This window comes from Lepisma saccharinum, chromosome 7, assembly GCF_977018435.1.
Source record: "Lepisma saccharinum chromosome 7, izLepSacc3.1, whole genome shotgun sequence".
Taxonomy (NCBI): Eukaryota; Metazoa; Arthropoda; class Insecta; order Zygentoma; family Lepismatidae; genus Lepisma; species Lepisma saccharinum.
In genome coordinates this window covers 25,215,492-25,287,580 of record NC_139235.1, presented here as the reverse complement: position 1 = coordinate 25,287,580, position 72,089 = coordinate 25,215,492, and positions in this window count along the sequence as shown.

The following is a 72,089-nucleotide window of genomic DNA, read 5'->3' as shown; positions in this document are numbered from 1 at the left end:
TCCGGTCGCCATTTTGGATTTCCGAACATAGGTTCTATTCATACTTTTTCTCACGTATAGGTGTGCATGATGAATCAGCAAACAGATTTTTCCTAAGTCTTACCGTTTCCAAGATAATACCACTTCCGGTCGCCATTTTGGATTTCCTAATATAGGTTCTATTCATACTTTTTCTCACGTATAGGTGTACATGATGAATCAGCAAACAGATTTTTCCTAAGTCTTACCGTTTCCAAGATAACCTTACTTCCGGTCGCCATTTTGGATTTCCGAACATAGGTTCTATTCATACTTTTTCTCACGTATAGGTGTACGTGATGAATCAGCAAACAGATTTTTCCTAAGTCTTACCGTTTCCAAGATAATCTTTCTTCCGGTCGCCATTTTGGATTTCGGAACATAGGTTCTATTCATACTTCTTCTCACGTGTAGGTGTACGTGATGAATCAGCAAACAGATTTTTTCTAAGTCTTACCGTTTCCAAGATAATCCCACTTCCGGTCGCCATTTTGGATTTCCGAACATAGGTTCTATTCATATTTTACTCACGTATAGGCGTACGTGATGAATCCGCAAACAGATTTTTCCTAAGTCATGAATTGGAGGGTTCTATGGCAACCTATATTAATTCTCGTAATAGAACAGAAAAAACAAAAAAAAACAAAAAAAAACAAAAAAAAACAATACTGTGGTCACTACAACAAATAGTCTTCTTCAACCCCTATCCAACAAACCAAAAAAATCATCATCCTAACTAGAACCATGTAACTAACATTGTGATGACTCATATTAAGCACCCCTTAATTGTATTACTTATAAGGGTATACTATTGCACAACGTTTTTGCAACAAGTTATTACGTAACATTGTGATGACTCATATCTAATGCCCTTCGTTGTATTAACTATAAGGGAGTAAACTATTACACAACATGTTGCAACAAGTTATGACGTAATGTGATGAGTCATATCTAACGTGGCGTCTTCTGATTGGTTAATTATTACAGGTATTTTCAATAAGGTCCGCGCTTTTATTATATAAGACGGCATACACTGCAGATCAGTCAGTCTCGTGAGAGCAGCCGAAGAGTACGGACGTCCTGTTGCAGCGCTCCTCGTTTTTGTAAAAAAAATAGGTATTCAACTTTCTTTGAAGCTACATACCATCCATTATTTCAAGTTCAAAGGTGTTTCACGTGGTTTTTTATAGTAATTTCGACCAGATTGAATTTTGACGAGATCGTGCATTTTCTATTTCACCTCAAGAAATTCTATATAAATAACATACCTGAAAATTGTATCGCTATATACTAGACTTTTTGATTTTTGTGATTTTGGAGAAAGCATAATGGAATCCACCACCAGTTTCAATCGTAAAAATGATAAAACTGAATGTGTTACTTGTGGGAAGCTAATCTCAAGGAACAATTTATCGGTACACAGGGCAAGATGTAACGAAACAGCTTCGAGTTTAAATCGTTCGTTACCTTCTAAGCCTTGTGCTCGATGCGGAAAGATGATTAGCATTACAAATTTAAGTAAACATCTCAAAATTTGCAAACCATCGACCGGACAAGCATCGAAAAGGAAAATCGATGATTCAGAAACGGAAGCTTCCACTTCCAAGCAAATTAAATTATCTAATGAACGCAAACCAATTAGATCTGCATTCAACGACCAACTCCAGGATTTTTCAATTAAGTCAGAACCAGGCCGTGACATTATAAGTTTCTTGGATGAAACGAAAACATCTGTACTAAATATTTTAAAAGATAAACTTGAAAACAACTCTATAAAAGTATACGTTGTTCTGTTTTCTGAATACGAGAAAGTTGATGGCACAACGAGTATTTTTTATCATCGTACAAAAAACCAGACTCTTTATTTTGCTGACGTCCAAAATTTGGACAACTTCTATTATAAAGTTTCCAACGAGCTGGTTAAGAAACACGACGATTTCGAGACTAAAGGGTCGGGATGGTCTCTATGTGGAAGTCCTCACACGTTAACTGTTTACGTGAACCAATTCTCGCCTCTTCGCGCTTCCAGCTACGTTCCTCTTCCACCGAACATTCAACACAAGAGGGCTGTGTTAAATATACAGAACAGCGATAACAAGTGTTTTCTCTGGTGTATATTGGCTGCACTGCATCCTGTTCATTGGTCAAATAATCCAGAACGGATTTATCATTACAAGCAATACGAGTCCGAGTTTGAAAGTGTAATGTCTGGCATCGAATACCCGGTGACATTGTCGGATATAACAAAGTTCGAAAATCGTGCAGGAAAACGCATCGCTATTAATGTATATTCCTTCACGTCAGATAAATATCTCGTGCATCCCGTCAGGATAAGCGATATCGACGATGACGATGCTTGTGTAATAAATCTGCTTCTCATTTCCAACGAGGATGTCTATCATTACACGCTAATTCGTTCAATGTCTCGATTACTAGGAAGCCAAACAACCAAGCATGAACATTGCATCGAAGTTTGCCCGAGATGCCTAACCACGTTCGACGATCGAAAACAACTCAATTATCGAAATTACACTGGACGTCAAATTGCTATCGAGAAACTTGCCGAACATAAAATTTATTGCGGCAACAACAGACCGGCTAGAATGTTGATGCCCGAAACGAACGAAGTCGAAGGATTCAAAATGCACAAGGCATTGTTAGAACATCCCGCAATCATCGTCGCAGATTTCGAGTCTTTCCTGAAACCACTCTCCTACTGCGAACCGGATCCTGAAATTTCCTCCACAACGCCGTACCAGCTTCATCAACCTAATAGTTTCGGCTATGTTGTTGTGCGACGTGATAAAATAAATGAAGCATATATATACCGCGGGCCAAATGTAATCGAACACTTCCTGGAAAAAATGGTGGAGGAGGTTGAGGTAATTGGTAGCGTACTGCTTACATCAAAACCGATGGCACCTTTAACTGAAAATGAACTTCAAAATTACAATTCCACTGAGGTGTGTCCGGTATGTGATCAAAGTTTCACTGATGAGAACAAAAAAATATTCCACCACGATCATTTCAGCGGAAACTACATAGGTGGAATTTGCAACACGTGCAATCTTAAAATCCAGAAACCTAAATTCATCCCCATATTCTTTCACAACGGAAGCGGATATGATTTTCACCACCTGGTGAGACATCTTGGCTACGATCCGAAACGTATAGGTGTCTTGGCCGAGAATGAAGAACGCTACATTAGTCTCAGCAAGCAAGTGTCGATTCCGGGAACGAAAAATACCATCGAGATGCGCTTCCTGGATTCGTATAGATTTCTCTCTGCAAGTCTGGATGCTTTAGCGAACAAACTCACCGACGAACAATTCAAAATAACTAGAGCTAGTTTTCCCAACGTAGACATAGAACTCGTTAGACGTAAAGGGGTTTATCCTTACGAATACGTTAGTGATGGTTCTAAATTTAACGACGACGCTCTCCCACCTCCAAGAGAATTTTACAGCAGACTCAGAGAGAAAGGAATCACGGACGAAGAATACCAACACGCGCAACTCATGTGGGAGAAATTAGAATGTAGGACACTCGGAGACTACCACGACGCATACTTAAAATTAGACGTGACGATACTCGCGGATGTTTTTCAAGCGTTCAGGAAAACGGCAACGAATATTTATAAATTAGATCCAGCGTATTTCTACAGCCTACCGGGATTAGCGTGGTCGGCAATGTTATTCCAGACAAAGGTCAAGCTGGAACTGATATCGGACGTTGACATGTTGCTATTTATCGAAAGAGGGGTACGAGGTGGAATGGTGCAATGCGTACAGAGACATGCAAAAGCTAATAACGTACACATGAAAGAAGATTACGATTCAAATCGAGCATCGAATTACATCTTCTACGCCGACGTTAATAATCTCTACGGACATGCCATGGTTTAAAAACTTCCTTACGGGGGATTCGAATGGTTAGATCCCACTTCGATATACATTATTCATTTCGACGATAGCGAGTGTGGTTTCTTCGCAGAGGTAGATCTCCAATTCTCCGACCACCTGCACGACACGTTTTCGGATTTGCCTCCGACTCCCGAAATCAAATGTCCACCCGACTCGGTTCAAGACAAGCTTTTGTTAACATTGGACCCTAAACAGAGATACGTCGTCCACTACAAGAATCTCCGGTTTTTGATTGGGAAGGGTGTTCAGATAGTAAATGTTAGAAGAATACTAAAGTTTAAACATTCCACGTGGTTAAGACCTTACATAGAAACTAACACACAACATAGAACAGCTGCCACTTCCGATTTAGACAAGGACTTCTTTAAATTAATGAACAATGCGGTGTACGGAAAGACCATGGAGAATGTTAGAAAGCACGTAGACGTGAAATTAATTTCCGATAAGAATAAATGTCGGAAGTGGATAGCCGATCCTAGATTCAAGTCGAGAAAAATTTACAACGAGAATTTGGCACTTTTCAATCTAGATATAAAATTGATGAAATTCAGAAAACCAATTTACGTTGGCGCAACGGTTCTCGACTTGTCGAAACTTTACATGTTCGAATTTCATTATGACGTGATGAAACCCTTCTACAATGATAAAATATCACTTTTGTACACGGACACCGACAGCTTTATTTACAGCATATAAACACCTAACCTCTATGAAGATATAAAAAATCCTTCCATGCTTGAGTATTTCGATACTTCTGCGTATCCTCAACCCAACAGATTTGGAATTCCATCTCGTAACAAAAAAGTCCTAGGTAAACTGAAAGATGAATGTAACGGTGATATTATTGTCGAGTTCGCGGGTTTGCGTTCGAAGATGTATGCCATGATAACAGAGAGTAGCGTCACGAAGAAAGCAAAAGGTGTGGGCAAGAATACGGTGGAGAACAAACTCACCTTCCACGATTACATCGATTGCCTTTACTCACAATCGACGATACTAAGTATAGAACAAAGAATCCAAAGTGTAGACCACGTGATTACAACAAACAAAGTTAGGAAAGTAGCATTAGATCCGCATGACGATAAAAGATGTATTTTGTCTTGTGGAATCCACACGTTGCCTTGGGGACACTATCGTTTAGAAATTAGTAAAAATTGTAGGCAATGCAAATGAAAAAAAATAAACTTAAGTAAGTATAACTAAAATAAAAAAAACTTTAACTGTCTCAAATTATCACATACACAATAAATAACTAGCAAGGACAATGAATCTCTTTGGTTTCCGAAAGCAAACAATGGAGACTGTACACCGCACGGCAGATCATGAATTTCTATCTTCCATGTTATCTAAACTCAACGGCCTGTTGATCAATCAATTTTCGGAACGCTGCTCTTCTTGCTGGAACAGAGACGATTTCGGATTCGCGACGAAAGTCGTTTAGAAAGTCGTTGATTTTGTTTCTGTATTTTCCGTCGTTGGGTTTCCTTGTCATGTCGATCGTCGCGAATCCGAAATCGTCACTGTTCCAGCAAGAAGAGCAGCGTTCCGAAAATTGATTGATCAACAGGCCGTTGAGTTTAGATAACATGGAAGGTAGAAATTCATGATCTGCCGTGCGGTGTACAGTCTCCATTGTTTGCTTTCGGAAACCAAAGAGATTCATTGTCCTTGCTAGTTATTTATTGTGTATGTGATAATTTGAGACAATTAAAGTTTTTTTTATTTTAGTTATAGTTATTTAAGTTTATTTTTTTTCATTTGCATTGCCTACAATTTTTACTAATTTCTAAACGATAGTGTCCCCAAGGCAACGTGTGGATTCCACAAGACAAAATACATCTTTTATCGTCATGCGGATCTAATGCTACTTTCCTAACTTTGTTTGTTGTAATCACGTGGTCTACACTTTGGATTCTTTGTTCTATACTTAGTATCGTCGATTGTGAGTAAAGGCAATCGATGTAATCGTGGAAGGTGAGTTTGTTCTCCACCTTATTCTTGCCCACACCTTTTGCTTTCTTCGTGACGCTACTCTCTGTTATCATGGCATAAATCTTCGAACGCAAACCCGCGAACTCGACAATAATATCACCGTTACATTCATCTTTCAGTTTACCTAGGACTGTTTTGTTACGAGATGGAATTCCAAATCTGTTGGGTTGAGGATACGCAGAAGTATCGAAATACTCAAGCATGGAAGGATTTTTTATGTCTTCATAGAGGTTAGGTGTTTGTATGCTGTAAATAAAGCTGTCGGTGTCCGTGTACAAAAGTGATATTTTATCATTGTAGAAGGGTTTCATCACTTCATAATGAAATTCGAACATGTAAAGTTTCGACAAGTCGAGAACCGTTGCGCCAACGTAAATTGGTTTTCTGAATTTCATCAATTTTATATCTAGATTGAAAAGTGCCAAATTCTCGTTGTAAATTTTTCTCGACTTGAATCTAGGATCGGCTATCCACTTCCGACATTTATTCTTATCGGAAATTAATTTCACGTCTACGTGCTTTCTAACATTCTCCATGGTCTTTCCGTACACCGCATTGTTCATTAATTTAAAGAAGTCCTTGTCTAAATCGGAAGTGGCAGCTGTTCTATGTTGTGTGTTAGTTTCTATGTAAGGTCTTAACCACGTGGAATGTTTAAACTTTAGTATTCTTCTAACATTTACTATCTGAACACCCTTCCCAATCAAAAACCGGAGATTCTTGTAGTGGACGACGTATCTCTGTTTAGGGTCCAATGTTAACAAAAGCTTGTCTTGAACCGAGTCGGGTGGACATTTGATTTCGGGAGTCGGAGGCAAATCCGAAAACGTGTCGTGCAGGTGGTCGGAGAATTGGAGATCTACCTCTGCGAAGAAACCACACTCGCTATCGTCGAAATGAATAATGTATATCGAAGTGGGATCTAACCATTCGAATCCCCCGTAAGGAAGTTTTTAAACCATGGCATGTCCGTAGAGATTATTAACGTCGGCGTAGAAGATGTAATTCGATGCTCGATTTGAATCGTAATCTTCTTTCATGTGTACGTTATTAGCTTTTGCATGTCTCTGTACGCATTGCACCATTCCACCTCGTACCCCTCTTTCGATAAATAGCAACATGTCAACGTCCGATATCAGTTCCAGCTTGACCTTTGTCTGGAATAACATTGCCGACCACGCTAATCCCGGTAGGCTGTAGAAATACGCTGGATCTAATTTATAAATATTCGTTGCCGTTTTCCTGAACGCTTGAAAAACATCCGCGAGTATCGTCACGTCTAATTTTAAGTATGCGTCGTGGTAGTCTCCGAGTGTCCTACATTCTAATTTCTCCCACATGAGTTGCGCGTGTTGGTATTCTTCGTCCGTGATTCCTTTCTCTCTGAGTCTGCTGTAAAATTCTCTTGGAGGTGGGAGAGCGTCGTCGTTAAATTTAGAACCATCACTAACGTATTCGTAAGGATAAACCCCTTTACGTCTAACGAGTTCTATGTCTACGTTGGGAAAACTAGCTCTAGTTATTTTGAATTGTTCGTCGGTGAGTTTGTTCGCTAAAGCATCCAGACTTGCAGAGAGAAATCTATACGAATCCAGGAAGCGCATCTCGATGGTATTTTTCGTTCCCGGAATCGACACTTGCTTGCTGAGACTAATGTAGCGTTCTTCATTCTCGGCCAAGACACCTATACGTTTCGGATCGTAGCCAAGATGTCTCACCAGGTGGTGAAAATCATATCCGCTTCCGTTGTGAAAGAATATGGGGATGAATTTAGGTTTCTGGATTTTAAGATTGCACGTGTTGCAAATTCCACCTATGTAGTTTCCGCTGAAATGATCGTGGTGGAATATTTTTTTGTTCTCATCAGTGAAACTTTGATCACATACCGGACACACCTCAGTGGAATTGTAATTTTGAAGTTCATTTTCAGTTAAAGGTGCCATCGGTTTTGATGTAAGCAGTACGCTACCAATTACCTCAACCTCCTCCACCATTTTTTCCAGGAAGTGTTCGATTACATTTGGCCCGCGGTATATATATGCTTCATTTATTTTATCACGTCGCACAACAACATAGCCGAAACTATTAGGTTGATGAAGCTGGTACGGCGTTGTGGAGGAAATTTCAGGATCCGGTTCGCAGTAGGAGAGTGGTTTCAGGAAAGACTCGAAATCTGCGACGATGATTGCGGGATGTTCTAACAATGCCTTGTGAATTTTGAATCCTTCGACTTCGTTCGTTTCGGGCATCAACATTCTAGCCGGTCTGTTGTTGCCGCAATAAATTTTATGTTCGGCAAGTTTCTCGATAGCAATTTGACGTCCAGTGTAATTTCGATAATTGAGTTGTTTTCGATCGTCGAACGTGGTTAGGCATCTCGGGCAAACTTCGATGCAATGTTCATGCTTGGTTGTTTGGCTTCCTAGTAATCGAGACATTGAACGAATTAGCGTGTAATGATAGACATCCTCGTTGGAAATGAGAAGCAGATTTATTACACAAGCATCGTCATCGTCGATATCGCTTATCCTGACGGGATGCACGAGATATTTATCTGACGTGAAGGAATATACATTAATAGCGATGCGTTTTCCTGCACGATTTTCGAACTTTGTTATATCCGACAATGTCACCGGGTATTCGATGCCAGACATTACACTTTCAAACTCGGACTCGTATTGCTTGTAATGATAAATCCGTTCTGGATTATTTGACCAATGAACAGGATGCAGTGCAGCCAATATACACCAGAGAAAACACTTGTTATCGCTGTTCTGTATATTTAACACAGCCCTCTTGTGTTGAATGTTCGGTGGAAGAGGAACGTAGCTGGAAGCGCGAAGAGGCGAGAATTGGTTCACGTAAACAGTTAACGTGTGAGGACTTCCACATAGAGACCATCCCGACCCTTTAGTCTCGAAATCGTCGTGTTTCTTAACCAGCTCGTTGGAAACTTTATAATAGAAGTTGTCCAAATTTTGGACGTCAGCAAAATAAAGAGTCTGGTTTTTTGTACGATGATAAAAAATACTCGTTGTGCCATCAACTTTCTCGTATTCAGAAAACAGAACAACGTATACTTTTATAGAGTTGTTTTCAAGTTTATCTTTTAAAATATTTAGTACAGATGTTTTCGTTTCATCCAAGAAACTTATAATGTCACGGCCTGGTTCTGACTTAATTGAAAAATCCTGGAGTTGGTCGTTGAATGCAGATCTAATTGGTTTGCGTTCATTAGATAATTTAATTTGCTTGGAAGTGGAAGCTTCCGTTTCTGAATCATCGATTTTCCTTTTCGATGCTTGTCCGGTCGATGGTTTGCAAATTTTGAGATGTTTACTTAAATTTGTAATGCTAATCATCTTTCCGCATCGAGCACAAGGCTTAGAAGGTAACGAACGATTTAAACTCGAAGCTGTTTCGTTACATCTTGCCCTGTGTACCGATAAATTGTTCCTTGAGATTAGCTTCCCACAAGTAACACATTCAGTTTTATCATTTTTACGATTGAAACTGGTGGTGGATTCCATTATGCTTTCTCCAAAATCACAAAAATCAAAAAGTCTAGTATATAGCGATACAATTTTCAGGTATGTTATTTATATAGAATTTCTTGAGGTGAAATAGAAAATGCACGATCTCGTCAAAATTCAATCTGGTCGAAATTACTATAAAAAACCACGTGAAACACCTTTGAACTTGAAATAATGGATGGTATGTAGCTTCAAAGAAAGTTGAATACCTATTTTTTTTACAAAAACGAGGAGCGCTGCAACAGGACGTCCGTACTCTTCGGCTGCTCTCACGAGACTGACTGATCTGCAGTGTATGCCGTCTTATATAATAAAAGCGCGGACCGTATTGAAAACACCTGTAATAATTAACCAATCAGAAGACGCCACGTTAGATATGACTCATCACATTACGTCATAACTTGTTGCAACATGTTGTGTAATAGTTTACTCCCTTATAGTTAATACAACGAAGGGCATTAGATATGAGTCATCACAATGTTACGTAATAACTTGTTGCAAAAACGTTGTGCAATAGTATACCCTTATAAGTAATACAATTAAGGGGTGCTTAATATGAGTCATCACAATGTTAGTTACATGGTTGTAGTTAGGATGATGATTTTTTTGGTTTGTTGGATAGGGGTTGAAGAAGACTATTTGTTGTAGTGACCACAGTATTGTTTTTTTTTTTTTTTTTTTTGTTTTTTTCTGTTCTATTACGAGAATTAATATAGGTTGCCACAGAACCCTCCAATTCATGACTTAGGAAAAATCTGTTTGCGGATTCATCACGTACGCCTATACGTGTGTAAAATATGAATAGAACCTATGTTCGGAAATCCAAAATGGCGACCGGAAGTGGGATTATCTTGGAAACGGTAAGACTTAGAAAAATCTGTTTGCTGATTCATCACGTACACCTATACGTGAGAAGAAGTATGAATAGAACCTATGTTCCGAAATCCAAAATGGCGACCGGAAGAAAGGTTATCTTGGAAACGGTAAGACTTAGGAAAAATCTGTTTGCTGATTCATCACGTACACCTATACGTGGGAATAAGTATGAATAGAAGCTATGTTCGGAAATCCAAAATGGCGACCGGAAGTAAGGTTATCTTGGAAACGGTAAGACTTAGGAAAAATCTGTTTGGGGATTCATCATGAACACCTATACATGAGAAAAAGTATGAATAGAACCTATGTTCGGAAATCCAAAATGGCGACCGGAAGTAAGGTTATCTTGGAAACGGTAAGACTTAGGAAAAATCTGTTTGCTGATTCATCATGTACACCTATACGTGAGAAAAAGTATGAATAGAACCTATGTTCGGAAATCCAAAATGGCGACCGGAAGTGGGATTATCTTGGAAACGGTAAGACTTAGGAAAAATCTGTTTGCTGATTCATCATGCACACCTATACGTGAGAAAAAGTTTGAATAGAACCTATGTTCGGAAATCCAAAATGGCGACCGGAAGTGGGATTATCTTGGAAACGGTAAAACTTATGAAAAATCTGTTTGCTGATTCATCACGTACGCCTATACATGAGTAAAATATGAATAGAATCTATGTTCGGAAATCCAAAATGGCGACCGGAAGTGGGATTATCTTGGAAACGGTAAGACTTAGAAAAAATCTGTTTGCGGATTCATCATGTACGTGAGTAAAATATGAATAGAATCTATGTTCGGAAATCCAAAATGGCGACCGGAAGTGGGGTTATCTTGGAAACGGTAAGACTTAGGAAAAATCTGTTTGGGGATTCATCACGTACGCCTATATGTAAGTAAAATATGAATAGAACCTATGCTCGGAAATCCAAAATGGCGACCGGAAGTGGGATTATGTTCGAAACGGTAAGACTTAGGAAAAATCTGTTTGCGAATTCGACGACTGCAAGATCAAGAACGTTTATCTCAAGAACGGTAGGAACGAAGTGTTCCCGCGCGAGAATTACAACCTCGACATAACCAAAGATGATTACCTCAAACTTTACGAAGCTTAAACCTCTTACAAGCGCGTGACCGCGAGAAACGTGGACATGTACTACACGCCCAGCGAATTCAAAGCACGGAGACCGATGTTCGTCATCAACACGACGAAGCGGAAGCTGGTGGTGGTCAACGATCGCACAAACATCAAGGTTGTCTGCGAGTTCCACGACGCGCTGCCCGAGGATACCGTGTGCAGCGTCATCCTGATCGCCGAGAAGTCCTTCGCGTACGACGTGAAGAACAAGAGGGTCACGGAACAGTTTTAACAAGTTTTTAACATTTTTTTCTTGCACAACATAGTAAAGAAGTTTTGCACAATCAGTTACAATAAGAATTTGTACTAGCACAAACACAATCAGTTACAATGATAATAAGAATTTAACTAGTTCAGATCAGTTACAATATCAATTTCACCATTTTTTTTTGCACTATCAGTTACCATATCTTTTTTTCATCACTATAGCACGAGGCAATCAGTTACAATCAGAATTTTGCACAAAGTTTGTTGTTTTACATGAGAAAATTAACAATAATTTTTTTTTTTGCTTTCTCATTTCAGGTGCTGTCGAACATCAAGCACACACACACACACACACACACACTAGGAAAATACACAATGCGTCACAATACAGAAATAATGAGAGGCGCGCGCGCGCGCGTGTGTGTGTGGTACATCGTTCCGAGAGAGGTTTACAAAGATCACGATATATAAACATTTGACCGGGACTTGGAAAATTACGATAAGATGCATTCATCCTTCAAGGATGAGAAAGTGCATTATTTACTCATCACGCTGTGTCAGCGCAATAAATGAAGGCGCGGAACGTAGAGAGAAAGTGAGTTTTTGAGGTTTTGGTGAAAGTTTCGTAGGTTAGCAACACTGTGGCTCACTTGAGTGAGTTTTTGAGGTTTTGGTGCTGTTTTCTACGCTGTGAAACATCGTCAGCGCAATAAATGAGGCACGGAACGTAGAGAGAAAGTGAGTTTTTGAGGCTTTTTTAATCCTCACTTTCTGACGTTGAACTCTCTATTTGGGTCTACTACTAAAGTAGGTCAAGGCATGTAGAGGCTCTCGTGTAGTTTAGCACGAAAAAAATGAATAGGTTAAGTTATATCACGTAAGATCGTGGCATTCGTACCAAGTATGAGTGGGAAAAAAGGGAAATTTTACTAAAACATCGCTAAACGCTAAAACATCGACAAAAAATTGTCAAAATATGTCAAAAACTGATATTCAATTGATAAAAAAAATAGGATACAAATGCATACCTACCAAGTACGAGTGGGAAAAAAGGGAAATTTTACTAAAACATCGCTAAACGCTAAAACGTCGACAAAAAAATTGTCAAAATATGTCAAAAACTGATATTCAATTGATAAAAAAAGAGGCTAAAAGACGATACCTACTAAGTACGACTTAGAAACGGCCAATATACACTACTAGCAATGGTCTTTCCAACAACTGACTGCACCTACTAAAAAAGATAATTACAGAGGAAGATTACATAAGCTCCAATAATACTGTAGACTAATCATCTCACAAAAAGTGGGAAGAATTCTCATATTCAGGATTACTCTCAATGGGTAAGTAATCAGCTCGAACAGTCTTTACGGTATTCTTGCAGAAGCTACATAAACGACAGGAGTCGATCCATTCTTCTGTACACACAAGAAATGGCATTTGCTTAGTTGTTGTTAACATACAAGGGTGGTCTGAAAAGTTCTAGGCTTTGACCATACATGGGGATGATATCGGCAGAAAATTTTCCTACTTTAGTACATCTTCCATAAACACACATGTTAATAGGAAATCATTATATCAAGTACGTTCCTTAATACATGTATCTGAAGCAGATGCGTTGTGTGCATTCCTTAAAATGTATAAAGTTGAATATCGTGGTGATATTCAACTTTAAAGAATGTGCAGAACCAAGTTGTTAAAGCTTTTCTATGATTCTTCTCCTTCCTTTGAAAAAAAAAATTGGCTTCTGAATATAAACGTTGTTGAAGGCAACCAACAGCGCAACAAGAGCTGAAAGCACACACGAAATACACGATCTAGTTGACCAGCAATTTAAAGTGCATTAAATTGCTCAAGCTGAAGGTACTTCAAGGGAACGTGTAGTATATATTTTGCATGAAGCATTGGACATCAGAAAGCTATGAGCAAAATGGGTGCAACACTTGATAACAGCAGATCAATAACGCGTTCGTATGAAAATATCTGAACGGCTTTAACAACAATAAAACTCATTTTTCACTTTGTGCGTTGATTTATAACTGTAGATGAGACTTGCAATCTTCATTACTCACCGGAATCGAAACAGTAGTCAAAGCAGTGGACAGATAAAGATTTTTCAGCTCCAGAAAGGACAATGGCGGGTCCTGAAGTGGGAAAAAATTGGGAATCTGTCTTTTGGGATGCTAAAGGGTATATATTTACTGATTATCTTGAAAGCGGTAATATAATAACCAGTGGATCCTGAAAAACCACTGGATAGAAAATTCTTAAGAAAAGACCCGGTTTGAAGAAGGAAGGAAAGGTGTCATAAAGACAATGCACCTGTCTACAAAAATGTTTTGGCAATAGAGAAATTCATGAGTTTGACGAATGGATTGTTGGAAGATCCACCCTGCTACGCAGATTTGGCTCCGTCCTACTTCTATCTCTCCCCACACTGTTCCTCACTGGTCAACGTTTTTCATCTAATCAAGACGTGATTCTACAGAGCGATATTCTTATGATTTTATGGAAATCCACTTCAAGAACAAGAAAATGGTGTTGGAGCATAGCTGGAATAAATGTATTGATCTCAAGCGAGAATATGTTGATAAATAAAAATAATTTTTAAATAATACGGTAATTTCGTAATTTAACTCAGACCACCCTCTGCAGTTTCTCATTCCATCTAGGCTAAATTGTGATGATTACTTCATTTGTGTATAGAATGGCATTTAGATAGAGGCGTATTATGCTTCTATGTCCTGAAATTAAGAAACTGTTACTCCTTGTCTCTGGGAGAGGACCCTAATACCGTGTCTCATAGGATCAGGTTCGAGGAATGATTAGTGATAAAGTAACGTTAAAAATAAAAATTTATTTATTGCTCTGAAATGTAACAACATACAAGTTCAAAAATAGAAAGAAAACCGTCACTCTGCTTCATTCCACCATTATCCGAAGGTCATCTTTGGACTCCTCGATTGCAGAGTGGTAGCGTCGTCCGCTTGTAATCAAGAGGTTCAATGTTTGATATTAGGAGGTGTAATGGTCGGATTGACCATTACTGGTTTTGGTATATTGTATTAATTAATTGCTGGCCAGCTACAAGGTATAGGGTTAAGTAATATGTTTCCATGAGTGTACTTTTATGTTATTATTGCATGTAAGTGTATGTGCTTAATGGATTGTGCTTTACTGGATTTTAGATTTCCCTGGTTTTTTTTTTATCTCCCCGGTTGTGGGGGAGCTGTCTTTCAAAAGGCCGTTGTACTGGAACTCTCCACTGCTACGGGGTCCACGTTCACGGATATTTACCCCTACTATAAAAAACCGCCAGTTGGGCTTTAGCAGAAAACAGTGTTTCCCCATCGATTCGACGACGAGGAACGTCTCCTCGAGTTTAGTCCACTTTTGGTGGCCAGACTATTATAAAAATGTACCATTTGGTGTAAGCCAACCTCTGTTTGCTGTCCCAAGTCCCCTGTAGAAAAGCCTTGAATATTTGGATATTTCCGTATTGAATAATTGATGCCCATAAGTAGAATTGAAAGTACTTAGTGCCAAATAAATTATTCATAACGACGCTCGGCTATTGTTATTCTGTCATTTTTAATTATGATAAATGGTTTTTATGTTAATTAATCAAGCGCCACGTGTCGGGGGTGGGGGAGGAGATGAGTCATCGATGACTCATGCGTACGTGTGAGTTTGGAATTATTGGTTTTCCATTAGTGCACAAAATATACTATTATGTATCCCCTTTTTTACCCTAATCTAACCCTATTGTTGTACTTTATATATGCGTTACAGCCGGATATGAGTCATGTGTGCCTCATGCACACGTGGGAGTTTGGAATTAATGCTTTTCTATTAATGAACAAAAGGCACTATTATGGAGTCCGTTTATACCCTAACCTAACACTATTGTTGTACTTTATATACGCGTTACAGCCGGATATGAGTCATGGACGATTCAAACTGGCGTGGGAGCTTGGAATTAATGGTTTTCTATTAGTGCACAAAATATACTATTATGGAGTCCGTTTTTACCCTAACCTAACACTATTGTTGTACTTTATATACGCGTTACAGCCGGATATGAGTCATGGACGATTCAGGCTGGCGTGGGAGCTTGGAATTAATGGTTTTCTATTAGTGCACAAAATATGCTATTATGGAGTCCGTTTTCGGCATTTTGCATCTCCCATTTATGCTTTTTTATATATGTGTTTCAGCCGGATATGAGTCACGGATGATTTATACAGACGTGGAGCTGGGTTTTAAGGGTTTTCCATTAGTGCATAATAGATACTATTATGGTACCCGGTTCCGGCCTATTCTAACCCAAGGAACCCAGTTCCGGCCTATTCTAACGCAGTTTATGCTTTTCCTATATGTGTTACGCCCGGATATGAGTCAAGGCTGATTCATGCAGTCGGAGTATTTGAAGTTAATGCGTTTTATTCACTAACAAGGAGCCGGTTCCGGCCTATTCTAAGCCAATTGATGGCGTCACTCGAGGTTTGCAGGCATCGATGACGTCATGAACCACCATTTTGTCATCGGTGCTAGATCATATTAGGTATAATTAAGGATCTGGATTTATCCGGATTCAACCGGCCCCGAAGGGATCTGGGGTAGAAGATATTTTAACACAATATATGGCGTTAGCCTATGTTCGCTTTAAAGTCGAAGAAATTGAACGATGTAGCCTATATGAAAAAGAAGTATACGGGCAGAATGCATGTTATTAATAATAATTGCTTTTAAAAAAGGGAAGAATACGTTGACCGCAACTCCCCTCTACAAGGTTGCGCACGAAATTCGCACCAGAAAATAATAATATTTCCCCCATCGTCACCCCAAACCGCGAGCGATTATTGTCGGCCGAGGGTGAGAAAGGGTCTCCATTGTCAGTTCCCGCGGCCCCTCTACGGGAACTGTATGAGATAATAATTTGTAATGGAAGTCATGTGCCGCCAATATTTTAACACGTTTGTATTGATTTTTTGAGGATCCAATTTTATTTTGTGGAAGTAATTTAGGCGGGTTTTTCTTCCTCCTTTTGTAACATTGTAAAGACATTTGGCCTAAAGCGTAAGGAATTTGGCTGAACTAGTAACAATCAGGTCCAGTATCTTCAGGTTAAAGTAGATGCGATCCACTATTTGCCTTTTTTTCTAGGTTTCGAGCCATGGACCCTTTGATTATTGCCATATAAACAGCAGGATTCACGTAAAATTGACCATATTTTGACTCTTAGGGCCAATATTTCACATTTATCGCGTATTTTTACTCAGAAAACGCTATTTAAACGATTCAAGCAAGAGTTTTTATGGCAATTTAGACACACAAAGTGTGTTTCTTCAACTTTAGCTGAAGTTTAGGTTTATTTTTACCAAAATAACACTATTTATACTATTCAGGCAACATTTTTAAATTAAATTTTGGACTTCAACGACATTTTTTCAACTTTTAACTTATTATTTTAAAAGTTTATTTCCATTTTTTACTCAAATAACACAATTTGAGCTATTCAGGCAGGAGTGTTTATTACATTTTGCACTTACAAAGAGATTTTTTCAACTTTTAACTTATTATGTACATGTTTAGGCTAACCTTTACTCTAATAACGCAATTTCATCTATTCAAGCAACATTTTTTATTGCATTCTGAACTCGCAAATATATTTTTTCAACTTCTTTTATTAATTTTTCTATTTATTGCCTTTTGTATCTTATACTTACTAATTTTTAACTTTGAGTTTTGTTTTTATTTAAATAATTTCTCTAATCACTAAGGAAGAAGTACTTTTAACTAAAACTTTAGCCACAAACTTTATTTTTACTATTATTATTATTATTATTATTATTATTTTTGTTTTTGATGTAGTTTTGAATATGTAGGTGTTGTTAGGGTTTATTGACTTCCACTATGCTATTTTTGGTTTGCTTCGTAGGAAAGTTTGTTTATTTTAGAGTTTGCTCGGTATTTTCTTACTGTTAGGGTAGATAAAGTTTCCTAAATATATGAGTAGGGTTCCATATATTCTTGTTCTTGCATGTTTTTCATATTATGTGATCAGCACGACTCTCCAAGTGTTTTTACTCTATGTTTCCATTTTATTGAGACTTAGTGATTCCTAGAGCCACTTTATGCATGAGAGAAAGCTTGAAAATTTCGATCTCAGATAACCATCAACCATATGTCAGAGTATTTTCGAGTATATTTTATACTTATTATGTGCCACTAGAATATCAAGAATATCACTGCTTGCTTAATTTTCAAGTATATTGCGCAGTTATTGTATTTTTTGCTTTTGCTTACTAGATAAACTGTACGAAATGTTTTATATTTGTACTTTTTTTGCATTTATAAGAGGCCAAACTTTTACTGTAACTAAAATTTTTATGTGTCTAAGGACTGAAAACCCTTTACCAAGAGGTGTATAACTGGACGTTTATTAATATTGTTTATTTTCCCCCTTAAATATAACAATATAATGACAAATCACAGGACAAGTCGATGTTAGCAGATGACTACGTGGCTCTTAGGTCCACCTGCCAAACTTTTTTATCCTAGAAGAAATATTAACCCTTATAGTCTTTCATTCAGGGTACTTTTCAAGTATTACTGACTTTTTGGAGTGATAGACTTAATATCAGGGGTTATTTGTATCTGTTATATCATGCGAGTTTTATTTTTACTACAATCAGGACTAAATTCTACTGACTGAAGCTTAAAGCTTAGGCTGTATAGCATGTTGAATGGTTAATCACAGGTCAATATGAACTTTACAGAGACTTGTAGGAGTCATAGGAACACACGCCAGAGCCTTATTAGCTTGCAAGAAGCACTTTCAGGGAGTACTACGAGGAAACGAAGTTGATTTTTTTGAGTGCTTTACCAGTTACACAGCCAATATTTTCTATTTCAAATAACTACATGTACCAGAACATCTTACAGCCCAACACTAACTAGACTTCAATTTATACCATATTAGGTGCTAAATGTAGCAAGAACACTGATTGTACATACTTTTGAGAATCCAACTATATCAGGATTTTTCTATGCAAGTATATTTTTATTGATTACTAACTTTAGCAGACCAATCAGGAAGACGGCAAAATTCACTAAACATAATACTATAGTGTAGGTGATTGCACGAAAAGTAGAAATTATAACAACCACAAGATTTCGCTTTTTTTGCTTTTGTAACTAATCGCGACGCTGAGGATGAATGGATAGCCAAAAATCTTAAGGCCTTTATATATATTTCCACTACAGACGCCTTTGTAGAAACACTGGAGTACTGTTAGCTTTCAAAATTGAGGTTATACTGTACTGTTTCTGAAATATTTTGTGTTTGGCACGCTTAACAAGTTACACTTATATCCATTTCAGGACAAATGTTGCTAAAACTCTCAAATTTACTGTGTACGCTCCAACTACTAGCTAATTTTTAATAAGATTTTATTTGACTATAGCACAAGTACCAAAGAAATAAGTATATTTTACTTATAACTTGACAAATGTACTAGGAATTAATGGACAAAGATAGGTAAAAGCAGTATTTTTAAAAAAAAATATCTTGTTACTTCCTTCAAATGCCATGTTTTTTATGTTATTTAGTCACTTTTTAAGCTTTATGCATGATTAAGAATTAATTAAATTAGTAATATAACAACTGGTTTACACTATCTGGCATCCTTTTGATAACGAATAAAAGGAACATTTTTCAATATTTTTTATTATTTTATGCTCATTTTGAAGAACCAAAGTAATTTCTTTTACAGTTTAACTTGATTTTTAAGACGTAATACTAATTTAGGTGTCCAAGTTAGGTTATTTAGAATGTATGAAGAAGTATAAAGTTGATATTTCTGCTATCAGAGGAATTAACAACCATATTTTACAAACAAAAGGTATTGTTTGCACTTTATTTACTTCAATCAGAGACTAATATTTTACAGTAATTGAATCATTCAGCCCTAGTCAATACTTTACTGCATCATAAAGTTTGTTAATAATCTAATAAGTATGCTATTTTGTGCTATTCTAAGGCAAACGTTGTTTAATTAACTGGTTATAATGCAAAGTTTTGCACAATTTTCGATATATTCACTACCTTCAAAGCAAACAATTGTACTTATTTAGCGCATTTCATTTATATTTCTTGTAATCAACTTATGTTTCTTATAATTAACAAACTAAACTAATTACTTTGTCATGTTAAAAACCTTATTTTTTACTATTTCCTATTCTATCAGGTTCTATATTGCTGTTTTTTTTATCAATTTATGTAAGAGCACACTCTGGTAAATACACACATATTATCTTTTATAAACACACACACACACACTTACACACTTATACGAACATACATCTGACGGTTTTCAATATTTTACTATGAAGTTTGCACCGTCGCTATTCAAACAAGGACAGGCAATGTAGTATTTATGAGTATTAGTAACCCCAAAGTGCTGTTTTTTTTTGGTGTCCAAGTTCAGATGAGAACTGAGCTGAGAGTCTGCTATGTGTCTTTTTCATGGGATTGCATGTGAAGTGTATGCATATTAAGCATTATTGAGTGTGTATGCTTCCAAGTTTTGCTGTTATTTTCCTATAATTCTGCGAGACTGTAGAGAGTTCTCCCTTTTCAAGCAGTTTTCTTTCATTGATTGGATACTTTTTGGGAACTTAGCAGTTTTTATGTTATAAAGCAGATTGTTGTAGAATATTTTGCATGGTCTTTTGAGATATTGAGTGTCTGCTGTAATAGTAGTAAGTATCTTTCCTTCTTGTGTTGTTGTTCTTGTGTAGGTTTCCTATTTTCGGTCAAGTTGCAGTACTTAGAATAATCGCTATTGTCTTATTGATCTATGAAGCTCCCCTGAATAATCATTTGCATGATGCCCTATACTCCAGGCTGTACTTTGTTCTGAGTGCTTTCTTTTGAAGCCTTAGTATTCTGGTAGTACAGTATTATTAACGTAGAGGTAAATTAGTTCGTGAAAATATGTATTCTTCTGATTAACTATAGTCGCTTAGTTGTTTTAGCAGGTATAAGTAGTTACTGCTGATGTTGTTAATTTCCTATTCGCATGTGCTATGTATGATGTAGCTTATTTGGGTAATTATAATTCTGTACTGTAAATAGCCTTGGCTGTCCCTTTTATTCCTATGGTGTTGAGTTTCTCCATAAGCATGCCCTGTTTTACTCTATTCTATGCCTTGTTGCTGCTGGATGTCTGAGGTATGTTGATGCTTGATATTGGAGTTAGCTTGTTTGACTACCTATTATTTTTGCTATGGCCGTGGCAATTGATGTTCCTTTCTGAATTCCATGTTGGTTTCTGTTTATCCTTGTTGCTGCTTGTTATCTCAGTAAGGTTGTTTGACTTCAGTGCTATCCTTTTTTAACTTTATTGTTGATTGCTTTTTGTTTATTTCCTTATTTGTTTTTATTTGTCTACTGAATCTATTTGTAATGTGTCTTGTAATATTGTTTACTATAGTAATAAAATTATTTTTTACATGAAATATTGTAAGAGTACATTTTTTATGTAAATGTTTTAAAAGTACAATTCTTTCAAGGTTAATCATTTAAGAGTACAATTCTTTCAAAGTTAAAGTTTTAAAAATACAATTCTTTCAAGGTTAATCATTTAAGAGTACAATTCTTCTGCTATTTGAACTTTTGTAAAATTTTGTTATTGTTGTTAAAGTAAATATGTTAGTTGATATAAAATTACAGTAAATTTTCATGAATTTATATATTAAAATTCAAAACAGTGCTATTTGCTAAAGATAGGAGTCAAAATATCAAATAAGTTAAACTTTGACAAATATTGAACAAGAAATATACAAGCTTATTGATAAATATCAATTTTTAAAATATTTTTGTTACTATAGTAGAATTAACTCTAAGAACTACAGTACTGTCCATTTTAAGCCAGTTGTTTATTCACTTGATGTACATGTGTAACAAACCAGGGACTAAAAAATATAAATTGTTATGTGAACCCCCCCCCCCTTTTGTAATTCCGGCGCAAATATAATCTGCTCGCTTGGCACCCAGGGTGAGGTAAAAGGATAGATTTGAGGGATTAAGGCAGGAAGTAATCCAGAGGGCCTGATAGAAACCAGGGAGTTTTTCCATCTCTACAAAATGTGCATATAGATGTAAAGTCCGCGCGTTCATTATATCCCTAGCGGTTAACAAAGGGAGCGGTACTCTATGTTAAAAGAAACACCGAAGCGGGCGGTTTTCTCTTGAAGTAGAAGCAAATAAACTGGAGTAGGAAATCGATGTTGCCAAATTGAAGAGGAGATAAAGAGGATAAGCAGAAGAAAATTGTAAAGAAAAAAGAAAAAGAAAGAGAAACAAAATTTAAGAATATGGAAAGAGAAAAGAAATACAGATAAAGATTAAAAAGGAAGTGTTTAAGTGTATTATCGAAGGGGGGGGGGAGAAATATCCAACTCTTACATATTAGACCTTAATTGACACGAGGGTTCTGGGGGAATTCTGAATTAAACGTGGGGGGGGGGGCAGTATCCAACTCTAGGTCTTACATTATGGCTGGTATTTTAGTTAGAGGGGGATTGAGCATTAAATTGGGGGGTATCTAATTCTTGTGTGTTACTATTGTCTTAGACTGTTGCGGAAATTCTGGTGTGGAGACTGAAAATATTTTTTTTTGGAGGAGGCAACGCTGTCTAAAATTAGCATGGAAATGTTGGTGGTAGGATTGAGTAATACATTTAAAGAAGGGAATTGGAAGCTCTTGATAAAGTGTTAAATCTTAGATTGTCGAGAGATTTCTGTACTGGAGAGAGAGTTCGAACATTACATTTTGGAGACTGTATTTAGCGATATTGTATCTACACGTTTTCGACCCCAAACGTGCCAAAAGTGAAGTTGGAAAAGACTAAATATCTCGGGATCTTAAGAAAGTATTGACACCCCTTTAAATTAATATTCTTGAAAGACTGCAAAGAAATGGATGTAAACATTTTCTTGCTCGCTTCACTCGCAATCATGTGTTGCAAGAATGCGTGTTTGGCGCTTTACTGAGGTGAATGTGAAGTTTTATACTATAGCTGCATTACAAGACATAAGTGATATTCTCGATATTCATTAATAACATCACTTCTTAAAATATAATGATTAGTGTTGGTGTACTGCTTAATTTAAAGCAGGTGCATCGTTTGGGACAAAAATATATCGAATCCGCATTTCTAACTTGTCACAGGAAAATTTTAAATTTGCACTGAAGATAAAATCCAAGTAATTATTGTTATGAATTATGATTTGTTACTAAAATAATTATATTTACCCCAGGAAAACGGGGGGTGGGGGTGAGTTCTTTGAAAGAGGAACCCTGTTATATTATCGCCCTGAGGTTAAGAATTTCTAGCTAGGGTTCTGTAATGTTTCGTGAAACAAATTGAATCTGCCATACGGCTGGAGCATATTATTTGCTTTGCCAAGGTTGAATTATTCTATCTTTATCTTAAGTTGTGTAACAATTTGTGTTAAATACTCAAATTGAGTTTTATAAACCCATTATAAAATACTATTTATATGCATATTTACATATTTTAATTTACTACATTTAACCAATCAATGTGCTAGCTTTAAGCTTTTTCGAAAATCGAACAATCAAAAAATATGGACAATGTAACATGGTATTTCAAAAATATAAATATGCTGACCAAGGTAGTAATTTATTTTATTAAAAACATAAACTAAACGTAACGTTTCAACCTTCTAGCAAGGTCTTCATCAGACTCTGTATCAAGTACAAAAGTAACAAGATGCAAAAACAGGGCTTTATATATACACAATACATTACTCCCTCCAGACTATTAGAAAGTTGTTCTGGAACTTTCTAGCAGGTGGCTTTCACTTTGAGGTACATGTGGCACCCTATGGTATGAAATCAGTGCACCATGTCACGAACAACGGCTTCATATTTGTGTGCTTTGACATTACCCAGGAAACTAGAACACACCAATTTGAATTCCTGCCATGCTGCCTTTGCTGGGTCAGAAAGTGTAGAATAAAACGGCTCTAATCTGTGTGCCAATCAACACACCTTTCTTAACCTTTGCCTCACTTAAGTGTGGGTATTTCGTCCAGAGTACCTGAAAAATTAGGGACAGATGGAAGGCCTGTGTTGCTGCAGCCATGAACCTTCGGGTTTAAGAAGGCTAGAGAGTTAGTTAGTTAGTTGGTACCTGAAAGCTTAGCCTTTTCGACCTAGTGCTTTGACGAAGATTTTCATCAAATCAAGCTAGCTTGATGTGTAATGGAGCAGAAAGACATGCTGATTGATTGATTCAATTAAAATTTTTAGTTGCGTTTGCACGTGTGGCCATGTTGTATCCTTCAATATATGCAAGAAAAAATCCCGTTATCTAAGATTCATACTTAAAATGTTAAAACAAGTGTTTTAAAAAACGCAAGGTTGTAGAGGAAACTGCACAAGACAAAAACAACACATCAAAAAGTCAAATTAACTAAAAGCTTCCTCACAAAGCAGCTCTACTGAAAAACCTAAAATCATTTGATAAAACGCTGTCATCATCTCCCAACAGGGATGACAAACCGCTGGCGAGATTAGAAGTTTGTCGGAGGAAAGCAAAATCAGCACATTCAACAAGAATATGTAGAATACTTAAAACGACATTACAAATAGAGAACATGGAGGGTCCAACCCTTGCAGCAAGTGACCATGGGTTAGACGGCTGTGTCCAATACGCAGTCGAATAAGAACTTCTTCTTGACTAGAGAGAAAGGAGAGAAATGCCATCCACCTATGACGGACTTAATAGCGTGAAACTTCATCCTGGTTGCCGCATCCCACATTTTGTGGCTTCTCAATTGGATCTCGCGATATGTTCTTCACGCCTATCGTGGCGGCCAGTGTTTACTGACATAATGATTGTATTTGTCTCGACTGTTCCACTCACAGAGGAAGCAACGATATTTCATGTAACCTTGTTGCATACATCTTATCCTGTCATACCAATTGATTCCTTGTAACACAGGAGAAACACACTTTCGGCAATTGTACCATACGTTTCTTATGTAACTTTTAATTTTTCTTTTTTTTTTTTGGCTAAATGACATCTGATACACGGAAACAAATTGCAGATTCGTTTTTGTCATGCACAAATAAGAATCACACATTTTCATTTAAAGAACAAATTTCGTGTTGTGCAGTGTAATTTAAATTAATGTTCCTTTTTCTAATTTTCTAGGTTACACTTCTACACAAGATGGTCTTCAGGACAGGCAATTGTTCCTGAGATAGTTGGACCGTCACAGTCTAAAATACAGCAATGCTTTACTCGTTCCTCGAAACATGAAAGCGCTAAAGAGATCTATTGTTCAAATTGTACGCACGTCTTCACTTATTTCGAACATCAAATGGTGGCATAGAATCTAGGATGGCGCAAAATGCATGACACTTTCTCAAACTAAAAAATAAACAAATGTAACTGAATGGTACATTTACACATGAATTAGGGCACTGCATGACTTGAGGATAAACACAACAAAACATGTTTGTATAGTTTTCAAGAAGTCGAAGGAATGGATTTTGACCATAAACAATATAGTAACGACAACTAATAATTTAAAGTCACATGTGTGTGTACGTGATCACTTCTTTGTCATCAAATTATCAGAATTAACCATTGAATCTTTAAACATATATATCCATAACTACCAGGTGAGACTGCCGAAATGGGAACGCTATTTACAAAGTCGAAGTGTGCAAACACAAACACGGAGGAAATGTATGAAAATACTACACCAAATGATATAACTGAAGCCAAGGGAACAGAGCCTGTGAATGAGAAACATCAAATTACATATAACAAAAGGCCAGGGGCTGCTAGAATGAGTGGCCAACTTTACGAAATCTACATAACGATGTATTTTCTGCTTCAAGGAAAGAAGCTGTGTGAGGAGAACAAGATCAAAGACTTCCACCTAGCAACAAATATGAAAGAGGCAGGCGATCTCGATGACGTGGTTTTCAGGTGCAGCTACATTGACCACACTGGAGCAGAGAAAACAAGACTCATATTCCTACAAGCAAAGCACAGAGACAACTCTCAGAAGGATATCCTTACCTTAGAGAAAATACTTTCAGAGGATTATAGAAAGGACTATCGGTTGAAGACGTATTTCACAGCCTACAGCAAAATTAAAGAATACTTTACAAATTTACAGACTCATCCAATATTTGGATCTAATTTTGAAGATTGTGAGTTGATCTTTTTCACTAATGCCACATCAAATTTCAGTGAGAGTGATAAGAATATAGAGAAGCTTAAAGTTCCTGAAGACGACATGCTAAACATAGGGAAGGATAACTACTATTACAAACTTAAGTTAGGTGGAAATAATGACATACAGATTGTGCACTGTCTGAATAATTTATATAACTACAAAATGCTAGCCAACCATTTAGCAGAATGTCTCCTTTCTGACGAGCGTAAGGATGAGGATATTATAATGAATTTCTATTACAATAAACTATCCAAGGAAGTTATTGAAAAGTCAGGGAAAGGGAAAGCTAAATTCAGAGAGAGCTTTCTCACTGCAAATGACAACACTTTGAAAAGAATGCTTTTAGATGAAATTCTAAATAGAGAAGAATTCTCTGGACTCTCAGAAGGAGGTCTGATACCACAGCTGGCTGTAAAGAATTTCCAACTTCCTAAGAATTTTGGCCATGTCAAAGTCAAACATTCACCACTAACATTTGAAAATGATCTCATCTGTGGCGAGGAAATACAAGACTTCTTGTGCAGATTTAAGATTTTCGTCAACCAGCCGAATGAGAAGGATTTAAGAGAAATCATAAAGAAGGAAGTTCAGACGAAGTTCGCACTAGAAAATAGTGAAGTACAAATTTCTTTTCTTGAAACAAAGAATAAAGTTGAGAATTGGTGGAAAGAAGATAATTATTTCCTTACAGAGGGTAATACATTTTATGAGGAATCAGCTAGGGTTTCAATCATGTTTGACGTAAGAGATCCAGTGGAACTGTTTACAGGGAGACAAGAAGAGTTACACAAATTACACAAAATTTTGCAAAGAAACCAAGGGGATGATAAAATGACTGTTATATCTCAAATTACTTCAATTAGTGGATTAGGAGGGATAGGAAAGAGTGAGTTAGCAAGGAAATATATTCAACTATATTCAGAAAGCTACGAAAATAACATTATGTGGATAAATGCTGAAAATTATCAGACACTTTGTGAATCATTTCGTGTACTTGCACAAAGCAAGTTGAGAATTTGCACAGAAACAATGGAAGGAAAACCTAGAAATATGCAGTGTATTATGAAAGAGGTGTTCCTTTTTTTCGCCAAAAAGAAATGTTTTTTTGTGTTCGACAATGCTGAAAAATACAGGAGTGAAAGAGATGGGGATGAAGGTATTGCAAAATTTATTCCTTCCTTACTCCCAAATTCAAAGAGACCATATATTCTTATCACGTCTCGAAATCATGAATGGGGAAACATAGGAGTTCTGTCTTTAGGCACTTTCACTGAGCAAGAAGCAGGAGATTTCATTAGAAAAGCTCTGAATTTAGATGATTCGGAAGAAACTGAAGTAAAGTTGTTAGCTGAGACTTTACAGTATTTCCCACTAGCTCTGCAGCAAGCTGTTGCGTACATAAGAGAGACGAACAAGAAATTAGAGGTCATGAGGTCAAAGTTCTCTATTAGAAATTACATAGAACGATATGTGCAGGAAAGTGAAAAATTACTCAGTTATAATTTTCCCGATGATTCTTCTGATTTGTATATGAGAACAACTTTTACAACCTGGACAATTACCACTGACAAAATTAAAGAAAATTTTCAATACGGTAAGCAAGCAATTTTGTTTCTACGTATTATTGCTTACTTATTTAAAAATAATATTCCTTCAGAAATATTCAGAGAGAATGGACAATCAGAGGTAAACGATGAACATGTGGGTAATATATTACACGTACTTAAGCAACATTCAATGATTGATATAAGAGAAGGTCTTGTTAACGTTCACAAATTAGTGCAGAAAGTAACGCAGATCAATACAAGAAATGAAGGAAAGGAGCTGCTTATTATCAATAAGGCATTTGATTTACTTAAGAGAAGCGCACTGTCTTGTGATGACTCAGTTAGTGGTGTTGTCAAGATCAGACGGTTATTACCACACTTGGAAGCATTCCTTGCCCATACAGATGATATGATACGTAGGGATGGCCATGAAAAAGAAAATTTTCAACAATTGTACGTTGAGCATCTATTAATAAAAATGGGATGGATGTATTATATCATCGGAAATCCTAAGAGGCAAAAGCAGATATTACGTCGGGCATTAGAAATACAAGAGAAACATTACGGTGCCGATCATTTTCAAGTAGCTACTACTCTTGGGAACTTAGGTTGTGTCTACGGAGATATGGGAGAAACTCTGGAAGGAAAGAAATTACTGGAGCGGGCATTGAAAATACAAGAGAAACATTACGGTGCCGACCATTTTCTAGTTGCTAGTACTCTTGTGAACTTAGGTAATGGCTACGGAGCTTTGGGGAAACCTCTGGAAGCAAAGAAATTACATGAAAGGGCATTGGAATTGGTAGAGAAATATTATGGTTCCGATCATATCTTAGTTGCTACTACTCTTGTGAACTTAGGTAACGCCTACGGAAATTTGGGGGAACCTCTCGAACAAAAGAAATTACTTGAGAGGGCATTGGAAATAAAAGAGAAACATTACGGTGCCGATCATTTTAAAGTTTCTACTACACTCGTGACCTTAGGTAATGCCTACGAAGCTTTAGGAGAACCTCTGAAACAAAAGAAATTACTTGAGAGGGCATTGGAAATACAAGAGAAACATTACGGTGCCGATCACTTTCAAGTTGCTACTACTCTTGTGAACTTAGGTAATGCCTTCGGAGAAATGGGAGAACCTCTGGAACAGAAGAAAGTACTTGAGAAGGCATTGAAAATACAAGAGAAACACTATGGTTCCAATCATTTTCAAGTTGCTGCTACTCTTATGAACTTAGGTAATGTCTACGGAGCTTTGGGAGAACCTCTGAAACAAAAGGAGTTACTTGAGAGGGCATTAGAAATAGAAGAGAAACATTATGGTTCCGATCATTTCAAAGTTGCTACTACTGTTATGAACTTAGGTAATGCCTACGGAGCTTTGGGAGAACCTCTGAAACAAAAGGAATTACTTGAGAGGGCATTAGAAATAGAAGAGAAACATTATGGTTCACATCATTTTAAAGTTGCTACTACTCTTATGAACTTAGGTAATGCCTACGGAGATCTAGGAGAACCTCTCGAACAAAAGAAATTACTTGAAATAACATTGGAAATACAAAAAAGGCATTACGGTGACGATCATTTTAAAGTTGCTATTACTCTTGTGAACTTAGGTAATGCCTACGGAGTTTTAGGGGAACCTCTGAAGCAAAAGATATTACTTGAGAGGGCATTGGAAATAGAAGAGAAACATTATGACTCCGATCATTTGAAAGTTGCTACTACTCTTATGAACTTAGGTAATGCCTACGGAGCTTTGGGAGAACCTCTGAAACAAAAGGAGTTACTTGAGAGGGCATTAGAAATAGAAGAGAAACATTATGGCTCCGATCATTTGAAAGTTGCTACTACTCTTATGAACTTAGGTAATGCCTACGGAGATCTAGGAGAACCTCTCGAACAAAAGAAATTACTTGAAAGGACATTGGAAATACAAAAAAGGCATTACGGTGGCGATCATTTTCAAGTTGCTGTTACTCTTGTGAACTTAGGTAATTCCTACGGAGATATGGGAAAACCTCTGAAACAAAAGGAGTTACTTGAGAGGGCATTAGAAATAGAAGAGAAACATTATGGTTCCGATCATTTTAAAGTTGCTACTACTCTTATGAACTTGGTTATGCCTATGGAGCTTTGGGAGAACCTCTGAAACAAAAGGAGTTACTTGAGAGGGCATTAAAAATAGAAGAGAAACATTATGGCTCCGATCATTTGAAAGTTGCTACTACTCTTATGAACTTAGGTAATGCCTACGGAGATCTAGGAGAACCTCTCGAACAAAAGAAATTACTTGAAGGGACATTGGAAATACAAAAAAGGCATTACGGTGACGATCATTTTCAAGTTGCTATTACTCTTGTGAACTTGGGTAATTCCTACTCATCTTTAGGAGAACCTCTGGAACAAAAGAAATTACTTGAGAGGGCATTGGAAATACAAGAGAAACATTACGGTGCCGATCATTTTGTAGTTGCTACTACTCTTATGAACTTAGGTAATGCCTACGGAGCTTTGGGAAACCATCTGGAAAAGAAGAAATTACTTGAGAGGGCATTGAAAATACAACAGAAACATTACGGTGCCGATCATCTTCAAGTTGGTGCTACTGTTTTTAACTTGGGTAAAGCCTACGGAGCTTTAGGAGAACCTCTGAAGCAAAAAATATTAGTTGAGAGGGCATTGGAAATACAAGAGAAATATTGTGGTTCCGATCATTTTCAAGTTGCTACTACTCTTGGGAACTTAGGTAATGCCTGCGAAGATTTACGAGAACGTCTGGAAGAGAAGAAATTACTCGAGATGTCAAAGAAAATAGAAGGGAGACATTAAATATTTTTTTTTAAAAGAATCTGTTTTGACCAGCATTCTCAGTGTTTTACTAAACATGCATAGAGAGCTTAATAGTGGTATCACAAGAATGTTTCAGTGTTGTTGTTGTGTCTGAAGAACATGTTTACAAACGCACTATTACTAATACTTAGGGAAGCAGAAAGTAACAGCAGTGTGTTACCAGAATATACCTCTGCCCAGTGTAATCTGACTTCTTTTTGTGCTATCCGTGCATGACCTATAGGCTGTAACCCCCCTAAGGTTCCCCTTGCTACTGGCTTTCCTCTAACGCATGTTTATTTACGTTTCGAAAGTTTCTATAAAGATGTAATTGTTTAAAATGACAAGAACGGAAATAATACTAAGGTCAGATCCCGTGTTCGCGAAATAGTTTTTCCAGGTTTCGTTATCCAGAAAGGCCGAGGAATTCCAATCGCTCATATTTAAAAGCGGATAATTCTTGATATGTCCTGCACTATTAGTCTCTGAAATTTCTTGCAATTTATAGGTTTTATTCCAGAAGTGCAGAACCAATCACTTGAACGGGAAATTATGTCTTCAATTAGAGTTTCACCTCACTGGGACATTTTTCGAAAGTTTCCCGTTTCTAAATTTTTTTTGACCTGATCGGGAGATGGATAATTTTTTCAGTTCTGAACTTGAGGATTATTAACATTTCTATCTGAAGCCTGTCCCGACCATAATTTTTCCGTCCAGCACATCCCTTTTTACTACAGTCGTAAAATATCGCTACAATTTCACCATTCCAATTGAATTAATTATCTAGGGGCGCATATGTCTCTCCTGCTGCCAAACAGCAGGCGCCCTTGTATGAACATCTGGAAAAAGAGATGTTACTTGAAGGGGCTTTACATAGCCTAAACTAGGCATAGATTGCGCTTCCGATCCTTTTCTAGTTTGCGTTCCTTCTACTCTTGTGATCCACAGTAGTGTAACTCATTTTACGCTGAACATCTGTTACACATGAAATTGCTTATTAGGGCATTGCAAATACAAGCGAGACGTCACGATACCGATTATTATCGATTTGGTACTATGTTTTTGAACCATAGTGTAGTGCACTCGTCTTTCACCTAGAGAACTAAATGCATCATATCAATTGATGCACCAGAACGCATCGACTGAATCACTAATGTGTGTTTTATGGCCTCTGCGAAGAATCAGATTCATATTTGATGCATTTCGATGCATTGTTGTATGTCGTTAAAGAAACACCAAAATGCATCATATGGTGCAAGTGAGGATATCTTTCAGTCTAGATGCTCTTTAATGCATCTTTAGATGTGTTTCTGATGGACCTTCCTGCATCTTTTTTTTTATGATGCACTTAAACGTTTCGTCTAATCTACATAATGCCTGTAGCAGACCAAATTAATATTGCAACATAAGGTACAAGTATTGTTTTTTAAATAGGCTTGATGAAGTTTTGTTAGTAAGAATTGATAACTTGTGTACTACTTTTACATTTTCCTTGTGTTCTGTAAGATAGCAGTAAAATTGTTTGTGTCATTACATTTCATTTTCATTTCTAATTTTGGATACTTTAGTGTATAAGGCTTGTATGTAAGTGTACATCTTGCTAGTTTTTAGTGTATATAAATTCTCAGTATACTCATAAGACAGCTGAGATCGGGAGATGGATAATTTTTTCAGTTCTGAACTTGAGGATTATTAACATTTCTATCTGAAGCCTGTCCCGACCATAATTTTTCCGTCCAGCACATCCCTTTTTACTACAGTCGTAAAATATCGCTACAATTTCACCATTCCAATTGAATTAATTATCTAGGGGCGCATATGTCTCTCCTGCTGCCAAACAGCAGGCGCCCTTGTATGAACATCTGGAAAAAGAGATGTTACTTGAAGGGGCTTTACATAGCCTAAACTAGGCATAGATTGCGCTTCCGATCCTTTTCTAGTTTGCGTTCCTTCTACTCTTGTGATCCACAGTAGTGTAACTCATTTTACGCTGAACATCTGTTACACATGAAATTGCTTATTAGGGCATTGCAAATACAAGCGAGACGTCACGATACCGATTATTATCGATTTGGTACTATGTTTTTGAACCATAGTGTAGTGCACTCGTCTTTCACCTAGAGAACTAAATGCATCATATCAATTGATGCACCAGAACGCATCGACTGAATCACTAATGTGTGTTTTATGGCCTCTGCGAAGAATCAGATTCATATTTGATGCATTTCGATGCATTGTTGTATGTCGTTAAAGAAACACCAAAATGCATCATATGGTGCAAGTGAGGATATCTTTCAGTCTAGATGCTCTTTAATGCATCTTTAGATGTGTTTCTGATGGACCTTCCTGCATCTTTTTTTTTATGATGCACTTAAACGTTTCGTCTAATCTACATAATGCCTGTAGCAGACCAAATTAATATTGCAACATAAGGTACAAGTATTGTTTTTTAAATAGGCTTGATGAAGTTTTGTTAGTAAGAATTGATAACTTGTGTACTACTTTTACATTTTCCTTGTGTTCTGTAAGATAGCAGTAAAATTGTTTGTGTCATTACATTTCATTTTCATTTCTAATTTTGGATACTTTAGTGTATAAGGCTTGTATGTAAGTGTACATCTTGCTAGTTTTTAGTGTATATAAATTCTCAGTATACTCATAAGACAGCTGAAAAAATGTTCTCGTGTGATGCTGAAATATATTCTAAAATAACGTGATATATATATATATATATATATATATATATATATATATATATATATATATCTTATACTTGTGTTTCAAATTATTTTTTATTACTTATATCAACATAACGGTAGAACTGAGAACTATTTTTGTATTTTCTTGTGGCGTGTTTACTTTTGGTGTTGCTTGATGAAATGTACCTATTGTCAATGAGTAGATGTAGTATGGTAACATGTTAGCGGAAGATAATGTAACTTGACTTTTGTAAACTCTTGATGTAAGAGAGTTGACGAAAACCACAATAATTTATACATATATTTTATATTTTTATACACTCGAATATGTTTAGATGAATATGTGTAAAATATCTGACCCATGCTTGAGAAATGAATAATTCTGTGAATGTTGAAATATTCTCAAATTCATGTTCGTCCTTTGAGATCTATTGTATGTAAAACAAAATTCCAAATTTCTTACATCTCATTTGTGTGAAGAGTAGAAGACAATCTACAATATTACACTATACCCTGTCCCAGCTATATCTGGAGCAGACGAACGAAAACAAGTCTCTGCTCAAGTCGTGACGAAAAAGCTCCACCAGCACACTCGAATTCCTCCCCTTCTCCAACGCTATTCGCAGCTTTGCTCTAATGATAGCTGGGACAGGTTATAATTGGTGGTACTGTAAATATAATATTGTTGTAAATATAATACTGCATACAAGGATGATTTATTTTAATTTATATATTTGATTTTAGCAGATGTTTCTCTACAAAGACGTATCGAAAATCTAATTTTTAACAGCCCATGTTTCTTTTAATAATTCATCCACTTATTTATAAACATAAAAAGCACACAATTAGAGCCAATTATTCAATAATTATCAAAATATGCCTTCAACATATCACTTTTTTTTAGATTTTTCATCCTTTGGTTTTTCTTCGTCTTTGTGCTTTACTTTGAGTGTCTACATGTGAGTGATGTTCTTATAGCAACCACAATTTCACATACAGTGAAGGGCCAAAATATGTTGTGGTGGGTGATCCTACAAGCCTAACATTTGTAATTGTGTTCACTAACATAGTATTTGGTGCCACAATGAAGTTCACCATGGAAATGCCTTGTTCATCTTCACCTGACGATATTGTAGTAGCACCCAGCACCTTAGCACCTGGTTTGTTCAAATATTCTCCGAATGCTCGGTCGAATCATTTCTCTCTCAGTGAGCTGACATCAGAAGGAAATTTTGGCCATTTCTTATTCACCGAAAGGAATGTTGTTCCCATCTTCTGAGGACGATTTTGGCTTAAAATTCTGAAGCATTAAGCAATGGCCAGATTAAGAAATCTCATAGGATTGGGATTTTTTAGACTTTCACAAAACCACGCTGCATAAATGAATGGTCAGCTATTTTTCTCTCCTCTGCAGATCCATTAGCATGGGATGTTAACTGTACATTAGCCATTGCATAGTGCTTTTAACTATACTTATTTTAACACAACGTTTTGAGTTAAGGTAAACAAATTTCCCTTGTGAGTGGTGGGCATCGAGCCTATGGCCAACATGTGATTTTACTACAAATCTGGTGCGCTAACCAACTACTTCACGGTTTCCCCAGGAATTCTGTAACATTGTTTCTCCACTTATGCTACTATTTATATTTTCTGAGAATAGGGGACCATGTTTGCTTGAATTATGCACTGGGATAACTTATGTTTTTTTGGCCATTAATATGGACGCTGGTTTGTTTTTCCTCAGTTTCCTTTTTCGTTCTCTATATAGAAGATAGTCTTATGCTCTTCCACTAATTTCTATGTCATTAGTTCCATTCATTCCACACATTTACAGAGTGAGTGAGATACATTAAATCATTCGGGCAGAATGCGCATGGTGAGTTCTGCATGGAATAGATGCGACAGAAAACATTTAGGATAATTTGGAGCGTCATACTAATAGCCGTTGCACGAAAAGTGTCGTTGATAAACAGATGGGTTGCCCTCGCTTATCAAATACTTATACATTCTAACTAAAGGGAATCTATTTGTGCTTGACGTGAAGCCACGTGACTTCAGTATGATTTCTTATTTGGTGGATACTGAGGAAAACATTGTCGCTTAGAGCTATACTTTAATCTGAACATCTGATCTGCAGGACACATGCAATCATTGAAGAAAATATTTTCAATTGGTAAAACAATAAACCGTCCAAAATATCTCAAATCAACCAGAACTGTATGCGGAGACGGTTCTGTAAACAGCAACTCATTAAAAAGGATTGTTTACACATCAGAAAATATTGTATTAAAGTGAATGCCCTCAACTGAATAGCAGATACTAATGACGGGTATGGAATTCATCGATGGTCCAATGGCAAGTAGGAAGAGCTTTAATATGTGCAAAGGAAAGAAACATGTGTAGCTATTTTAGGAGGTAGATTGCTTGTATTGACTGTATTATAAACTCGATAATTGATGAACCCCCCTCTGGCAGATTTGTCTATACTTAAAACTAGCTCAACATGAGCATATGAGCTTTTTGCTCAAGTGTGGAACCCTGTCTAATCCAAGATTTTTGTAAAAATGCCCTCGGGAATTTCCTGTGAAATGATGAGCCCCCTCAGATTGATTTGCCTATACTTACAAAAGTTGCATCAGCCAGATTTTTATCCATAAGCTTGTTAAAAATTGATATTTTTTTGGCTACACTTAAAATTAAGCTAAAACCCATACCCACCCACACATATTTACTTCCGGCTTAAGTTTAATTGGATCCCAGGTTCAAATTGTTTATCTAATATTAAAACAATGCAATATGCAGAGACTCTCTAGAATTGCTCCGTGACTCTCTTATTTTTTATATTATATGTTTGCATGTTTCAAGTGATTCTTTTTTGTGTCAGTGTGTACAATTCCAGACACGGTAGTATTGATTTTTGTTTTGCATGTTTCAAGTGGTTCTTCTCTGCGTCAGTGCTTACAGAAATTCCCGAGTATTGAAGCTTTGCATGCAAACAAAATTGCATCAGCCAGTATTGTGAGAGTGGTTGAGGAGAACAGATGTGTTGTTACAGTGCTTCTCATACTTACAGGCCTGTTTGGTTTAATTTATATGAAATATATTTCTGGTATATTGAACAATATTTTGTTTGCCTGATATTTGTTACATCCAGCTTGTTACATACAACAGGCTTATATCTGTCCCAGCCTGTTATACAAAAATCAATACATAACAAGGTCATTGCCATTCTAGACATGCATGTCCGTGCAGGTATTTGTGCTAGGTCAGTGTGAATCAATATTTATTCTTTTTTTTCCACTTGTAGGCTATTGGCTTTACAACCTGTCATAATAAGCATAGAGTTTTGATTTGAACCCCAAGAAATTTTATATAAATACCAAAGCCAAAAATATTAACACACACACACACATACACACACACACACACATACAAATCACACAGCTGAACCCAACTGATATTTTTTTATTAAGCATAGAATTTTGATTTGAATCCCAGGAAATTGTATATAATAAACAACAACAAAAATGCCGAATCAAAAATATTGTAACCAATGCAATAAGAATATAACCAGCCCCAATTGGGTTAAGCACCAAAAGAATTGTAATCCAGATAAAAGCAGAATAGTCACAAAAATGTGCCCGAAATGCCATAGAGAATATAGCATGCAATACTTCACATATAAACATATAGATACTTCTTCTGCACAGTCATCAATATTGCCAAACAATATTGAATGGAAATATTTGTGTGATTGCCCTGTATAATTTAGATTGCAAGGCCAAATTTTGCAATTTCCTAGATCAGGAACTTGATCCTGTGCACCAGAAACAGGCCATAAGATGTTTATCTACAAATTATGCAAATATAATACATTTTACAATTTGGATAATAGAAGATGATGAAAAATATAATATTGTTCCCCTATTACCCAGGCTGTGCTCAAATATTCAATATGAATACCTGATGATGTGCATGTATTTCCAGGATGACAATAAAACAATTACAGATGTGAGCAGGTGCCCAATATTGAACCTGCAAAAATTTGTTGCACTGATGTGAAGAGCCTATTGAAAATTAAACTTGTTAGAATTGACAATGTTCGTATCACCGATAAGAATAATTATTATAAGATTACAGATATGTTTTCAGGTTAATTTTTTTGTTTAGATTATGAAGTTGTTAGAGCATATAATCACAGAACATGTGGCAGATATTATTACAGTGATGGCCCATATGTTGCTGAGTACATATACAGGGACAAGACTGAAGTGTTTGTAACAGCAGAGCTTGAAAAATACAGAAACATAAAATCAATAAAACATCTCATACATCCAAATTGTTGCAGGTTGTCTTATCTTATAGAGGTTTGCTCTGAGTACAATTATATCTTATCAATTATGAACAGCTCTGCTGCATGTTGTGATGATGAATATCTAGTCCCTAAACCTAACAGAGCTGTGCAGTGATGTTGTTATTGGGAACAGGATTCAAATCCTACACAGATTTATGGATAGGAGTGAAGAATTATTTTTTGCCATGAAATTATATCTAGATACTCAATATCCCTGTGCAATAATGCTGTTATTGGGAACAGGATTCAAATCCTACACAGATACAGATTCTTGCTGAGCTTAATAGGTGATTGTCATGGAAGATACTCAATATTTCTGCTGTTATTAGGTACAAAATTCAATTACACAGACACAGATATAATATCTAGATAAATAATAATGCATACAGAACTGTGGTTTCTATAAATCTATACTCAATATCCCTATACCTGACAGCTGTGCGGTGATGCTGTTATTGGGAACAAGATTCAAATCCCACACAGAAACAGATTTTTGCTGGGCTTAGAACTATTATGGATAGGTGATTGCCATGAAATAATATCCCTATACCTGACAGAGCTGTGCAGTGATGATGTTATTGGGAACAATTTTAACAGAGCTGTGGTTTCCATAAATCTATACTCAATATCCCTATACCTGACAGAGCTGTGCAGTGATGCTGTTATTGGAACAGGATTCAAATATACAGATCCTTGCTAAACTTAGAACTATGCCATGAACAAAACTGTGCGGTGATATAATTATTGGGAACAAGCTTCAAATCCCCGCACAAATACAGATTCTTGCTGAGCTTAGAGTGAAGATACCAGTGATATAATTATTGGGAACAGGATTCAAATTTTGGAACTATTATGGATAGGTGATTACCATGAAGATACTCAATATTTTTGTTATTAGGTACAAGATTCAATTATACAGTTACAAAAATATTCATTAACAGAGCTGTGCGGTGATGTTGTGAATGGGAACAGGATTCAAATCCTACACAGATACAGAGCCTTGGAATTATTATGGATAGGTGATTGCCATGAAGATAGATACTCAATATCCCTTTACATGACAGAGCTGTGCAATAATGTTATTATTGGGAATTGGAACTTAGGTACAAGATTCAATTACACAGATACAGACACGGAAATAATATCTAGATAATAATTTTTAACAGAGCTGTAGTTTCCATAAATTTATACTCAATATCCTATACCGTGCAGTGATGCTGTTATTGGGAACAAGCTTCAAATCTCACACAGATATAGAGCTTTGGAATTATTATAGATAGGTGATTGCCATGAGGATAGATATTAGACACAGACACAGAAATAATATTTATCAATAAATTTATAATATCCCTATACCTGACAAAACTATGCAGTGATGCTATTATTGGGAGCAAGCTTCAAATCATGGATAGGTGATTGTCATGAGGATAGATATTAGATACAGATACAGAAATAATATTTTCCATAAATCTATACTCAATATTCTTATACCTGACAGAGCTGTGCGGTGATGTTGTTATTGGGAACAGGATTCAAATCATGGATAGGTGATTGTCATGAGGATAGATATTAGATACAGACACAGAAATAATATTTTCCATCAATTTATACTCAATATCCTTATACCTGACAGAACTGTGTGGTTAATATTATTAGGAACAAGCTTTAAATCTTACACAGATATAGAGCGGAATTATTATGGATAGGTGATTGCCATGAGGATAGATACTCAATATCTCTGCTGTTATTGGACACAAACACAGAGAATGAAATAATATTTAATAACATAAATCTATACTCAATATCCCTATACCTAACAGAGCTGTGTAGTGATGCTGTTATTGGGAACAGGATTCAAATCATGGATAGGTGATTGCCATGAGGATAGATATTAGATATAGATATAGAAATAATATTTATCCATAAATCTATACTCGATATCCCTATATTTAATAGAGCTGTGTAGTGATGCTGTTATTGGGAACATCATTCAAATCATGGATAGGTGATTGTTCTATACCTAACAAAGCTGTGCGGTGATATAATTATTGGGAACAGGATTCAAATCTTACACAGATACAGAGCGGAATTATTATGGATAGGTGATTGTCATGAAGATAGATATTAGACACAAACACAAACAGATACAGAGCCTTGCTGAGCTTGGAATTATTATAGATAGGTAATTGTCATAAAGAACACAGAGAATGAAATAATATCTAGTAAATAAATTTTTGTAAATCTATACTCAATATCCTTTTGACAGAGCTGTGCGGTCATAATGTTATTGGGAACAGGATTCAAATCATGGATAAGTGATTGCCATGAAGAGGTAAATAATATTTATCCATAAATCTATACTCAATATCCCTATACCTGACAGAGCGGTGAAGCTGTTATTGAGAGGATTCAAATCCTACACAGATACAAATCCTTGCTGAGCTTAGAATTATTATAGATAGGTGTGTTATTGAGAACAGCATTCAAATCCTACACGGATACAAATCCTTGCTGTGCTTAGAATTATTATGGATAAGTGATTGTCATGAAGATAGATATCAGATACAAATTTTATAAATCTATACTTAATATCCCTATACCTGACAGAGCTGTGTGGTGATGCTGTTATTGGGAAGAAGCTTTAATACTGAGCTTAGAATTATTATAGATAGGTGATTGCCATGAAGATAGATATTAGACACAATTTTTATAAATCTATACTCAATATCCCTATACCTTACAGAGCTGTGCGGTGATGCTGTTATTGGGAACAAGCTTTAATACTGAGCTTGGAATTATTATAGATAGGCATGAAGATAGATATTAGATACAGACACAGAAAATAAAATAATATTTAGTATTAATTCTATACTTAATATCCCTATCTCTAACAATTACAAATTCCACACAGATACAGAGCCTTGCTGAGCTTGGAATTATTATGGACAGGTGATTACTATGGAAATAACATGTAATAGAGCCTTGCTGATATTTCTACAGCATGGAACTTTTATGAATCCCTAACAGAGCTGTGTTGTGTAGGTACAAATCTCACACATAGATATAGAGTCTTGTTGATATTGTTATTGTCATAATCCTTATCTCTAACAGAGCTGTGTTGTGTAGGCTGCCTTGAAAATATTATTTACCCTTGCTGATATGTTATGGATAAGATGTGAATAATACATACCCTAATAGGTACAGTTTTGCTGGAACGTATGTTGAAACGTTTATAACGGAACAATGCTCTGTCAAAAGGATATTGAGTATAAATTTTTGTAAATCTATATCTGTGTAAGATTTAAAGCTTGTTCCTAATAATATTAACCACACAGTTCTGTCAGGTATAAGGATATTGATTATAGATTGATGGAAAATATTATTTCTGTGTCTGTATCTAATATCTATCCTCATGACAATCACCTATCCATGATTTGAATCCTGTTCCCAATAACAACATCACCTCACAGCTCTGTCAGGTATAAGAATATTGAGTATAGATTTATGGAAAATATTATTTCTGTGTCTGTATCTAATATCTATCCTCATGACAATCACCTATCCATGATTTGAATCCTGTTCCCAATAACAACATCACCGCACAGCTCTGTCAGGTATAGGGATATTGAGTATAGTTTTATGGAAAATATTATTTCTGTATCTGTATCTAATATCTATCCTCATGACAATCACCTATCCATGATTTGAAGCTTGCTCCCAATAATAGCATCACTGCATAGTTTTGTCAGGTATAGGGATATTATAAATTTATTGATAAATATTATTTCTGTGTCTGTGTCTAATATCTATCCTCATGGCAATCACCTATCTATAATAATTCCAAAGCTCTATATATGTGTGAGATTTGAAGCTTGTTCCCAATAACAGCATCACTGCACGGTATAGGATATTGAGTATAAATTTATGGAAACTACAGCTCTGTTAAAAATTATTATCTAGATATTATTTCCGTGTCTGTATCTGTGTAATTGAATCTTGTACCTAAGTTCCAATTCCCAATAATAACATTATTGCACAGCTCTGTCATGTAAAGGGATATTGAGTATCTATCTTCATGGCAATCACCTATCCATAATAATTCCAAGGCTCTGTATCTGTGTAGGATTTGAATCCTGTTCCCATTAACAACATCGCCGCACAGCTCTGTTAATGAATATTTTTGTAACTGTATAATTGAATCTTGTACCTAATAACAAAAATATTGAGTATCTTCATGGTAATCACCTATCCATAATAGTTCCAAATTTTGAATCCTGTTCCCAATAATTATATCACTAGTATCTTCACTCTAAGCTCAGCAAGAATCTGTATTTGTGCGGGGATTTGAAGCTTGTTCCCAATAATTATATCACCGCACAGTTTTGTTCATGGCATAGTTCTAAGTTTAGCAAGGAACTGTATATTTGAATCCTGTTCCAATAACAGCATCACTGCACAGCTCTGTCAGGTATAGGGATATTGAGTATAGATTTATGGAAACCACAGCTCTGTTAAAATTGTTCCCAATAACAGCATCACTGCACAGCTCTGTCAGGTATAGGGATATTATTTCATGGCAATCACCTATCCATAATAGTTCTAAGCCCAGCAAAAATCTGTTTCTGTGTGGGATTTGAATCTTGTTCCCAATAACAGCATCACCGCACAGCTGTCAGGTATAGGGATATTGAGTATAGATTTATAGAAACCACAGTTCTGTATGCATTATTATTTATCTAGATATTATATCTGTGTCTGTGTAATTGAATTTTGTACCTAATAACAGCAGAAATATTGAGTATCTTCCATGACAATCACCTATTAAGCTCAGCAAGAATCTGTATCTGTGTAGGATTTGAATCCTGTTCCCAATAACAGCATTATTGCACAGGGATATTGAGTATCTAGATATAATTTCATGGCAAAAAATAATTCTTCACTCCTATCCATAAATCTGTGTAGGATTTGAATCCTGTTCCCAATAACAACATCACTGCACAGCTCTGTTAGGTTTAGGGACTAGATATTCATCATCACAACATGCAGCAGAGCTGTTCATAATTGATAAGATATAATTGTACTCAGAGCAAACCTCTATAAGATAAGACAACCTGCAACAATTTGGATGTATGAGATGTTTTATTGATTTTTTGTTTCTGTATTTTTCAAGCTCTGCTGTTACAAACACTTCAGTCTTGTCCCTGTATATGTACTCAGCAACATATGGGCCATCACTGTAATAATATCTGCCACATGTTCTGTGATTATATGCTCTAACAACTTCATAATCTAAACAAAAAAATTAACCTGAAAACATATCTGTAATCTTATAATAATTATTCTTATCGGTGATACGAACATTGTCAATTCTAACAAGTTTAATTTTCAATAGGCTCTTCACATCAGTGCAACAAATTTTTGCAGGTTCAATATTGGGCACCTGCTCACATCTGTAATTGTTTTATTGTCATCCTGGAAATACATGCACATCATCAGGTATTCATATTGAATATTTGAGCACAGCCTGGGTAATAGGGGAACAATATTATATTTTTCATCATCTTCTATTATCCAAATTGTAAAATGTATTATATTTGCATAATTTGTAGATAAACATCTTATGGCCTGTTTCTGGTGCACAGGATCAAGTTCCTGATCTAGGAAATTGCAAAATTTGGCCTTGCAATCTAAATTATACAGGGCAATCGCACAAATATTTCCATTCAATATTGTTTGGCAATATTGATGACTGTGCAGAAGAAGTATCTATATGTTTATATGTGAAGTATTGCATGCTATATTCTCTATGGCATTTCGGGCACATTTTTGTGAGTATTCTGCTTTTATCTGGACTACAAATCTTTTGGTGCTTATCCCAATTGGGGCTGGATATATTCTTATTGCATTGATTACAATATTTTTGATTCGGCATTTTTGTTGTTGTTTATTATATAAAATTTCTTGGGGTCCAAATCAAAATTCTATGCTTAATAAAAAATATCAGTTGGGTTCAGCAGTGTGCTTTGTATATTTTTGTGTGTTTGTGTGTGTATGTGTATTAATATTTTTGGCTTTGGTATTTATATAAAATTTCTTGGGGTTCAAATCAAAACTCTATACTTAATAAAGAATATCAGTTGGGTTCAGCACTGTGCTTTGTATATTTTGTATGTGTCTATGTGTGTGTGTGTGTGTGTGTGTGTGTGTGTGTGTGCTTTTGCAGATGCTACCTTATGGGGACACTCGTCAGTTGTGAATCCACCTTATGGGGACCGCACCGACTTGTGGGGACCAAAATCCGGTCCCCACAAGGAAATCGTTACGAAAATACATTTAGAAGCCTCGGATCACTGCGCTTGAATTTTTGAGGAACGATAATGGATTTACCTAATAGGAAATACTTGCAAGTACCTGATGGATAGCATCCTTACTTGGGAAAATTTGTTTTTCACGTGTCCCCATAGGGTGGCAAATTTCAATGCAACGTGTGGGATGAGCTTACTATTTTCCACACCAGGTGGCAGAAAAATCGCGTCCGCGTTACACACCCACACGCTCTGGTTTTATCGCTCTTGTCGGTACCCGGGGGGAAGTGGAGTAAGGGGGGAAGTTTCGGGTGGTGGTGCGGTGAGAGGGGGAGCGCATACACACGATTTCTTTCCGAATAGACCTTGTGGGTACCGGAGAATCACCTCCCGGTCAAAGGCCAAGATATTCAAGGTGCATCGGCGCTCGTCAGGAGAGGTTGAAACAGTGTCTGGCTGAAGGTCACTTTTTACCCCACAGCTTTCTGGAATACGATTTCTGAAATACTTTTAATTCTTATTATTTGGCGCCATTACCCTCTATCTAAATCTATGTTTCGCAACCGGTGTTCCTCCACAAGGTCACGGGTGTGCTGCGAACTTTTCTTGTAGTAACAAATTGAATGTAAATTATTTAATCTGACTACCATGCGAGAGATCCGGGTTCGATCCCCAGCGGGGGAGAACCAGTATATTTTCCACCTGTTCAAGCGGTTCTGGCGCCCACCCAGCGTCGTATAAAGTCGGTACCTGGAGAAATCGTTTGGCTAAAGAAGGTGGCCATGGACGTGGTGCTGATCACTTCACCCCCACCTTCGACCGTGATCAAGAAAGTGTAGGGTCCAAACTCCATACCCACTTTACTCCTTCATGGCAAGCCTTGATGGCAAGAGTCAGTTTGTTATTACACATACATAATCTCTACAGGCGTTTCGGATCCATATAATCAGCTGCATGAATCGTTTCAATAATAATAATAATAATACCAAAAGTACCTATGAGTGCAGTGAATTGTATTATTATTATTATTATTATTATTATTATTATTAGTAGTAGTAGTAGTAGTAGTAGTAGTAGTAGTATTTTTAACTGATTATATTGTAACTCATTCCTAAACTTTTAATTTATATCAACAGTGCCGTAATGTACGTTTTTTAGATAAATAAATTTTATGATGTGCCGTGTTCAATACTGGATAATTTATGGTATTCTGCGAGGACGAGAAGGTTGCGGAACATTGCTCAACCTTTACTTTTAGAGATGATCGAGTATTTTGAGGGGTTTAGAATTATCAGAAGGAAAAAGAGGGGAACACCGTACTTTCGGAGGTATTTTCTTATGCCCTGGTACCTTAAAATTAACTCAGGGCGTGAGTTCCGCGATTTTTATTTTACGGATTCCCTTTTTGATTCATCCTTTATTTTTCTTATTTTTTTGTTTACAGTAACTCACTGCGACATTGGCATAAAGAACCAAATTTGTTCGGTTTTCCTGAACAACGTTGATTTTACAGCATTCTACTAGGGGATAAGTAAGATTAAAATAAACGTTAATAATAGTAGAAGGTAAATGTGTGTTAGTGTTCAACATTAATAATATTTATGAATACAGATACAAAATCACATAAGTGTGTAATTGGTTTTGTAATGTTTTGTTTGGATAGGTTATATTGTGTGTTGTGTGCCTTAATGTTAGTGTTAGTGTCAGAAGGAAGTCATGAGCTAACAAGACGTCCGTTAAAAGTGTAAAGTTAGAGAGGCCCTATCACGGGTAAATACATGTTGTTCAGTTATTTTTCCCACTTATTTCTCTTTGATTCAACCTCGATAGCGAGAAAAGATTAAGATTCAGTTGAAGTGAAGAAACTTCTTTTGGTACTTAATTACTGCGATGTGTAGGGAGTAAAACCACAGACTTAAAAACGAGGGAAGAACAACGTTAATACCTATTTTGTTCTTTGTTTCTTGACTGTAAACTTACTGTTCTCTAGGACACAGCCTATATATTATGCAAGTTCTGTCCCAAAAGTAATTAGACCAATTCTAGAAAAATCGTTTTGTTGAAGGTACTGGTGTGTTTAAGGGGGCTATCGAATTTGAACTTTCTCAGAACATTCTCTGCACATAAATACTATCAATTAAATTCAATATCAATTTTTTTTTGCCCGACCCTGTGGCCGAGTGATGTCGACCTCCGTGGCGAAGTGGTTAGCAGAGCGCGCTACAACGCCAGGGGTTCCGGGTTCGAGTCCCAGGTAAGGCATGGGTATTTGTGATTGTCTGTCCTGAAAAAGTCCTGAAATAGAAATGTGAATGAAATGATATGAGTGAATGTGATGGGGGAAGCTTCCGCTTAGGGAGCTTTCCTTTAAAAAAAAAAAAAAAAAAAAAAAAAAAGTGGTTAGCACATCGCGCTGCGACGCCAAGGGTCCCGGGTTCGAATCCCGGTCGGGCTTGGTTGTTTGTGAATGTCCATTCATCAATTTCATCATTTCATCACTCATCCCCATCTTCGCAAATTAGCCTAGAGGCACAAAACGCGAAGTCAAATAAATTAAATCAATCAAAAAATCAATACCAATTTATGCGATGTAAAAATGTGAATAGAATTTATATATTTTCACATATGCCTTTTTGAATGTAACAATGCTATTGTACGTTTAATATTGTTGCCAAGTTGCTCGATGACTTAGAGACAGTCAAAGACGACAGTTGCTACCACTAAGTTATCCAGATACCTGTACCCTGCACCGTCCCGTTTCAATTTATTCATCATTGTTGCGGCCTACCAGGAAGGAATCCTTGATTCTTCAAACTGTTATGGGTTTTCAGCGACGCATTTATGCGCAGCAACCATAACTTAGCAGGGGCAAAGGAGACACTTGCTCCCAATTTTTTTTGGTTTATGGAGATTCACGAGATAATGGTACTTTTGTTAACCTCCTGAAACCCGAGGACTACAGTAATCAGTAATTTTATGATTTTGCAAATGTAACACTTATTTATCAAAATAGTCCTGGATGATATTTCTATGAGCTGCAAAAAAGAAAATATTCTGCTCAAACCCCCCCCCCCCATGAGTTAAGCTCCAAATTTTTATACTATAATCTGAGCATACGAAACAAACATTGAATATTTCATTCTGTAAAATAACGTAAAGTTTTATGGTTGACGTAAAAGTGTGGAAGAAACCGAAGGAAAATTAAATTTAGATAAATAACATCATAAAATCGGATCGTCTTAATGTGAACGAAATTAAATAACGTCTATTTCTGCCATGAATTCAATGGCGCTTCCAGAAAATTAGTAAGAAGCCTAATGCTGCTTTTTCACTCTTGCAGATGTATTTTCCCAGTATTTCATATTATTTTTGACCGAACTGGAGCTACAAATTCAAAGCGCGACAAGGACAACTTGAAACGTGACCCCATAAGAAATCAAATCCTGGAACCTATATTTACAAGATCAACGTTGTAACGGCGATGCCCCTACGTAAATTCCTCAGTGTATGTGTAAATAAAATAGAGTAAGTTAGTTACCATATATTTTCAACTGTGTTTGGAATTACAGTTTAATGTGGAATCTGTCCCGGGGAACTTTGATTGCAGCTTCAACCACTCGCTATCAGTTGTATTACGTTTTTCATTTTTCTTGGTAAAGGATATACGTATATTTACATTTGGATGGTCACTGATTCACATCTCACGACAGCCTAAAGAGTTCTCGTTGTCTTGTTGAGTCTATTCAGGCGACTGCTGAGATAGTGCCGCTGACGCTTTATTCCCTGCCCTTTATTTTCACTTTTTATACACGTCATCCTCTCATCGCTGTTCAGTTAATTTTGAGGCCTCCTCGATGGCGCAGTGGCAGAGTCGTCGCCTTGTCATCAAGGGGTCCCTGGCACATAGTGGTTCGGATCCCACTTTACTTCTCTATCTCTCTCTTTCTCTCAATGAAAGAAAGAGAGGAGAAAAGAAAGAAGAGAGAGAGAGAGAGAGAGAGAGAGAGAAAGAGAGAGAAGGGATAAACTGTAGATCCAGTCCCGATTAGCGTAACTGTTCATAAAGTTGACTTAAAACACCAAATCAATCAATCAACCAATTCAGCTAATTGTGCATATAAGCAATGATGAGTAAATAAACAAGCACCCAATCACAAAAACGATCCTTCATTTTTCGCTTCTCATTAACTTAATTCATAGTTTCCAAAAACCTTTCAGCAGACGTGAATAAAAAGCGTAGGTCGTACCCCGTGACGTAAGCATATCAGAATCAGCTGCCTTGTGACTTGAGAAGGAAAGGAGAAACGTGACAGGTTAGAAGGTCAGATTGCAATGCCTCGATTCGTGATACCCACACACATGCTTGGAACCTAATGTCTTGTGTTTCGTTGTTGATAAAAACACAGCAGCCCCAGAGAACATTTGTGGAAGTTGCTCACAGCATGTCCACTGCTCCATTTCGACCTTGAGTTCCTTCGCTGGAATCACTTTGAACTGCATCGTGTGATGTAGGTATATTGGAAGTCAAACGTCCCATCTTGTGAACGTCGAAATACATACATCTTTTATTATAAAGTTTATATTACAAAATATATGCTACGAATGATGTGATAAAAAATTAATGGCAGTTATTTTCCTCAGGACGTCTAACTGCCAAGCGGGTGACCAGGGTTCGATTTCCGGGTGGGGCATGATATACTTTCGGATTTTTTTCCGGCCTTGTCACCGCATAAAGCGGGTCTGGGCTCACACAGTTTCAAATCTATTGCTACCTGGGGCCAACCCTGAGGAGTAAGGGCGGCGGCAGCGTGTTGCTGATCACATCACCTCCAAAAGGACGAGATCGAGTTCGAGAATATGAGGGGTCCTATACCTATATCCCATAAATGGGCCTTTATGGCACGGTGCTATCTGCACGGGGAACTTTACCTTTTACCTCACATTTATCACAATAAACAAGCTATGTTTAATATATATTAAAAAATATAGTTCTGACTGGGTAAAGGCTGTGTAATATCCCACTTTATTTTTCATGATTTTCTGTAACGTTACTAGACACGATATTTATTGCCATATTATTTTTATATTATATTTTTGGATTCTTTTATATTCCTTTTAGGAAACTGATTAGCGAATGTGTAAAGTGTTTCTGTCCAAGTCCATCAGCCCGTATGAACGATCAGTGTCTCAAAGCTACAAATTAAAAAATCTGATAGACCTAACAGATAGTAGGTAAACACATCTCTATCGGGCCGTCCATCTGTTTGGCCGTGAGGGACAAGAGTCCATGCGAGGTGAGACATCCATATCACAGAATCTGTTGACGCTACATCCGCAAAAATAAACACAATTTAACGACAAAGAAAATTCTAAACAACCCCTGTATAAATTATCTCCAATCCAATCCAAAAGTCGGAAACAACCCATATATTTTCTCCAGATATTATATATTTATATTTATTGATCAAATGATGCCACAGAACATTGTTCCATTGAGACATACATACATTTTGTGCATTATATATGTGCATTACATATATCTGTGCATAACATAAATTGTTTCACTAATTCCTATACAGACGAACCCCTCACCCCTTTCTCCAATGAGCCAATAGGACTCTTTTGAATGATTGAAATGACAGATTGTTTATATCAACGCTCGGATCATTTGCTACTACTTCATTATAAGTTTTTCCCATTTTCCACATCGGAGATATATTTACATAATTTGTTCTAGATTTTGGTACATGAAACAAACCGGGTTTCGGTCTGATTCTCATTTGAGATACATGATATTGTAATGCAGATACTAACCCCATAGAGTCTATTTTGTTATTTTCAATTTTATATAACGTGCTCATCAAATTAAGATTAAACTTTTCTTCAATTTTTTCAATGTTAAACTGCGATACAAGCTCAGAGTACGGATTGAATTTGGGATATACTTTGTCTTATCTATACTTTATGAACCTCAAGAACTTGGACTGAATCATTTCTATTTCCCTCATATGTTTTGTTTTTTTTTGGTCCAAGGGCTGCCATATTACCGACGCATATTCTACGAATGAGCGTACTAGGGAGACATACAAAAATTATTAATATTGATGTACTTTCTAGATCTTCCCCACATATTTTTATCAATCCTAATTTCTTATATGCTTGGTTAACGATGTGATGCATATGCTCTTTAAAACATAGATTTGCGTCATACGTGATACCAAGATCCGTGAATTTAGTGACCTTAGCTATTTGTTTTCCTCCCATCTGACACTGGAAGTTTCTTTTTATGTCAGCGTTTGTTATAGACATTACCTGACATGTATCAAGAATACAAGTCTATAATTTTCGCTCCATTGTAGTAATATATTTACGTCTGCCTGCAAGTCAAGGCTGTCTTCGTCAGAGCAAATTGTTCTAAATATTTTTACATCGTCAGCAAATATGTCAACGTGATTTCGTAATAATTTTCGGGAGGTCATTAATAAAGAGTAAGAAAATGAGTGGGCCCAAATTGGATCCCTGCGGCACCCCAGAAGGCGTAGGGTATTCCCGAGATATGTATCCTCTATAATTGACAAATTGCTTTCGGTCCATGAGGTAAGATTTTAGCAGCATAATTACGTTTTCAGAAATATATTAAAATACGATAGTTCCTGAAGTAAAATGTCATCATTTACCGAATCGACCGCCTTGGCCAGGTCAGCATAGATACCTGTTTCCTTTCGTCTAATTCATAAGCTACAAAATGTGCAAATTCGGCAAGGTTTGGGATTGTCGACCTCCGCGATATAAAACCATGTTACATGGTAGATATAGCCGGTCGTACGTTGGCCATTATTCTGTCGTACAGTATTTGTTCAAACACTTTGCAAAAGAACTGAGAGAATTTACACTGGCCTAAAGCAATCAACGTTCTTTGCATTTGCCTTTTTTTGGGAAGGGATTAACTTTAGTAATTTTCCATTTTGATGGGAAGTTGTGATGTTCTAAAATGTTATTGAATATTATACTCCCCTTGACCACATAGGGAGGAATGATGTCCATCCTCACTGCTTTTTTGGCTTTCAACATTTTAATTGCTTCCTCGATATCATTCAATTCGATATACGATATATCGAGTTGGGAAAGCACTCCGGTTTCGCACTTATCTGATTCAACTATAGAGTACTGTAAAGAATCTTTGTACACCGATAGAAAGTAGGTAGTAAATGCATTTACAATATCGTGTCCATTGTGTAAGATTTCATTGTTGTATTCAAAAGTATCACTACCTGAATCCCTCTTTTTATTTCTAATATATGTCCATACGTTATTTACATATGTCCCTATGTTTTCCTCCGTCTCACGGATGTACGCTTTGTACGCTGCTGTTACCCCTTTCTTTATCTCTTTCCTAAGATTCTTGTATTTCCCTTCATGGTACTCTGCGTTGCAATTACCTTTTCCCCTCTTTTTGTAATGATATAATTTTGACATTATTTTCCTAATAATGTCACCATTGAACCACACAGGATATTTAGGTACCTTGATGCGTTTCAGTGGTACGCAGTCATTCAAAATATTATACAAAATATCATAAAACGTATTAGTTAGTGTATTGACATCCTCAATATCGCATAGATTTACCCAGTTATAGTCTGTTAATTTTCGATATAAAGACGGGAAGTTCGCTTTTTTGAAGTTTTATTGAAAACTTACATTTTCTGCTTGATTTGAAACATGGACCATTAATGTAGCCATATGCGTTATTAGGAGATAAAGTGCTTCATCTCTGAGGCATGTTAGATACCCCGTACGCCATATTGGATTCGCCATATTTGATCTAACCTTTTTTCAAACGAGAATAGGGGTAAGTAACACATCAAACATCTTTGACAGTTTTCGAGTTCAGGAGAACCATTATTAAGTACGTAATTTTATATTATGCAGACACTCAAAAACGAATAAAAATCCCTTAAAAAGGATTTCAAAATGTGATATTTCAGAAAATTTCACGTTATTTCGGTATGACACATGATCCCCTTTCCAATTAAAAAAATAAGCGGATTTGAAGTTGGAGCGGGTATTCTTGTTGCACTCTTTAGTCCAAGACACAATGATAATGATATTATTGGTTTAACGTTATGCGTTGTCATGAAATTGGGTGGTTCCATGTTTTTGCCTGTTTATACGTCGGTACTTTTTGACACCCCGTAACTTCGAAAGTAATACAGATATCTTAAAACCGGATTTCACCATTCAATTTTTCAGAAAATTTTACATGAATTTGATATGTCATTTGCCTATTCCCATTTGAAAAAAAAGAAGAAAAACTTTCTATCCACTTTCATCAATTGATTCTCATATCGTAGAATAACAAAACAGGAGAAGAAAGTAAGATATGGACACATAGACTCCTACATACTGCACGTGATTGCATTCACGGTTTATAATATCTGTAGAAATTATATGGGTGTTTCTCTTTCGACTTTCGAATCACCCTGAATTTTAAAGTGGTGACGTGACCAAAACGGTTTGAGCTATAAATTGAAATTTGTCAAACCAACCGGACGCGTTATTAAAAATCTCCATTGAGTCTTTCATTTAATTGTTGTAGTCATTCACGAAATAATTGGATAGATAGACAAAAACCATAAAATAGAAGCGTAGATAGGTAGACCTATCAAATATTGGCATGGAGCGGTATAAAGTATCTGGATGCGAGTATCCGTCTGTTTATGGGAGGCAATGAATCGAAAGTCAACAATGAAAATATTCTTATACTTAAATATCTAGGACTCAATTAAAGCTACGAACGTGTAATTTGATAGATATGTTAAATAGCAACTTCCATGGGCGTAACTTGGGACCTAACTTGGCGGGGGGGGAGGCATGATCATAATTTTTTTCATCCCATAACTACTGTATTTGTAAAATTAAACAGTTATATTAATATAAAATCAATTTTTAATTAAACTTTTAAAACCATTAATTATGTATTGGAAAATTAACAAGCCGAATAGAAATTTTAAACACACAGCAAACTTTTGTTGTTATACTCAATTTAAACTTAGGAGATAAAAGAGCATTCTTCTTTCTGGTTGCAAATATTAGTCCTTGGGGGTTTGTTTTAAGGTGGCCTTCCCCACCTGAAAATACTTGTTTCAAATGGTACATGTTAGAAATTTTAATATTGAAGGAGTTAAGGTCAAACTGTTTCAACAGTGAATAGATGATGATCATGCACATTCGCTGATGCCAGAATTATTTAATATATAGCAAACTGTTCGCATTTAAGTATTCAATTTAATATTTTTGATATTTAAAGTAACATCTGGTTATTCACGTGGGAATTTACAAATACAATTCTTGTCAATATTCTTTAAACTGTAATCAAGGGACCCAGTTTCGATACCTGGTAGAGGCCCATAGTGATTCGGATCCCACTTTAAACTGTAGGTCCAGTCCCGATTATCCTATTAGTGCATAAAGTGAGGTTAGAACAACAACTTAACAAGACAATTTATACGTCACACAGCATGCATGAAACTTTTCAGATTCGTTGACTTTCTGCTATCCACTGTGTACGTCCCAGCACAGAAATATCGACTTGTATGGAAATTGTCACATGCATAAATCTTCCACGGTTTCATGTGATTTCCGGTGGCCGTGAAGAGCAGGACTTTCTCCATGCCGTAAGGACCACACAGTATTTGCAAAGCCCTGAAAACCTGGACAATACCTACTTTATAAATTGGACATTTAACCAATGTAGTTCTCTTTCTAAATTTTGTAGTCTTTTCTGTGAGAGGGCGCGATAGTTCGCTCTTTGTATTTCTGCCATTTTTTAAAGAACAAGAATCAGAGCTCAAGCATGTATGTACGATGAGTCCAAAGTGTACCTGGAGAGGGGAAGGGGTGATTCTTAATTATTTATCATCATTTTTACCCCTGTATCCTCATTAAATAATAATATATTTCAAGAAAACTGGTCATGTGCTTTGGCTTTCAGGCCTTTGAAAACTCTGTACCATGGTGTGCAAAGTATGCAGTACGGTGTGAGGTTGTTTGCATGAATTTAGTTTCATCTAGCACAGTATAGTTAAACTATTTTTTAGCGTGTAAATTTTACAATTTGTTTGCAGCAAGTTTTGTCACTCATTTTGAGCAGTTAATACCTCTAGTGCATAATGGTTCTATTATTGCAGAAGAAAACTATAAATGAGCCCAGCAACTTATCAATTCCTCCTCTGTAAACGATATCTATTCTTCAAATACAGGTGATAGAAATGCAATAGTTTTGCGCTATCTATGTTGAAAAATGATGGTTCCCAGCCACGAAAGAAATGTGGGTTTTAGAAGGGAATTCCTTCAGTATTTGGAATCATGTGAGACGTGGCATCCCCAAGAGTATCCGTGAGGTCATAAACATACTATATAGACCATAATACAATTTCGAAGGTGTTTTTATGCATAGCATATTTCGATCTTTATATAGCATATAAATCCGATCCGCCACATACCACATATAGCACACAAGTATGAGTGAAGCTTCTAGTTCTAATGAAGCTTCAGTCCTCCCCGATGGCGCAGTGGCGCAGCGTCGTCGCCTTGTAATCAAGGGGTCCCGGGTTCGATACCCGGTGGAGGTACAAAGTGGTTCGGATCCCACTTTAGACTTTAGATCCAGTCCCGATTAGCCTTACTGTGCATAAAGTGGACTTAAAACACCTAATGAATCGACCAATCAATCAAAAATCTAACGAAGCTTCAGTTTCCTTTCTTGACGAGTTGCGTCCGAGTAAAATTCATTTATCATTTTGGACCTATTAATATTATTCGTTTGTTAAATATACAAAACAGCAATAAGGTGAAGTATTTAATGCCCAGTAGTTTTGAGTATACAGTGTGTTGGTCCTGAGCCTTCGAGGGCAAGAAAGAATGCTCACAGCATCCTGAACTCACGGAGTTTGTCAATAATGTTTTGAACGGTTCATTTCAAATTTGGAAAATGTTCTCGTAAATGTTGTTCCTCACTCACAAGAAAGTTCTGGGTTGAAACCCATGATCAGTGTTCTTATATTCACACATTCCTGACAGCACATTGAGTTCTGAACTATTTTCTGTCTCTGACACTTTATGTGTGGAATATACCTCTTTTTCACTCAACACATGATTTGGGGGGGGGGGGCGGTTGCCCGCCCTTGCCTCCGTCAAGTTATGCCTATGGCAACTTCTCTCGGCAAAATGTTCTCAAATGGTTTGTCTGTTTGTAAGTGAGGGTAAACAATTTGACAACATATACCTGTCGATTGCTCAGAAATAATTGCAAATTGGATTGAAAGTAGTCTTAAGTCTAGTATTATGGAATAATTGACATGTCGATAAAATTGTTTGTCCGTCAATGTGAGTTCAACTATGGATATACTACTTTCTGATTAGTACACATAGCATAGAGCATTCGCGGTTACACTGTAAACACCGCTCTATCTTCTTTTTACATATCTACGACGTGACATAAGCATGAATCATGAACTCATGAAATAAGTGGAGGGATTTTCGCACCTGCATGCTTTACTTAGAATTTCAACCTGAGGTCCATAACGCTATGCTTGATCATTTTTACGTACACTGCTGTTATCCTCTAATCAACCATCCCGAATAATGAAGCAAATTTGCATGTGAAAATTTAAAACTGTGGGTTAACTTTATTCATGTATTATAATTACGGACGGAAAATACATAAAATGTTATCTCCATAGTTCGCTTTTATTCATCGTACCTTCATCAACTATTTGTTTCGTTAACGGAAATGTCGAAGTTGCCAAATTCCGTACATAACTGTGGTACAACTTGCTGCACATGGAAGAAAAATATTATTTAAAGTTCTATGTAAAATGAAATACACTAACCGTCGGAGTGGTCAGCGCCAGGGGCATGAGTATTCTTTCTGAGTATCACTTAATCAATTTCGTCAAATCATCACTCATCTTCATCTTCGCGACTTTCCAAAAGTGGCAGAAATTCGAAGTAAAATAAACCAAATCAATCAATCAATCAATCAATGAAATATACTAACTTGAAGTTTACAAAATATATTTACATGTAACTCGTACATAATCAATTTAAAATCAATTGATGGAAATATATTTGCTAATTTGCGGTGATTAGAAGACAGTCAAAAGTTCTACTAATTCTTGACTTTAGTCGTTGAGATGTTCTTAAAACGTGCTCATTAAAACTTTCGAAAGCAGATATTTTGATGCATTAAGGAAGATTCAGGCAAAAGCAGATTTCAGAAGAATAAGTAAACAAGAAACAAGTGTCGTTTGAAACGAACATTAAGAAGCAAGTGTGACCTTCCACACCGGGGCGACGCAATAAGCAGCTCAGTTGCCTGTAGATTGGGTGACTCTCGGAAAGGTTAGTTTTTTTCTATAGTCTACTTGTACCCTTCACGTGCAGTGAATGCTCTTTTCAAGATTACAAAGAAGATCCAGGTGTTGTATCCCTTGCATTTTGTTGCTTTGGTACGAAACCCTCTGTTGGTTCAAGCAACTTGCTTGTCTCCTGTACGTACTTGATATTTGTATATTTTGTATGAAATCATCGTAACATAAATTTCATAGCCAAGAAAAACCTCGGAGCACTTGTAATGGTCGGATTGAGCATTACTGGTTTTGGAAATATGTTAATTAATTGCTGGCCAGCTACAAGGTGTAGGGTAAAGTAATATGTTTTCCATGTGCGTACTTATATGTTGTTACTGGATGTAAGTGTATGTGCTCATTGGATTGTGCTTTACTGGATATTAGATTCCCCTGTTTTTTCTCACCCCGGTGGGGGAGATGTCTTTCCAAAGACCGTTACAGTGGAATTTTCAACGCTACGTGGTCCACGTCCACGGACGTTTACCCAGACTATAAAAAAGCCAATTGGGCTTTTATAGAAAACAGTGTTTCCCCATCTTTCGACGACGAGGAATGTCTGCTCGAGTTTAGTCCACTTTTGGTGGCTAGACTATTATAAGAATGTAGCATTTGTTGCAAGCCAGCCCCTGTTTGCTGTCCCAAGTCCCCTTTAGAAAAGTTTTGAATATTTGGATATTTCCGTATTGAATAGTTGATGCCCAAAAGAAAGAGTAAAGGCGTAAGGAAACGCATTTGTAATGAACGGAATATCATTTCAGCTGAGGGTAGGCCCGCAGAGATAGTTTTGCAGAGATATATACTATATAACAACGTATAATAAACAATATAATCCTACTAGAAATGTTGTTGCTGTTGATTTGGTGTTTTAAGTCCATTTTATCCACAGTAAGGCTAATCGGGACTGGACCTACAGTTTAAAGTGGGATCCGAACCACTATGTACCTCCACCGGGTATCGAACCCGGGACCCCTTGATTGCAAGGCGACGACGCTACCACTGCGCCATCGAGGAGGCACTACTAGAAATGTTATGATTTGCTGAATTAACTCTAAGAACTACAGTACTGTCCATTTTAAACCAGTTGTTTATTCACTTGATGTACGTACATGCGTAACGAACCAGGGACTAAAAATATAAATTGTTATGTGAAACCCCCCTTTCGTATTTCCGGCTCAAATATAATCTGCTCGCTTGGCACCCAGGGTGAGGTGAAAGGAGGGATTTGAAGGATTAAAGCAGGAAGTAATCCAGAGGGCCGGATAGGAACCAGGGACTGGGGGCTAACCTTTCAAAGAGGGGGGTTGCACTTTCACACACTGATCCTAGGTTCTAGGTTCGAATCTTGGGTAATCGATATGTGTTTGTTCCGTCATCTATCTCATCAATTCATCCTTCATCCTCATTGTATTGTGATTAACCTAGAGAGGTAAAAAAAGGACGTAAAATAACAAAACAGAAGAAAGTAAGGTATGGACAACAACGTTCCTCCGAATAGAGGAAACATAGAAAGATAGAAGAAAAAGGGGGGACCGAAATATTTTTTTAGGAATAGTCAAATTTTATTCCGATTAAATATCGCATACAAAATGCATACTTGAGGTAAAAGTTGATTAAATGACAATTTTTCTTGTAGGCTAAAGTGTGTTCATGTACGCACGTGTCAAGCATGTGTACGACCGTGAGGTGCCGCTCCTCCACCCTTGTATTCCTCAAATCCTCAATTGTTTGTTATCATTGTAGTGACCAAAGTTGTAATATTGTAATCAACAGGGTCGTAACGAGTAGTTTCATTGTGAAGCAATTAATCTTCGTTTTTAAAATATGTTCTAGATTTGTGTTTGAAAAAGTTGGAGCTAGGGTTGCAGCTTATCATGTTCTCCATGGGTATCGAGGCATTTAATAATGCCCTGAATTGTCCTGAACACAGATTCGAACGACATTATGCGGGTGTGTCTACGAAAACCAATCCAGTCAGCAAATCGACCATCAGCTTGTAGATCCACTGTTTAAAATAGTAGCTTTGACACCACTCGCTTATAGCAAGCAACTGAATGTGTAGATATTTGTGCGACATGAAAGCACTGTTTCTGTTGTTGTGGCAATGTTTGTACAATTCAAGATATCGCCAGAGGTTAGAGTAGTTGCACCAGAGGTTAGAGCAAGTTTAACTTGTTGAAACAAGTTCGCCACTTCTACCCAGTAGAGGCACATAATGGTTTGGATCCAACTTTAACTGTAGGCCCAGTCCCGATTAGCCTTAGTGGACTTAAAACACCAAATTAATCAATCAATCAATCAAGTTCGTCACTTCGCCGAAAGAAAAACTAAACATCTCTAAACTTACAGCATTTTGTAATCGCGCAAAATAGCGAAAATCCATTTTCCTCCCGCCTTATCGAAGGCCTTGACCCAATTTTGCTCAAATTAATTATCACTCTAGTCCTCAAAGGTATACAGCGACTGTAAAAAAATCTGCCTAAAAGCTCTAAATTTACAGTAATTACCATCTTAGCAGAGTTGTAAGTTTTCTATTTTGTTCCCGCTCCCCTCCCCTCCCCCCGCTACCTATGCACTCAAAAGTAAATTTCTTACTGGCAAATTGTACATCTATTGTTTGTTGAGTTTCGATGATTAAGCTCTGAATATTTAGTTCTACAGAGCGTTGCAAATGTCAAAAATGGGTTAGTAGTGAATATGCATAAATATATTTACATACATACATATGTACATATAGGTAGGTATATGCATGGATGTAAGGTTCAAGTGACGGTTACATCCAATGGCTGGAAGCCCTCTGTTATGCTAAATGAAATGAGGTATGTATCATCAGGAAAGCAGGTCAATATTTCTGCCTAACCTCTCTTTTTGTTGTTGTTTCCTCACTATCATTTCAAGTTTATTTCTTAAAAAATAAAATAATGCGGGTTCAACCTTACTTTACCCAACTTTTCACACCACTAGGTTTCGTGCGAATTCTTCTCTTGTCTTTACAGTTACACATTATTTCACACGCATTTGTTTATGAGAGTTGTGAATTCGTGACAGGGCAGAAGTCGCTAGCAATGCTACGAAGAAAGCACAAACTCCCTTGCTCCTCCAATGTTTGTTTTGATCTGGTGGGGCCTACACAACACTAGGCCCCATCTCATAAACAAGGTGTTCTAGGAATAACCAGAGAGACCCGGGAATTATGAAACATACATTGTCTTTCAAAATGAATGTAAGATTAAGGACATATCTGTAAGTAACTCTCAAATGATCTTGATACAAAGTTTCGTTTATTATACAGATACAGAAGTTTATTATTATTATTGTTATTATTATTTGAGGCTCACCCTGACTCAAAAAAATTAGTACCTTGGGGTAATCCTCGGGAGTAAGGGCGGCCGGAGTGTGGTGCTGAACACATCACCTCCAAAATGGCCGAGATCAAGAATATGTGCTCCCACGTCCCCTAAATTTGCCTCATGCACGGTGCTATATGCGCGGGAAACTTTACATTTTACCTGTTATTATTATTATTATTATTATTAAATATGTGAGATATCTATATGCTCTTTGCGGCATGAGTTATTTCTTCGTTATTTTACGTTGGTTCGATGTGGTCTACAGACTGGGTATTGTTTGTCTCTTTCAGTTCGGAATAAACATAACTTGATACGGAAAGCATTGGGTCGCCCACGTCGTCTTCGTGACCACGTACGTGACTTCATATGTTTAGAAAACAAATTCAGTTTGTTTCCACTTGACCTTGGAAGGGGCGGACTATAATTGTGTTTTGGTTCCATAAAGAATGCAGCGTGCTGTAGAAAATAATTTCTCTTTCAATAGGTCGCCGCAGCACGGGATGAAAGGGAATGCTTCCACCAGTAGCTTACGCAGGATTTCATCAAGGGGGGTGTTATTTAGAAAACTTTCTACAATACATATTACCATTGTTTTATTATACTTTAATTAATAATAATAATGACAAATTAATTAATAATTATTATAATTAATTAATTAATTAGTTTAATTACTACTAATGCAGCTGCTATTTATGAAAGAAATACAACAAAATTACATTTCTTTTGTTTCTTTGTTACAAAATAATTGTCTAGTCAACGGTTATTCGTATATGATAAGTGAGACATTTTAAGTGTGAAGAAAATCCATAAAAACAAGCCCGCGCTGGTCTAGTCTGACAACTTCGTGGGATATCCGGGTTCGATTCCCGGAATTGGTTGGAATTTATCCAGCCTTGTCTCCGCACCCAGCCTCATAGCAATGGGTACCTGAGAGCAACCCTGGGGGATGAAGGCTGCCGGAGCATGGTGCTGATCATATCACCTGCAAAATAGTTCGAGATCGAGAATCTTTGTGGCCCACCACACCACTACGTGTGTCTTCATGGCACGGTGCTATATGCACGGGGGAATTTATATTACCTTTACCTATGGAACTCGCCCAGGATGATGATGATGATGAAGCGCGAGAATACATGTTGCCAAATTCCACTGAGTCTATGTTTTCGTTGAAAAGTAAGTTTATAGACATTCCAACACATTTATCACTTCTAGGTGATTCACAAAGCACTTCTTCAACATTATTTAATGATGTGGATGTAGACTCAGCATCACTTGAGAGTTCACAAGGGGATGTGAAATGAAGAACGTTTGCAATAAGATCGGCACACTGCGACGAAGCAAGGAATTTTCACAATTCTCGCGAGAGTAACTACGCGACTTTTTGAAAAAAAATAATTGCAGAATTGAACTTTGCGGCCGCTTAGATTCTGTTTGGAACAGTAGCGTACGCAGGATTTCATCAAGGGGGGTGTAATATGTCGAAAACTTTCTACAAATTCACATTACCATTGTTTTATTATACTGTAATTAATTATTATTAATAATAATAATTCTTATAATTAATTAATTAGTTTAATTACTACTAATGCAGCTGCTATTTATGAAAGAAATAGAACAAAATTACATTTCTTTTGTTCTTTGTTCTTCGTGGGATATCCGGGTTCGATTCCCGGAATTGGTTGGAATTTATCCAGCCTTGTCTCCGTACCCAGCCTCATAGCAATGGGTACCTGAGAGCAACCCTGGGGGATGAAGGCTGCTGGAGCATGGTGCTGATCACATCACCTGCAAAATAGTTCGAGATCGAGAATCTTTGGGGCCCACTCACTACTACGTGTGCCTTCATGGAACTCGCCCAGGATGATGATGATGATGAAGCGCGAGAATACATGTTGCTAAATTCCACTGAGTCTATGTTTTTGTTGAAAAGTAAGTTTATAGATATTCCAACACATTTATCACTTCTAGCTGATTCACAAAGCACTTCTTCAACATTATTTAATGATGTGGATGTAGACTCAGCATCACTTGAGAGTTCACAAGCGGATGTGAAATCAGTACCGGGAAGAACGTTTGCAATAAGGTCGGCATACTGCGACGAAGCAGCGGCCCCGGCGCCCACCCAGCGTCGAATAACATGGGTACCTGGGGAAACCTGGGGGGTAAAGGCGGTCAGGGGCGCGGTGCTGATCACGTCACCCCCACTCACGACCGGATCAAGAAAGTGTGGGGCGTTACCCCCACACTCCCTATACGCCTTCATGGCGTGGTGCTAAGCACAGGGGAACACTTTACTTTTACTTTTTACTTTTTACTTTTACTCTACACTGCGACGAAGCAAGGAATTTTCACAATTCTCACGAGAGTCACTGCGTGACTTTTTGCAAAAAAATTGCAAAATTGAACTTTGCGGCCGCTTAGTTTGTGTTTGGAATGTTGTGTTTTTCTTCATGCTGCATGGGAATAATAATTCAAATTATTATTATTATTATTATTACTGTCGCAGATCTTTGACTGTGATAAATTAGCCATTTTAATATTTTTTCTACAGTATTTTCCATAATATTTCAAAAGCTCAAGGGGGGGGGTTAAACCCGGTAACCCCCCCTTGCGTACGCCACTGGCTTCCACAACTAGTGTTCAGCTTCAAGCCCTGCATTTTCCCTCAGTAATAAACAGATAAGGAAAGAAAAAGGGGAAATTCCTGAAGACGCCCAACCTCCACCCGCATATGTTCAGGGGTAGGTGCTTAGTACCCTGCTGCCTTTAAAATAAACAAAGAGCGTCAGATCAGCGGAATTTCGGTTCCCCCGTTTTTCTCTTCGTCCATGTATTGACGGTTTCAATTATATGTATGTACGAGGCACTAAAGGTAAATCTAGATAACGTCTCATGGATATAGTGGACCAAGATTGTTCCGGCGTTCTAGAAACGAACTTGGTTGTAAGATCTTACTTGCTAGTAATTGAATTAAATTAATGGCATCTGCATTGCTAGTAATGAAAACCGCGGTAGCTCAGCTAGCGTCTGACTACCATGCGAGAGACCCGGGATTTTTTGCCCTGTTCAAGCGGCTCTGGTGCCCGCCCAACGTAGTGTAGTATAAAGTGGGTACGTGGAGGTTACTCTGGGAGATAAAGGCGGCCCCACCTTCGGCCGTGATCAAGAAAGTGTGGGGCCCTAACTCCACACCCCGTATACGCCTTCATAGCTTGGTGCAAAGCACAGGGGAACACTTTACTTTTTATGTTAGTAATGAAACGAAAGTTCGGGAGCGGGGAGAATGTGTTAAGACAGAGGGGAGAAAGAGTGGTATTTTAGGAAGGTTAATAATTAAATGAGTTAAGCAGTGTGCGAATTAAGCGAAGGGGGTGCCGGTGATTTCCCCACCACAATAAATTTTATCCCCTGCAAAAGAAAATTATTTTTATCCCTGCCAGAAGTGTTTTTATCCCTTTAAAGAAAAATGGAATTGAAAGGATATATTATTCCATGTCTTAACTATGTAACAGACACCATTGAAAAATCATTTGTTATTTATGGTTCAGTCATAAGATTTGCCTGCCCCAAAGTATGCAGCTTCGTGGATTAAGGAAGGACACCATTCCGAAACTGACAACCTCGCCGTGCCGAGACAACAGAAACTCAAATTTTCGTGGCATAGTGCTGATATTTTACACTTATTAAATTGTTCACAAGAAACTTGTAGGTATGTAAGATTGGCATTAAGTATGAACTTGGCAATATACAGTTGGTAACGTTTTCGGTGTTAGTAGTTCGATAACTATTTTCGTGTATGAGTTTGGGTTTACTTAGAATCAGAGGGACCGCAGGAGGTGGGGAAGGGTGCTTTATCACCCCTTGTTCAACTTGTTAAACCATGTCATATTCAGCGTAGAAAGGTTTTGAAGTGAGATCGGTATTACTGCATACAACAGGCAAGTCATCGATCTTAATCTGACATCAGGCACGTATCCAAGGGGGCTCGAGCCCCCCACCGAAAATTTTCTGTTTACACTAGATAAAATGAGGCTTTTAGTTTCTTGAATAATGTGATCATAATTTGAGAGTTATGATTATCGAGACAAGACAGAGAATGCTCTATAACCCTCTTATTGTTAATAGCACGTACCCAAGGTGAGGATCAGAAATTTTTCAATTTACTTTAGAAAAAAATAGGTTTTTGTCTTCTTGAATAATAGGACGATGACTTAAAGAGAGAAATAATTATCAAGGCAAGACGAAGAATGTTTTATAACCCTATTTTCATAATATTGCACGTAAACGTTTCTTGCGCTTTCGGTGTTGTCGCAGCGAACTTGAGCACTATGGAAAAACTTGTCAGCATTTGAAAGCTGCACAACAAAGGTAGCGCCACAAGTAGGACGATTCGTTGTAATTTTTAATCTCTGGAAAGCGCGAGAGGGAACGTTCTTGAATAAGAGAAGGAGTCGAACTACTACTGGCTATATTAACGAATCGTTTTCCTGCTGAACGTTCTAGAATATGAAAATATTCATTTCCCGGTTGATCTGTACAGTGTCTCTCAAAAGTTTTAGGACAACGACATTTTAAACTAGGCAACCCAATTTACACAAGCCGTTGGTGGGTTGCGTGCAGAGTTAGGCTCAATTTCAGGGTTGCCACATGCACAATAGATATTTATAAAATACGCGAAAGAAATATAAACAAGTATTATTGTATAAAATTATTAAAAATATCACTATTATATCGCAAATGACAAAATTCTTTCTGAAAGAAAAAAATAGGTTTTCTAGTATTTCATCGCTGATGAGTCTACAGTAAGGAAAAGAGGTGAGAGGAAACGAAAGGTTACAAAAGAGAGGAGAAAGAGAAAGCGAAAGGAGAAGAGGAAAAGTAGAGGAGAGAAGAAAGATAGGATAGACGAGGAGAGGAGATGTAGTGAGGAGAATGGAAAAAGATTCGAGGGGAGATGAGGAAAAAAGAACAAAGAAGAGAAAAGAGGAGGAAAACGACAGGAGAGGAGAGGAGGAGACGAGAAGACGGAAGTGGAGAGTAGACTAAAGGAGAGAAAAATAGAAGAACGAAAAAAGAGAGAATAGTGCAGTGGAGTCGGAAATCTAAGACAGGAAAGGAGATAAGAGGAGTGGAGAAGAGTGGGATGGAGATAAGATGCGAGAAAAGTAGGGAAGGCGATATGAGATAAAAGCAGAACGGAAAGAGGGGAGAGAAGAAGGAGAAGGAACTGGAGAGAAGAGGTAATTGCAGAAAATATCGTCTGAGCGTCAAGAATGGATGCATTGGTCAAATTATCGACCTGAAACATTCAATAACATTTTGAAATGTACTGGAGAATATAGTAGACCGGTGCGAAATGCCTTTTGGCTGAGTTCAGAGCAAATTAAAATCTTCCATGTAAGATCTTTGATTTTACCTGCGATTACACCACTAAAAAAATGAATGTAATTTTTAATATTTATAAGAATTATTCAATTTTTCTCCACATCTCGGTTCGTTGAAATGGAGATTTTGTAATTCAATATTTCCCCTCCCCCCATCGTTAATTCCAAACTGAATCATTCCGTTTCACACGGCGTGGACAATGAACACAATGGGATATGTCTAAAACTTACGAAAATTTTCTGCCACCGGAAGGGTTTGAACCTACGACCATCAGATTGACAATCCTGAACGGTAGCCACTACCCTACAAGCTTTAGCTCCTTAAACCAGGTAGAAGAACCACTACACCACGCCTTTACCTTCGAATGAAACAACAATTTTTTTTTAAGTATTCTGTCCCTCCAATATTGTAAATGTCCTGTTATTTCTTCTAACTTATTATTGTGATTAGACATTACTAATGGAAAATAACTAGAGGCTTGAACATTACAGGACGATGTTCTTTTCCTGTGATACTGTAACAGACAAAATGCTTGTGTACTGATGCAAGTCTTGTGTCCAGAAGAGTCTTATGAAATGTATTTGCTGTTGCGTAAGATAACACGAAATAATTACACCGTGTGCGAACTACCAAATCTGTGCAACGTTATTTTATTCATAAAATCACTTCACATTTGACAGTGTAAGTCAAGAGAGACTCGTGGGACACTTTGTTAAGGTGCTGGACTAAATCTTTCTAATTTTTCTTCCTCGAAGAACAACAGTGATGATCTTTCTTATTTCTTTTAAATGCTTACACTTTCCTTTAATTGGGTTAAAAATAAATAAGAATATTGCTTGCATTTCTGTCATTGACGTAGACCAGAGAGAGAGACAGACAGACAGACAGATATTACAAAATAGTTCAAATAGTGCGAGCGCCATTAAAAAGTCATGATAATTCTATGTTGCGTACTTAGAATTATTCATACAATAAAGAACATGTCTAATTGTGAGTTAACAAAAAAAAACAATAATAAAGAAACATTTTCGCATCACGACTGCAGTTCGAAAAAGTCGGGACAGGAATTGAAAGTAACGTACTGTCCTGACTAAATCGGTGAATCGGACGTCTGGTAGTCTTGCATCAATGATTATAAAACTAAAACCACCCAATATTGCAGCTTGAAGACTTTTGCGCAAGAAACAGATTCATTTATACAAAAGCAAAATTGAAATTTTTACACATCCTTGCATCCTTGCATTGAACTCAAGTGGAAAAAGGGGTAAAATTAGCATGTCCTGAATTGCCACACATATAAATAGTTATTTCATTAATATTTGTCAATGTCTTGGAAGCAGTACACAATTATCGTTAGAGTATCATAATCCATGATCTTATATATAAAAATATCCCGTTGTGACGTGTGTCAATTCATTTATTTGTTTATTTTTTTTTATAAATTCCATATGCAGAACAATGTAGCCACTATATACTGCTATTACAAATAATGTTACCATGCTCTTGTTTAATGGAAGGGATTCTTTTTTAAATAACATCTAGTATGGAGGATCGAACGTGGGACCGCAATGCTTTCAAGAACTCTAACCAATACACTACGCCCTTTGTTTTCTTGGAGCTACTGTTCCTAATTATTCTTTCGCCTCAATATTGTAAACGTTATCCTGCAAAAAAGAAGTTAAATACTCAGATATAGCTCTGTACTTCTAGAATTACTTTATACACATGCATTTGAAATTTAACTCTGAATTTCTTTCTTCGTATTAGTATATCTAAGCTTGTGAATATATTTTATTTGTAATTTTATAACGGTTTCATGAACATCTACGAAATAGTTCCTTATAACTTGGAATATGGTGAATAGATATGAAATGTCTTGAAATTAATTTTCGACCACTAGATTTTGGCAAGGGACATCCGTGATCCGTTTCCAGTTATTCATTGCTTAAACAAACGTTTTAAAACTATGTGGAATTTTCATTCTGGGATAAGTTTCTTTACTTGCTACATATGCGAACTACACTCTGTCCCACTTATGTCTGGAGCAGGTGAACGAAAACAAGTATCTGAGCAGCGATGAACACGTGAGAGGAATGGGATTGCGTGGAGGGAGGAAAGCCACTGCAGTTACCAGCCTTCCCAGCAGCGTGCAATGATTCGCTCTGTCCACTCGATCTCCTCTCCCCTCTCTCCACTTCTCTTCCGCTATGCGCGGCTTTGCTCCAGAGATGCTGGGACAGGGTACAGTTAATTATTTCTCAAAAGGTATCATCTATCTCTGTATACCACACATTTAATTCTTACTCACATGGAAAAAAATGTCAATTTGTATTCAGGGGTAGTTTCACAGTTACAAACTATTTTGGCCTTGATGATAAGTTTAGTGTAAGTAGGCATTTTGTTTATAATTTTGAAATTGAGGTCGTCTAAGATTGAAATCCTCATATTTAGGGCTTGAACTCGTCACTTAAGAGGTTGAAGATCGGCCTCTACTTTGTGCGTGACCTTCTTTAATTTTCAATTCATTATTCATCCTCATCGTCGCGATTAGCCAAAGGTAAAATAACAAAAGTCCTCCTCCGTGGCCTCCGACTGCAGGACGGCATGGATTCGAGTCCGCCTATGCTCACTCTCTAGGTTCTCGGCCTGTGTATGGGACCGGTGGCAACCCACCATCGTGAAGAAATTGGGGAGCTACGAGTGAGTAGCGTAACCCGGTCTCGGAAATCTACTATGGTGCATGTTCCTGGGTAAACAAAAAATAATCGATCAGACAATTCGATTATCGAAGGCGATAAAATAACCTCCGGTTGACCAAGTTGCCAATATAAATAAATGGAATACAGATTGTCTTCGAGCTTACATTGTTAAAAAGGAGCGGATACACTTATTACTATCCCAATAATTATTCAATACGGTTTTTTGTTTGTCAGGAATTATCACTTAAACTATTGCATGTTGAGCTGGTGCCTACCTAGCCGCCTCTGATGAAATCTACCATTCTTCAGATTCTCTTTAAAATTCGACTCTGGTTACTTGTAACGTGCTGGGTGCAAACACTGTGCATCGAAGTACAGCGTTTTGCGATAAGAAGCGGCCTTGAATAGCGTGAGTGAGTCACTTTGATCGCGAGCAAGCTAGACTACCAAGGTTGTCTGCCTTTGAAAACCAAGTCATTGTTTTCACGGTTTCCGAACGCGATTGCTATTGTAGAAGTATATATTCTCTCAAAAGAGCAAGAAAGGAAATTCGACCAATGTTCTCCCGTCGTTTAAAACCAAATATTATCTATTAAACAAAAAGTTCACGATTGTCAATAAACGGTTTAACCTATCTGAGCATAAGGTGAATGTAAATACTAAATTTAATAGAAAGGTTCTCCAAAATTTCTCTTCCACTGTCTACGTAAGGTCAGTACCCAGGGGAGGGGCCATGTGGGCCATGCTTCCCCCTCGAACCCTAAAATATTTAAATGTGAACCAAAAATAAATACGAAAATAACATCGTCGATTTTTGAAATGAGTAAAAATTTTAATTTGGCTTTTGTATAAATGAATCTGTTTCTTGCGCAAAAGTCTTCAAGCTGCAATATTGGGTGGTTTTAGTTTTATAATCATTGATGCAAGACTACCAGACGTCCGATTCACCGATTTAGTCAGGACAGTACGTTACTTTCAATTCCTGTCCCGACTTTTTCGAACTGCAATCGTGATGCGAAAATGTCTCTTTCTTATTGTTTTTTTTTATTTTTTGTTAACTCACAATTAGACATGTTCTTTATTGAATTACGCAACATAGAATTATCAGAGACTTCATAGAATTATCGTAGAATAAAATAACGTTGCACAGATTTGGTAGTTCGCACACGGTGTAATTATTTCGTGTTATCTTACGCAACAGCAAATACATTTCATAAGACTCTTCTGGACACAAGACTTGCATCAGTACACAAGCATTTTGTCTGTTACAGTATCACAGGAAAAGAACAACGTCCTGTAATGTTCAAACCTCTAGTTATTTTCCATTAGTAATGTCTAATCACAATAATAAGTTAGAAGAAATAACACGACATTTACAATATTGGAGGGACAGAATACTTAAAAAAAAATGTTGTTTCATTCGAAGGTAAAGGCGTGGTGTAGTGGTTCTTCTACCTGGTTTAAGGAGCTAAAGCTTGTAGGGTAGTGGCTACCGTTCAGGATTGTCAATCTCATGGTCGTAGGTTCAAACCCTTCCGGTGGCAGAAAATTTTCGTAAGTTTTAGACATATCCCATTGTGTTCATTGTCCACGCCGTGTGAAACGGAATGATTCAGTTTGGAATTAACGATGGGGGGAGGGGAAATATTGAATTACAAAATCTCCATTTCAACGAACCGAGATGTGGAGAAAAATTGAATAATTCTTATAAATATTAAAAATTACATTCATTTTTTTAGTGGTGTAATCGCAGGTAAAATCAAAGATCTTACATGGAAGATTTTAATTTGCTCTGAACTCAGCCAAAAGGCATTTCGCACCGATCTACTATATTCTCCAGTACATTTCAAAATGTTATTGAATGTTTCAGGTCGATAATTTGACCAATGCATCCATTCTTGACGCTCAGACGATATTTTCTGCAACTACCTCTTCTCTCCAGTTCCTTCTCCTTCTTCTCTCCCCTCTTTCCGTTCTGCTTTTATCTCATATCGCCTTCCCTACTTTTCTCGCATCTTATCTCCATCCCACTCTTCTCCACTCCTCTTATCTCCTTTCCTGTCTTAGATTTCCGACTCCACTGCACTATTCTCTCTTTTTTCGTTCTTCTCTTTTTCTCTTCTTTACTCTACTCTCCACTTCCGTCTTCTCGTCTCCTCCTCTCCTCTCCTCTCCTCCTCTCGTTTCCTCCTCTTTTCTCTTCTTTGTTCTTTTTTCCTCATCTCTCCTCGAATCTTTTTCCATTCTCCTCACTACATCTCCTCTCCTCGTCTATCCTATCTTTCTTCTCTCCTCTACTTTTCCTCTTCTCCTTTCGCTTTCTCTTTCTCCTCTCTTTTGTAACCTTTCGTTTCCTCTCACCTCTTTTCCTTACTGTAGACTCATCAGCGATGAAATACTAGAAAACCTATTTTTTTCTTTCAGAAAGAATTTTGTCATTTGCGATATAATAGTGATATTTTTAATAATTTTATACAATAATACTTGTTTATATTTCTTTCGCGTATTTTATAAATATCTATTGTGCATGTGGCAACCCTGAAATTGAGCCTAACTCTGCACGCAACCCACCAACGGCTTGTGTAAATTGGGTTGCCTAGTTTAAAATGTCGTTGTCCTAAAACTTTTGAGAGACACTGTACAATAGAATCGGTTAATGAGACTTCAGAGGTAAGTGTGGCAATTCATACAGTCGATCAGTGTCCATTGGTGGCTTTATAAGATCTAGTGATTTGAAAATGAAAAGTAACGAAGTCTACATCTAGTTCCAGTTCGGGTCCAAAGATGAAGACAATGACGACAGCGGAACTTCCGGAGCCTCAGTGTAGTGCTATTTCGGGTCGAGGGCTGAAGAGATCGAAGGTCTCTTTCTCTAAAGTTAATATTTCAGCAATACCGGGTATTGGAGCAGTTTATTAAGAAAGAAATAAACTGCACAAATCAACTGAAAAACAAAGTTCTGATTGATGATTTAGTTGTGCCCGGACCAAATTCCGTGTATGCGGTTTGTAACCTTATATAATAGAAAAATGCATATGCATGTGTGAACCTACATCAGATACTGATATTTCAGATATTGGCCTTTTTATACTTGTTACCCAGCAAGCCTTGATGAGTTACTAAGAGTCTAATGTTCCCGACAAATGGAGTAATGGACTAACTTTGTGACGACTGGTGTCCAACTGGAGGATGTTGCAACATCGCGCTACGACGCCAAGGGTTCCGGGTTCGAATCCTGGTCTGGGCATGGATGTTTTTGAGTGTCCATTCATCAATTTCATCATATCGTCACTTATCCCCATATTCGCAAATTAGCCAAAAGTGGCACAAAAAGCGAAGTAAAATAAACCAATTCAATCAATCTTCTAAAGTCTTGAAGATCCAAGTCACAAGGATGGAAAATTAGGGCTTTGTTAAGGTTAGGTGCGAAAGCAGGCGACAACACCCTAAAGGATCATATACAAACCTGCGGGAAGAACGATCTTACTTAAGTCTCCAATACGAAATGATAAAAACTTCTGGTGAGTTCATTATAAATAATGTGTCCGAGATAAAGAGTGGTATCCCCAGAATTTTCGGAAGGAAGAGGGGTTAAGAATACTATTTTTGGTGGTCAGTCTTCATTTTGCCATATTTGTCTGTGACGTTCTTTTTTTTTTAAGGAATACTTTGTTAAATGGGGTTATGACCCCACCAACCCTCCCTTGGGCACGTCACTGTAGACAAGCATTTGATCACATTGGGAGACGAAACATTAGATGTGTTGGGAACTGTGCATTAATTGTTTCTCAATCCGGCTATATTCGAGAAAACTTCCTTTGTTTCGTACCGATATATGACAAGACTGAGGAAGCTGTGATAGGCATCTTTAAACAGCCGCCCCTCGTGGAGGAGTGCTTATCACATAGCGCTACGAGGCCAGGGGTACCGGGTTCAAATCCCGGCCTGGACATGGATGTTTTTTGAGTGTCCATTCATCAATTTCATAATATCATCACTCATCCCAATCTCCGCAAATTAGCCAAAAGTGGCACAAAAGGCGAAGTAAAATAAAGCAGATCAATGAATCAATCACAATTTTGAACACTTGCGAGTGCCTGAATATGGACAATTTGGTGGCTTTCGGCTTTCATAAGAGCTGCAAACATGGGAGGACAAGACACATTAGTGGTGTTCTGGTTCGAATCAGATAGAAATGTTCGAGAACTGCCTGCGTTCAGTTCGCAGCCCACAGTTAGAATCTCGCGTTGTCGAGTGGATTGACCATTCCGTGCATTTGTAACAGCTTCGTAAAGACACTCACAGATACCACAGATGTTTTGATGCCTGATGAGAAGAAATGGGCAAACACGCATACTCAGATGGTTTCGGCACACGATATTAATGCTTGGAAACAGAGGAGTCGTGTGGTAAAAAATGTTCCGATTTCACGTTCTAATTAAAATGGCAGCCTGAAACAGTGGCGACGATTTAAGGGATAGTTGCTCCCCATTTTTTTGCCTCCTCACTATGGCCTCTTAATGGTAAACCTTG